Consider the following 72,089-nt stretch of genomic DNA (forward strand, 5'->3'; position numbering starts at 1 on the left):
ATGGGGATTTCACAGACCGGTCTCTGGACGAGATTACCAGGTCTTTCTTTCCATGGCTAGTCTAAATGTCCCCTAAGAAGCCCCTGAGCAACTGACTTGGATCTCAAGTGTAGGAGGGTCTAAGACGTAGACTCTAAGTCATGGTTCATGGGCTCAGGTGGCACAATGGGCAAACGTAGGACTCCTAACCACAGGATCAATGGTTCAAACCCAACAGCCATTCTGCAGAAGCAAGATGAAAGAGACCAGACTTCCTGGTCAGATCGTGGCTGGTGGAGCATCCATAAGACCATGGCCTTTAGCCCCCCTTCAGGTCTGGAAAGGAACTCACCCCCAGGTTAGTTCCCCCAATGAGCCATTTAGAATCAAAGGGGTAGCATTTACCCGGGAACAAAGTTCGGAAGGTTAGGGAAGGAGGGATGGAAACAGGAAACAGGGAGGAATGATGGCACATTGAAGGGATTGCAACGGATGAGTTGAAAGAAAATGTGTGTAAATTGTTGAATGTAAAACTGATGATCTGCTCTATAACTTTGACCCAATTCACAATAAAAAAAAACTTTAGAAAAAAACAAAACAGCAAGAAGAAAGATGGGGCTGTCTTCTCTTGTAAAGGTTTAAATCCTCGGGATCTCGAAGGAGCAGTTCTTCTCTCCGGCCTACGAGGTCGCTGTGAGTCAGAATGGAGCACAGGGCGGTGGGTGGGAGTCACGGCTGCCGATGGGTTTGCAGCCAAGGGCTCCAAGCAGTCCTTCTTGTGCCTTCGAAAGATGTCCGGGTGGAAGGTGCAGCTGCCCACCTGCAATGAGCTTTCCCCTCCCCATGGCCTCAAACTAGCCAATGAAACTCTGACTGCGCAGCCACTCCGGAGGCCTATCCCCTGGGTTATGATGAGTTTGAGAAGGTGAGTGTTCTGCTCTGAGGGAGGGGCGGAGAAGAAAGTAAGAGACAGCCCAGCAGGGCGGTGAGCACATACATCTCTGACTCTTTCTAGAACTCCAGGCATGAACTGGGATTCCCTGGGGATACCAACAAGTTGTCAGTCCGAGCCTCCTGCTCTTTCACAGCACCAATCTCAGGAGTCCCAGCTCCTAAAGGGCTGTCAAGCACCCGTTCATTAGTCATCACCGGCAACCAAACCAAGAGCAAAGATGACATGGTGTTGGGCCTGTCTACCCAGTTGGAGCTGGGGGATGCGGGTCCCCTTTCTCCTTGCATGCTCACTAGCTGTCTGGGGGGTGAGAGGGAGGGCTGGATTTTCCAGGAGCTTCTCCTTGAGGAGGGTTAGCCTCTCTCAGAAGGGCTAGGGTGTGGCACTCAAGCTCTGGAGCCTGTAGGGGTAATGGCTTCCTGAAGCTGCTGTTTCCTTGATATCTTTCTAGTCTTTTGAGAACTCTAGGATTCTGTATTGTCCTGAGGCTGAAGGGGCTTCTGACTTACTGCTATCCCTGGCCTCTGGGGTGACACGCAGTAGAAATGAGCGGTCCTCTCAGACCTCCTAGCTGCCATGCGAGCCCCACGGCAGTCATTCTTCTGATCTGGTTGGGGGTAGTGGTGGTAGGTGTACAGAGAAGAGAACTGCCATGGATTGAATTGTAACATGTCCCCCCACCACCCCCTACATCCACCCCGAAAGAGTCCACATGGCTGGGCCCTGCATGATTTGGCAGTTATATGCTGATGTGAACTGGCAGTTACACAATGATGCAATCATCCGTCACGATACGATCAGCCAATCAGCTGTAAGAGGATTGGGATGGGCTGCACTTCTCCCACACAGGTTGGAGCCCTGATGTAATATGCCGGGACTTTCCCTGCCCTCTGACCTGAGTCATTCTTGATCTTCCAAGAGATAAAAGGAGACTGAGGGAGAAGCGGAGGGAGCTGACTACCACCAGGGAAGAGGGCCATGAGCAGAATGTGCCCTCTGGAGCAGGGTCCCTGCACTGAGAACCTCCTAGACCCAGGAAAGCTCGCTATCTGCACTCACGCCAGAGCTGCCAGAGAGAGAAAGCCTCTCCCTAGAGGGGGGGACCAAGTTTGGCCACCTAGCCTCCTGAGCTGAGCGAGAATCATTGTCTGTTTTGTTAAGGCCGTGCGTTTTAGATATTTCAGCTGATGGTGCTAGATAACTAAGACAAGTACTGATCTTTAGGGTCCTGGGTTCAAATCTACCAGTGGCTCCATGAGAGGCAAATGTGACTATCGATTTCTTTTCTTTTTCTGAGGTTCGCCTTTCCCTGTCTTAGGACAGTCATACAGATCAGCGATCTAGTGGGGGTTGGGGGAGTGGTTTGGGGAGAGTGGGGAGATGCTGTTGGGAATGACAACACCCTAAGGCTACAGACCTCTTCTTCATCGCTCATTCCTTGTCTTCATGTGACAGCAACCCAGGACACAGAACCTCCTCCCCAAAGAGGTCTTAGTAACTTGAATGTGGGATGACATCACTTCCGGTCTGTAGGTCTTTCGGGGATCAATGGGGGAGGTCCAGAGGAGAAGCACCTGGCCTGGTCTTCTGAAAAAGTATCTTATGCTCCCCGCATTGCTGGCTTCTGCCCAGGTCTGTGGGGAAAAGAACACTAGCTCCGTGAGGTGCTTTTTCAATCCTGTTCTAGGGAATGGGAGAAATATAGGGCTTTCTACTCCTCTAAAAGAGTGACAGTCTTGGAAACGCACAGGGGCTGTTCTCCCCTGTCTTACAGGGTCACTCTGGGTTGGCATCGGCTCCACAGCAATGACTTTGGCTTTGGTCCTGGTTCTAGGGAACTTACCACCTATAGGAAAGAGGAGTGAAGTTGTGAGGTTGGCAGTGGTCTCGCCTTCTGCAAACAGGTCTGACAATGGTGGATAAGCTCGGCAGCTGGCTGAGAGACCTCCTCTGGAATTTGGTGGCTTATGAGGGTGGAACAAGCCCATCACAATGTGGGCGAGTGGAAAGCATTGATTTCCAAGAGATCAAGGCACAGCCTGGGGCGCTAGCCGGAGAGGCCGTGCCTTCCAGCCCCCAGCTGTGATCTGAAGTCTTCCGGCGGGGACCATGGAATAATGAAACCTGTCTTGGTTTCTTTGCAGAACGCAGCACTGGGATTTCCAAATGAAACACAAATGGCTTCCAGGGTTAGGAAGTCCATGTCAACTTGGTTTACTGTGACACACTATATATTTTTTTACTTTACATCAGCAACAATGACAACAATTGCCCCTATGTGTTCGAAGTCAGGACTGTGGCTCCCTGAGGAGGGAAGGGTTGTGAGCATTGAAGTAGGGGTGCGGGGGGGGGGGTGCTTCTCAGGCACTGGAAATGCCCTGTCTGTTGGCCAGAGTCTGGTTATGAAGGAAGGCTCACTTTGTGCAGTTTTGTACAAGGGGGTGGCTTCAAAAGGTTTGTGGAGAAGTGGAGTAAAGAGATAATGTTTTCCCAAGACTTTTTGGAGGCCACTGCCCTTATGTGGTGATAGCAAATGCCCCCAAACCAAAGGTCTTTATTTTACAACAAGAACACCCAGCACAGTGAGGGCACAATAAACTCATACAGTGGGGCTGGCGGCACTCCCCAAACCCACCTCTAACTCGCGGCCTTTGAGTCCATGCCGACTCATGGTAACCCCTGTGGGTTTCCAAGTCTCTCTCTCTCTCTTTTTTGGTGTGAATTAATCCCATCTTTATTTGACACTGAGGAGAAGAGGCAATCTGCCCTATCAAGATTTATGGGAACTCATTATGGGGCCATTATGAAACCGAATCATCTTCATGGCATTGAGTTTTGCTTTGGTTTGACAATATCAACAAAAACTACGTGCAGACTTCTCTATTTACCATATGACAAATATATGTGTGTGTGTATATATATATACATATTTTAAATAATTTTATTAGAGACTCATATACCTCCCATCACAATCCATACATACATCAATTGTGTAAAGCACATTTGAACATTCATTGCCCTCATCATTCTCAAAACATTGCTCTCCACCCAAGCCCCTGGCATCAGCTCCTCATTTTTCTTCCTCCCTCCTCCTCCCCACTCTCTTTTTAAAAATCATTTTATTGGGGTCTCACACAACTCATCACAATCCATTTGTATAAAGCACATTTGTATATTCATTACCTTCATCATTCTCAAAACATTTGCTTTCCACTTAAGCCCCTGGCATTAGCTCCTCATTTCCCCCCTCCCTCATGAACCCTTCATAATTTATAAATTATTATTTTGTCATATCTTAAACCATCCAATGTCTCCCTTCACCCACTTTTCTGTTGTCCTACCCACAAAGAGGAGGTTATGTGTAGATCCCTGTAATCGGTTCCCCCTTTTTACCCCACCTTCCCTCGACCCCCCCAGGTATTGTCACTCTCACCACTGGGCCTGAAGGGATCATCCGTCCTGGATTCCCTATGTTTCCAGTTGCTATCTGTACCAGTGTACATCCTCTGGTCTAGCCAGATTTGTAAGGTAGAATTGGGATCATGATAGTGGGGGGAGGAAGCATTTAAGAACTAGAGGAAAGTTGTAGGTTTCATCATTGATACACTGCACTCTGACTGGTTCGTCTCCTCCCCGTGGCCCTTCTATGAGGGGATGTCCACTTGCCTACAGATGGGCCTTGGGTCCCCACTCCATACTCCCCCTCATTCACAGTGATATGATTTTTTTTTGTTCTGATGATGCTTTATACTTCATCCCTTCAACAGCTCAGGATCACACAGGCTGGTGTGCTTCCATGTGGGCTTTGATGCTTCTGAGCTAGATGTCTGCTTGTTTACCTTCAAGCCTTTTAAGACCCCAGGTGCTATATCTTTTGAGAGCCGGGCACCATTAGCTTTCTTTACCACATTTGCCTATTCACCCATTTGTCTTCAGCGATTGTATTGGGGAGGTGAGCACACAATGATATGATTTTTTGTTCTTAGATGCCTGATAACTGATCCCTTTGGCACCCCGTGATCACACAGGATGGTGTACTTCTTCCATGTGGGCTTTGTTGCTTTTAAGCTAGATGGCCGCTTTGTTGCTTTTAAGCTAGATGGCTGCTTGTTTACCTTCAAGTCTTGAAGACCCTAGATGCCATATCTGAAAAAAAATCCTTTTATTGGGGGCTCATACTATTCTTATCACAATACATACATACATACATATATTGTGTCAAGCACATTTGTACATTTGTTGCCATCACCATTCTCAAAACATTTACTTTCTACTTGAGCACTTATATCAGCTCCTCATTTTCCCCTTCCCTCCCCACCACTCCCTCCCTCTGAACCCTTCCTAATTCATAAATTATTATTTTGTCATATCTTACACTGTCTGATGTATCCCTTCACCCACTTTTCTGTTGTCCATCCCCCAGGGAGAAAGTTATATGTAGATCCTTGTCATTGGTTCCCCATTTCTACCCCACATTCCCTCCACTCTCCAGGTATTGCCACTCTCACCACTGGGCCTGAAGGGGTCATCTGTCCTGGATTCCCTGTATTTCCAGTTCCTATCTGTACCAATGTACATCCTCTGGTCTAGCCAGATTTGTAAGGTAGAATTAGGATTGTGATAGTGGGGGGAGGAAGCATTTAAGAACTAGAGGAAAGTTGTATGTTTCATCATTGCACCCTGACTGGCTCATCTCCTCCCCACAATCCTTCAGTAAGGGAGTGTCCAGTTGCCTACAGATGGGCTTTGGTTGTCCACTCTACACTCACCCTCATTTACAATATGATATGATTTTTTGTACTTTCATGCCTGATACACCTGATCACATTGACACCTAGTGATTACACAGGCTGGTGTGCTTCTTCCATGTGGGCTGTGTTGCCTTTGAGCTAGATGGCTGCTTGTTAATCTTCAAGCCTTTAAGACCCCAGACGCTATATCTTTTGATAGCCGGGTTCCATCAGCTTTCTTCACCACATTTGCTTATACACCCAACTCTGTCTTCAGTGATGGTGTCAGGAAGGTGAGCATCATGGAATGCCAGTTTAATAGAACAAAGTGTTCTTGAGTGGCACACCAGCCTGTGCGATCATGAGGTGTCGAAGGGATCAGGTATAAGGCATCATCACAACAAAAAAACTTACCATAGTGAATGAGGTGGGGAGTGCAGAGTGGAGACCCAAGGCCCATTTGTCAGCCACTGGAGATCCCCTTGCAGAGGAGTCTAGGGGAGGAGATGAGCCAGTTAAGGTGCGATGTAGCAATGGTGAAAAATACAACTTTTCCCTAGTTCCTAAATGCTTCCTCAATGCCCCCCCCCCCACTAGCATGATCCAAATTCTACCTTGCAAGTCTGGCTAGACAAGAGGATGCACACTGGTATAGATAGGAACTGGAAACACAGGGAATCCAGGACAGATGATATCTTCAGAACCAGGGGTGTGAGTGGCGATACTTGGAGGGTGGGTTGGAAAGTGGGAACCGATTACCAGGATATACATGTGACCTCCTACCTCTGGATGGATAACAGAAAGGGAGATGTTGGACAGGGCAAGATATGACAAAACGATAATTTGTAAATCATCAAGGGCTCATGAGGGAGGGGGGAGCAGGGAGGAAGGGGAAAAAATGAGGACCTGACGCCAAGGGCTTAAGTGGAGAGCAAATGTTTTGAGAATGATGAGGTCAATGAATATATAGATGTGCTTTACACAATAGATGTATGTATGGATTGTGATAAGAGTTGTATGAGCCCCTAATTAAAAAAAAAGAAAAAAGGAGTACTTGAGTGGAGGCTCAATGTCCATCTGCTACCTTAATACTAAACCTATAAATATGTGCACATAGCTCTATTTCCCCATCCTCATATATAAATACATTTACATATGTACGTACCTTAATTTAGACCTCTATAAATGCCCTTTGCTTCCTGATCTTTCCCGTATTTCCTTTTACTTTCCTCTTGTCCCACTATCATGCTCAGTCTTCATTTGGGTTTCAGTAATTCCTCTTGGTTACATTACCCTGGATCATGCCCTACCAGGCCTCCTACACCCTCCTCACCACCGATTTGGATCACTTGTTCCTTTGTCCCTGGGTTTGTTAATGCCATTTCCTTTCACCCCACCTCCCCCTCTCCCATGCCCCCCTGGAACTGTTAGTCCCATTGTTTTCTCCTCCAGATTGCTCATCCAGTCTATCTTATTTAGACGGACCTGCAGAGATAATAACATGTACAAAAACAAGACAGAGCAAAACCAAGCAACAAAAGAATAGAAAACAAAACAACAAAAAGCCAATGACAAAACAACACACAAACAACCCACAACACAACAACAACATAAAAGAAATACTTGTCATTAGTTCAAGGACTGTTTGTTGGCCTTTAGGAGTGTTTTCCGATCCAGTCTGATGGGGCGCCAAGCCCTGGCCCCAGTCTATTTTTGGTATTCACTGGGGAGGTCGTTGCTCTGTTCCCCTTGCTGTTCTATTGCACACTCTCAGTGTTTTTCTTTGGTGTGGTGGGATCAGATCCGGGGCAATTCCTACACTGTGTCTCCAGTGTTGTCCCCTGTAGGGTTATGGGTCAGTGAGGGATGTCGTATCTCATAGTGGGGCCAGCCACGTGGTCCTCTCTGTGGATTAGCTGTCCCGAGTGGGAATCTTGTTGTCAAGGCTTGGTGGGCCCACGATGTGCTCCACTCTCTCTTCCTCCCTTCTTTCTTTCTTCCTGTGTGCTCTGATCAGACACATTCCTCTCCCTGAGCTGTAGCCTCAGTGCCGTCCTCTGAAATAAATGCTTCTGTGGGGAGGGGCAGCTGTCCACGTAGTTGGGATTGGGGACAGCCCCTCAGACCTCTCCACTGGTTCCCTCCTCCACGTCGGCATGTTGCATTCACATCCAAGGCTAACTCTTCATGGGAGTAGAAAGCCTTGTTTTTCTCCAGCCCCCAAACTGCCAGCCTTACAGCTCACAGCCCACGGTGGAACTAGCCCATCACCAGGGCCCCTGGTGGGAATGTACGGTGTTATATTTCTTTAAAACCATTTCCCAGTGGAAGTCAAGAGCTTTCGCTGTGTTCCTAATCTTTGTCTTCTGCTTTCAGGCATCTCTTAAGTAAATATCCCAGGATACAGAAAAATATTTATGGACCACCCAATTCATCACAGTCTTGGTGAACAGTTAAAAATGCCCTAGATGGTAAACACTAGGGAAAACATGGCATATTTATGATAGACTATTATGTAGCCATTAACATGTGTGAATGCTTAGTAATTGCAGTTTCCCATCCAATTAAGTAAGGAGACAGAAGGCAAAATCTATTACCTTTGGTTTCAACTATATTACAACACGTGGAAATACCATAGTAAATAAAGAACTGGTGAAAAACAAAAACACTCAAAAAAGCGGCATGAAATGTATCTTTTTTGAGCAAGAAATAAGAATTCTAGAAACTGTCTTCCTAAACCATGTTGTTCAGTGTTAAAAAAAAAAAATCAGCTCCCTAGAGTGCCGGCAGAAAAGGGAATAGAAATGGAAATGGAGCAGTCGCTTTGGGAAAGCATGGCTTCCTCCAGAGGTTACACACCGAATCCCATCTCACTGCCGTGGAGTCTGGCTCACAGTGAGAGACCGGCTAGAGCAGAACAGAACCGCTCCCTGGGGTTCCATGAGTGTGCATCTCTCTCTCTAAACAATTTGACTCTCTTTTATTATAGAATGTTGTTATATAATAACATGCATGCTACAGCATGCATCGTTATCTTTATTTGAAATTTAAGTTAAATATTAGTATGCTGTAGGATTTTACTCTTACTCACTGGATTTTAACTTTTAAAAAAGTTCCAGGGTCCTTTTGGATTTGTGTGTGTGTTTTATTTATTTATTTTATTGGGGGCTCTTACAGCTCTTATAACAACCCATACCTCAATTGGATCAAGCATATTTGTACATATGTTGCCATCATTATTTTCTAGACATTTACTTTCTATTGCGCCCTTGGTATCTGCTCCTCTTTTTTTCCTCCACCCCCCACCCTGGTAACCCCTTGATAAATTATGTATCATGATTGTCCACCGCTATGGAACCAGGCAGCCACATCTCTCTGCCACGGAGCTGCTGGTGGTTTCCAAACCAAGCTCTTTAACCACTACCACCAGGGCTCCCAGTTACCACTAAAAACAAATAAAACCCCCCAAAAGCTCACTGCCACTGAGCCGCTTCTGACTCATATGACCCGGCAATCCTCCCCCCGTGTGCATGTCCAAGAGAAGTAAAAGCAGACGTGGAAGTGATGCCTCCTGGCTGTAGTGGCCGAGGTCTCGTGGCCAGGGAAAAGGGAGAGGGAGGAGCTCTTTGAAGTCCTCTCGTTGGATGCTCACAGCAGCTTCTTCAAGGTCAAGTATGGTCATAATCCAAATACATTGCAATGAAGAGCGATGCGATTCTGAACATGGACAGACCTTGAAATTATGCCCCATGAAAGCAGTAGACACAAAGGACCAGGTGTGGTCCAATTCCATTTAAACACCGCACCTGTCACAGACACGTCCACAGGTTAAAAGCAGCCTAGTGGGTGCTGGAGGAGGTAGGAGAAATGGGGGTGACAGTTAATGAGTGTGAGCTTACTCTTTGGGGGCAGTGAAACATTCTTAAAGTTTTGACTGTGGGGATGGGTGCACAGTTGTTACAAAAAAAAACACCCCCAAAACAAGGGAAAGGGTGACCAGGGATGTGAATATCCTTGTTAACATGCACAGTGCATTGGAAAGTAGACTGTTGCCATTAGGTTAAAATTTGGTACCCTATCATTTGATCTGCCTTACGATCCATTTAAATTTATTCTTTTTAAAAATCATTTTATTGGGGCTCATACAACTCTTATCACAATCCATACATACATCAATTGTGTCAAGCACATTTGTATATTCATTGCCCTCATCATTCTCACAGTATTTGCTTTCCACTTAAGCCCTTGGTATCAGGTCATTTTTTTTCCCTCTCCCTCCTGGCTACCCCCTCCCTTATGAACCCTTGATAATTTATAAACTATTATTTTGTCATTTCTTACCTTGTCGGACCTACCTTTCCCTTCATCCACTTTTCTGTTGTCCATCCCCCAGAGAGGAGGTTATATGTAGATCCTTATAATCGGTTCCACCTTTCTATCCCACCTTCCCTCCAACCTCCAGTATCACCACTCCCACCATTGGTCCTGAAGGGATCATCCATCCTGGAGTCCCTGTGTTTCCAGTTCCTATCTGTACCAGTGTACAGCCTCTGGTCTAGCCAGATTTGTAAGGTAGAATTGGGATCATGGTAGTGGGGGGGAGGAAGCATTTAAGAATTAGAGGAAAGTCTTATGTTTCATCATTGCTACACTGCACCGACTGGCTCGTCTCCTCCCCGTGGCCCTTCTGTAAGGGGATGTCCTGTTACCTACAGATGGGCTTTGGGTCTACAGTCTGCAGTCCACCTCATTCACAATATGATTTTTTGTTGATGCCGGATACCTGATCCCTTTGACACATTGTGGTCACACAGGATGGTGTGCTTCTTCCATGTGGGCTTTGTTGCTTCTGAGCTAGATGGCCGCTTGTTTATCTTCAAGCCTTTAAGACCACAGACACTATATCTTTTGATAGTTGGGCACCATCAGCTTTCTTCACATTTGCTTATGCACCCACTTTGTCTTCAGCGATTGCATTGGGAAGGTGTGCATCATGGAATGCCGTTTCTAATACTTCCTACTTTCTTTCCAATTGAGGTTTATCTATCTGTTTAAGTTAAATTTTTTGTTAGTATTTTTCTGTATATGAAATCCAGGAGAAATCTATAGACAATAATTGGACTAATGATCCCTTGGAGATATGGCAGGGGAGGATGGGGGAAATGGGGAACTAGTAATGGCGAATGCAAGATTGAAAGTTGTTCTACAACTGATTGTGATGATGCCTGTACCACCTTCTGGATGTGACTGAACTATTGAATTGTAGATGAATTATATGCCAGTGAAACGGCTGGGAAAATTTTTTCCTGTCACACCTATTTATCTTCATTCCCCAAGCCCCTTCCCTTTTTCAGAACATCACAAAACTAGAATCATAGCGTGTAGCCTTTTCTGAATGAATGCCGTCTTTCATTTAGCAGTGTTAAGGTTTCTCCAGGTCTTTTGGTCGTTAGATATTACATTTACCTTAATTACTGTGGTGGTTACATAATCTGGTGTGAATCTGAGAGGATTACGAGTGAAGGGATAGAGTCTAGCCTGTCAATCAAGATACAACCAAGGAGGCCTCTGTGTGGGCATGGCCTTCTCCTGAGAATTCTCCTGTATTTTCCTCCTTGGAGGCAGAAGACACCTCTCTGCTCACACCCTGGGAGAATAGCAGCTGACGAGACACATGATGCACACCCTGGGAGCTGGAGAAGCCACATGGACCTATCCTGATACAACCAGACCTCTGGAGCCAGCAAAGCCACGTAGAGACCCTGCCAGCGCTGAGAATCTTACACTGCTGCTGGATCCAGACTTGCCACCCACTGGCCTGTGACCTGCCTGCATTTGGCATCACTGCATGTGTTTCGTGAGTCTGAAGAGGGCTTTATAGATTGGTATCGGACATATGGGCTAGTATTGGGCTTAAGGACTTGGATCTGGACTGGACTCGGATGTTTACTCAGTGTTTAATTGCTCTTGCATATAAAAGTTTTCCTTATACACGAGTGTCTGTGAGTTTGTTTCTCGTGTCCAACCAGACTAACACAATGACAGAATCATACATGTGTATGGATGGGCCACATGTATCTGTTCACTTGTCGCGGGACACCTTAGTTGCTTCCAGTCTTGGACAACAGCTGCTATTAAAAAAGGGAAAAAGGCACAGCCTGGGAAACCCCATGGGGCAGGTCTAGTCTGTTCTGAGTTGGAACTGACTGGATGGCAGCGGGTATGTTCGCTGCCAGCCTCTAGCTCAGTGGTTCTCATTCTTCCTCATGCTGTGAGCCTTCTATGGTTCCTCATGTCATGGTGAACCCCCGACCATAAAATTATGTTCATTGCTACTTCATAACTGTCATTTTGCTGTTATGCGTTGGGACCCACAGGTTGAGAACCGCTGCTGTAGCCTAATGGGTGCAGCTCAGAAATGTACCATTTGATTAAGAGAACCTTTGGTTTCCTTACCATAGCAGCCAGTGGGTATCCTGTTTCTGCACCCCACAGGTTCAACCAGTGAGCTCTCCAAGAGCTGTCGCCCTCTTGTGGACACGAAGAGTGTAACAGCCCAGACCAGGAGATGAATTTGGAGGCAGCTGTGTGATCTGGCTACCTCCTTCCAGACCCTCACCCCAAACTTCACTTTCCGGTGAGAGTCCTGTGTTTGAAGCCAGCCCATCAGAGCCATGCCTTTCCATTTAGGTCACCACCCTGTCTGAAAAGCAGGCACCGGGGCTTTATGGTGCCTCAGGTTCTGGAGAGTGACCAGAATCTGTGGGCCCCATTCAATTCAAGGAGTGACCACTGTATGTTATCATGTGGTGCTGTTAGGTGCCTGAGTCAGAAACATGGCCGTTTCATGTAAAAATGTGTACCTAATATTCCTCACAAAAGGAATTTTCTGTATGAACTGCCTTACTCAACCTTCTTGTGATAGCCTCTAAACAGTATTCTAAGTTGTAATTGGGCAACTGCGTGTTTTCTCTTGGTTCCTCATGTTGGATGAAGCTAACATTAACAGTGTACCAACACGTTTCAACTGATCCAGAAATGCTGTGTTGGCTTTAGACGTCTTGCACTATCTACCCTTGCTAAAAATAAAACATCTTAGTGAGAGATTTACGACCTGATTCTGAAAACATTTTTTCACTGCCATGAAATCTCACAAACTGAAGTGACAGTCAACTGCAAGCAATACATGTCTAATGCGTCACTTAGCTTGACCTTTCTAGATCTTTCCCTCCTCCCAAGCACTCTAAGTCAACCGAAGTGAACATTGGTTTCTTTATAGATTCAATTATAGCAAGAGTCCAAGGCAAAGCACCAGAAACCAGGCCTACAACTCACACAAACAGCTCTCTTGATCCATACAATTTCGTTAACGCATGTTAACAAGCATGAATGCCTAACATGCAAATTAACAAGTTCTTAGGTAAACCTCCAACCATTATAATGAAAGCAAAATGTCTTTATAAAAGTTTGTGAATAAAAGCAAACCAAGTCGTCGTCTCGGAGTGAATTTTAACTCACAGGAGCCCTGTCGACGGGAACTGCCCCTGTCCTCGTCGTGGAGCCGACTGTGCCATCTTTTCCCAGTGGAGCGAGCAGCTGGTGGGCTCGCACTGCTGACGTCTGTGTTTGCAGTGGGTGCTTAACTATACCACCGCCACCGCGACTCCGTGAAAGCCTACTAAGGGGCCGAGTCTGTTCTCTTCCCACAATCAAACTGTAGTCTTCATAATAACCCTAAAGGGAACGTAAACCAACTGACTCAAATTTGAAAAATGGGTTCACAAGACCCTATCGGCTAATAGCAGCGCCAGAATCAGAACTCAGTCTACCTAGTTCTTGCTGTGATTGGGTATTAAAACTGCCTTGGATTGGAGACGGGAGGGAAACAGGGGCCTCCTGACCCTACTGTGCATTTAACAGGCTTGCTAGTTTGACTTACTGGACAACTACTGCAGATCTGAAAGACACAGTAACTTGCTTTAAACCACTTCTCTAAGAGAGGTTTCAATTCTTATCGGTTCTCCTTTTCTTTCGCGGCAGGATGATTCTAGAGGCCTCTGAAAACATGGCCCAAAGCAAGCCCTGGAGCAGCTGCAGTCAGGAACTCTGAACCTGGGATCAAACTCCAGCTGGGTGTGAGCGACCGCTAGAACTGGGAGGGGACCAGGGACCTGGCCCCTCAGCAGTGGGGTTTGCAATCCTGGTGAGGATGCTCAAAACTGTCAGGATGCATTCCTAGGTCCTATATATGCTTGCTGTTAAGTGTTTTTCTGATTAGAAGATACAACAATCGCTTTGGGTAACTTTCATTTAATTTAACATTTATTTTCATTTTGTATCCAGATGTCACATTTTCTACATTAAAATATAATCATGCTGACTCCCCCCACCCCCTCAGAGCAAAAAGTGAAGAACTTACACAACTTGGAAGATGGAATGCACAGAGAACACAGACCCCCGACAGTAGACAAGGCGGAGCTGCATAGAAGACCGCTTCAGGCTGACGGGAGGGAGGAGCAGGGATTACACGTCTACAGCTTTTAAATGCTATCACGTGGGCCACAAGATTACCCTGAAACGGCCAGAAAGCAGGACTAGCGAGGGGGAACGTCCAAAGGCTCTTCTCTAACAGAGTTCAAACTATCCATTAAGTGCAGTCACCTTTCTCCGTTCCACTTGGCTCTCTGCATCGGATGAACATTTCAGACACTGACCACTGTTAGCGAGTCAGAACATGGAATGGGACTATGTTTCGCTTTCTTTTTATTCCACCCCAACTCTCCCAAGACACCATTTCCGTACATGGTCTTAATTCTGATTCTTCTGTGTGGAATGTCATCAGGCTCACCACACGAGCCATCTCCCACCTGGCACGCCAGCCGTGCAAAGGCTGCGTGATTCTGTGTTCCTGAGAGGGCCATGCGTCAGCCCCAAGAGCCCAGCTCAACACACGTGAAAATCAAAAGAACAAAGCTGGCTCCGCTCACTCTTCATTGAGGAGAGCGCTTGTGGACCGGAGCCATCTGCTTGGAGCAGCAGCAGCACAGACCCAGAGCGGCCACCACAATCCGGAGGCAAGCACTCAGGGAAGAGCCTGGACGCTCTTCCTGAAGAGGATCCTTTCGGCCTGACCCTGCCCTCATCTGGAGGCCAGGCCGAGGAAACCCCTATTCTGAGATTATTAGGCAAATAACTACATCTCTATGTATAAATAAGCACATTGATAAGAAACTTGATCTCCGTCCTTGCAGTTATTTTAAACAGAGCACTGAAACCCAGGCTTTCTGAATAGGGGATGTTTTAACGTCTTTTACCAGTTTAACACATTGGAACACTGGCACAATATGGTACCTATTCTTGGTTTTTAATTACAGGGCGACACGGTGAACTCCAACACAAAGGTGGGGTGAGGGAGTGCAAAAGGAACGAAGAACACAGAAGCAGCCGTATTTCACAAGCACACAGAGCTGGCGGTGGAGCGGCGACTAGTGCTTTGCCGAGTCTCGCGGGTAGAACTCGCTCAGGGTGCTCTGAGGGATTCGCTTCAGCATTTCTTTGGGGAAGATTCGGAGCAGTTGCCAGCCAATGTCCAAAGTTTCATAGACAGTGCGGTTTTCATAAGGACCTTCAAAAAGATGGAGACGGAATGAGTAGAAGCACACATTTCCTCTTTATTAGTGTGACTGGGCGCTGAAAGGGAGACCGAGGCATTGGAATGACGGTGCCGGTGCAGATACGGAAAGAACCGCGCGCGCGCGCGCGGCCTAGAGAACACACAGGCCCGCCTTGGAAGTCCAGCCAGAATGCCCCTCAGACTCAAGATGGCAAGGCTGCACCTCACGTACTTTGGACGTGTTGTCAGGAGACACCAGCTCTGGAAAGGGACCTCATGATTGGTACAGTAGAGGGGCAAATTGACAAAGAGGAAGACCCTCCATGAGGTGGAGTGACCCAGTGCTGCAACAATGGGTTCAAGTTTACAATTGTGAGGATGTGGTGCCGGATGGGGAGCATTTCCTTCTGGTGCACACATGTTGCTATAAGTCGGAACCAACCTGATAACACGTAACAACGGTGTGATCTGGTGTCTGTTCTTTTAGCTACCTAGCACTGTGAGGATGAGAGGGCTTTAAAATTTTGTAGAAAAATTCCACTATTTTTTTTTTTTGAGGAGTCAGCAAGCTAACTTTACTCCTGCAAGTTTTTAAAGGCACTTAATTCCATTATCTTTTAATCTTTCCACAAACTTTCATCTACAAACATATTGAAGGCCCCCCCCCCCGCCCCTGCACACGATGTAAAAATAGAGTTTTCCCAGGAGGGGGCATGACTGACTGTGGCAATAAGGGGTGCGGGCAGTAAGTATCAGAGGAATGTTGAGAAAGGGAGAGGCACAGGGGCAGGGAGGGTGTGGAGTCTGGAGAGAGGGACTTGAGCTGGCTTGGAACTGGGTAGGACTGAAGTACCTGGAGCAATGGGAACTATGTTCCGGGGCTTCAAAGGTTCCTAAGAAAAACTCCACAAACTCTGGAGGCCCATCTCATACATAAGCCAAGTCTGAGGCCCAGCGTCCACGCTTATCCAGACACTAGTGCGAGCAGCAGCTTCCCTGGAACTGAGGGCTCAGAGGAAAGGCTGAATGTGAGGGAGGCCGCTGGACAGGTGCTCGGAAAGGGTGACTGTTGCTGGAACACCTGAATATGTGCCAAGGCAGATGGCTTCAACGATGTCATCATTTTGTAAGCGTAGACCGATTCTCATTCCACTAAACAAATCTCTCATGTGAGCCATCCTCATTGCTAGTTGTAGGATGGAGAATCAAACTTTACCCAAAGCAATTTAATCTTTGCCCCTGTTTACTGAGTGATAACTTGGGGTGCTCTGTTCGGCCAAATCTAACACACTGAGGCCTGACCCTGTGACAGAGTCAAACTGGCCTGGAGGGTCCTCTTGGCCGCCATCGCTATGGAAGTGGGCCATCAACTCTTTCTCCAGGACAGGTGCGGGATGGGCTCCCAGCACCACCCTACTGATCCACAGCTGAGTTCAACCTCGCTGCCACCAGGGCTCCTTGAGATGACGCCATCCCTTGGGATTAACTGTCGTTGCGCTGCCTTTGTGGCTGCAGCAGGTGGTGTGTTGGGCTGCTAACCGAAATGCAGCCTTGCTCTGTGGAGAAAGACGAGTGGCCTACCTCCACATTGACTTACAGCTTCAGAAGCCCCACGGACGAAAAAAACTTGACTGAGACTTTTTTTTGGTGAACACCACCTGTGGATTTATGCAAATGCGCAGAGGTGCTATTCAGGCCACAAGGACCACCAGGCAGCTTGCTATCAGCTGACCCCAGGGAGAGGCGAGCAGGAGGCTGTGCAAGAAGCCTCTATCAGGACGACATGGGGAAGCCCAGAGGGTGAAGGCACGACATGCTATGGGTTTCTGGCTGGTGATAGGCATTCATGCATGAGAGAGGTCACATGCCCGGGACATGGGAGCTCTGCTTCAGAGACCTTTCCAGACTGCATCCTGGGCCCCTTTGTTTGTGTCCCTTTTAGCTATACTAACATTATAATCCTCAGTATAGCACGTCTGAGTTCTGGGACTTGATCCACTGAAGCAGTGGGGCCAGCAGGAGGGAGCTGTGGAGGGGGTGCAGGGAGAATTTGTGAGCTTGCAGCTGGTGTCCTGAGGGGGGAAAGGGGAGTGCTCTGAATCTGAGGATAGATCAGAAGCCAAGAGTGTCACGTGAACCCCCAAACATCTACCTGTCATCTGCCTATTTGGCAGTCTGAGGAACATGTCTGGTCTCATTCTGGGAGACCGGAATTCATGACAGCTGAGATAAGAACTGAACAGAGTTCTGTCCTCAGAGTTGAGGGCAGAGTGGGATTTTGAAATCCCACATGCTGCACTAGGTGATGTTCTTGTTGGGTCTCTTCCTTCTGTCTTAGATGTTCCTGGGAAAACCTTTACTTGCTTATCGTGGTGTTTATCTACCATCTTATTTTGTTTATTGTTAGAAGTCTTGAAAATATGATTGGTATTGTCTTGACTCTCTCTACCTTCTGCTGTGTGACCTTCAGTGACTTCTCGTTGCTAGTTCTCCATCATCCATCATTTCCAGGGGAGGCCAAAGCTGTCCCTGTCTGACAACTCTGAGGGGCACTACACTCTGCATGTAATGGAGGCCTAAGTCCCAGCATCCTTGAACTCTAGGGACACACTCTGCACCAGCCTCGTGGATTCCCTCTATGCCAAAGCCAGAGTATCAGTTCTGTCAACTAGTCCTTCACTGGGAAAAAAATAAAAAGAAAATTCTACAGTTTTCAAAATTACCTATCATATGCAGAACTATTAAACTAGCTTGGTCTCTAACCAGAAAGAATATGATCCAGGAGGCTGCTGGAAGAACTTCTTTAACCAGAAGGTAAACTGAGTAGAGATCACTGCAAATGACCTCAGATTGGAGAAGAAATCTTCAAAATTACGTCTGTGGCTGTTTATGTTCATAAAGGAGCCGTGGTGGCATAGTGGGTTATGTGTTGGGATTTTAACCACCAAGTCTGCAGAAAAAAGACGAGGCTTTCTGCTCCCATGAGATTTCCTGCCTAGGAAACTCATAAGCGTAATTGTACAGGGCCACTGTGAGTCGTAATTGACTCAACAGCAGTAAGTTTTCACGTTCATGAGAAGACAAGTCATCTTACCCTGAGCAATAAAGTTCCTCTCAAACTTTTGCAGAAATTCCAAGTAAAGCAGATCGTCTGAGGTAAGGGCTTCTTCCCCAACGACGGCTTTCATGGCTTGCACGTCCTTACCGATGGCATAGCAGGCGTACTGAGGAGAGAGAGGGCTCACATGAGCGCAGAGGCAGGACGTCACCAATGCTGGCAGCAGTCTGGGGTATAGAAGGGTGTTGCTGCAGCTATCATCACTAAGATGATGATAAGAACTTTCACGGTGTCATTGGTAAATATAATTTACATGAGTATGTTCACATATAGTACAAGTACAGAAAGAGCCTCACTAAGAATGGACCTTGAGGAAAGGACAGAATGTCACCAATACTCTACATAAAAGCATATTTTGTCAATGTGCCACCATCCGAAACGAAGTTACATTCCTGGGAGCATTTTCACTTTACAGAGCAGTTTGACATTAGAACTCATACTTAACCACAAGAAACGCCACCGGGAATCTCTGGTCTATTTGTGGTTGAGCTACAAGCTAACACGACCACATAAGCCGAGGATTGCAGAGTATATTGGATACTTTACTGTTCTGGTGATTGCTTAATGTGATGAGCAAGAAATATGTAGGGTATCTTTATATGATAATTATTTTTAAAATTAGTAGTAAAACGTTTTTTGTTTTTTGAAAATGTCTTTGAATTTATAGAGAGTTACCTGTGGGTTTCAAGCATATGCTTTTAAATCTTACTTAGTATTACCCTTAGGCAAAAAAGACTAATTGAGTTCTCATGAATTATATCCTACATCAAGCTTAAACGAATTCCACCAATGCCGAACACACATACTCACACTCTTTGGGGGAGGGGCGCGGTGGGGGTGGGGCATGCTTTGGGAGTACGACGATGCTACCAAGTGGTAAACAGAAAGACCAGACTTCTTGTGAAGACCACACTTAGGAGGATACGTACCAGCTGGTTGGACACGTCAGCATGGTCCTTCCTGGTCATACCCTCTCCAATAGCAGACTTCATTAACCGCGACAATGAGGGGAGCACATTAATAGGTGGGTAGATCTTGGATAAAATGGGAGAAAAGGTTCTTCTGAATGTTAAGTTCTACAGTAGTACTACGACTACACTGAAAAGTCTACCAATTTTCAACAAGCCTTGCATTATCATATTCTCATAACTAAGGAGTATTCTGGTTTGATTTATAAAACAACACACAAAATGGTAAGGTTCAAAAGGCTTCAGTCTAAAAACTGATTTTAGAACTCAGCACCTAAGAGCATTCCATCAAAAATCTGTTTGTTGAACTTGTTTTAAAACCAACAACCAGAATAGGACATTAGACCATTATGAAAATAAAATACCCCCAGAAGTTTTTGAGATAACGGATTCCTTTGTTAGGACACAAAAATGAGAAGGGAAAAAATGAAAATGTACTTCTTCATTTGGACACTCTTATACACATCATAATTTTAGCATACAGAAACAACACTTCTATAACCAAATGATAACCATTCAAGTTGATCTTTTCTCAACAAATGATTCCTAAGAGCAAAAGTGAAAGACACACAAAAATAAAACTCGAGGAGACTTAAACGTTTCACAGCATTGTTCAAAAGTCAAATACCTGTCTGTTATGCAGCTGTCTGTCCACGTAAATTTGTCCCTCTGTAATATATCCAGTCAAGTCAGGGATGGGGTGAGTGATATCTATCAGAGGAAGACAGCGGACATGAGACACGGCCTTGCTGTTGAAGAGCGTTAGTTGAAGAGGCCCTTTGCTCTAACTCAACCCCACGAAGGTTCATCTACACTGTTCGCAGCATTACCGGAGCAGTGCTGCAGAGGAGACTTTGCTGCGATGAGCCCATCAGGATCTATGTTGGTCAAATGTGGTAGCCAGAAGCCACATGGCTGTTGAGTGCTGGAACTATGTCCTGTACAACTGGAAGCCAGGGCTTCAAATTGTCAAACACCATTCAAATAGCCCCAAGTGGCCCGAGCTACCCCGGGAGACACTAAGTTAGGTGGCAGCACACTGTGAGACGTGTGTTGGCGCTGAGAGGTCTGTTAGCTACATTCAGAAACAGTACGATTTCTGCTAGCCAACAACGTTAGGTTCAATTCTATACACCAAGTTCCCTTGCTGGCATTTTCCAACTCGAGGCAGATACCGAGAACATTACTGAGCCAACAGTGAGCTGGATCAGACAGAAACGCACCATTTAACATGCAAAATGCAGCAGGGGAGAGGGCAAACAAAGCAACACATCTCTGAATCTGTTGAACGACAGAGGAGGCTCGCTCCCAGGAACATACCCTTTTCATGCCAGGAGCAATTTGTGTGATAGCTAATGTGATGTGAAGGTTGAATTCAGCCTATTACTTAAAAAAAATCATTTTATTGGGGCTCATACAACTCATCACAATCCACACACACACATCAAGTGTGTAAAGCACATTTATACATCCATTGCCCCCATCATTCTCAAAACTCTCGCTTTCTGCTTGGGCTCCTGGAATCAGCTCATTTTCCTTCCTGCCTTCCCCCCTCCCCGATGAACCCTTGATAATTTACAAATTATTATTTTCAGCCTATTACTTCTTAACCTAGGCAAATTATTTTATCTCCCTGTGCGTGGAGTACAGCACCTACTCCAACGTTTCTATAAGGATCAAATGAGTTTATATTTATAAAGCACTTAAAACCGTTATAGCTCATCCCATCTTTAACAAAATCACGAAAGTGAGATGAGACCAAAGAGCGGCAACACAGGCCTGCTGTCTGTCTTATCTCTGACGGCACGTTCATTATGGCTCTTCCTTTCTCTGCTCTTCATCTGCAGGCGGCATAAGCTGCTTACATTACTGACAGACATACATAAAACACACCCCCAGGCACATCGAGTCACTTACATCACATAGAAGCAACAATTAAAAATATATATTTCATTATTCCTATTACCAATGTCCTGCAAACAAAACAGCAGCCACTCGCTTATAGCTAATAACTGAAAATGAAGAATTTAAATTACAAAGAAAAATGCATTTCATCCATCCACAAAATGGTATGATGTTTAAACGAAAGTATTATTCAGGCATAAAAAACTAAAGTAAAGCCTGGAGGAAAAGTTGAAAAGAATTTCAACTCAAAAAGCTACATGGTTAAAGAAATAAAAAAAGTTAAGATTACTCCCCTGTTGCCATTTGAGTGAATTCTGACTCTCAGCGACCCTAGCAGGACAGAGCAGGACTGCCTCTGCACGGGTTTCTGAGGCGGTAGCCTTTGTCTTTGTCCCATGCAGTGACTGGCGTTTCAGCCCGCCAGCTCTTTGTCCACAGGGCAGTGCTGACTTACTGCCCCTCTGGGCTTCCTGCTACAATGATGCTATCTGCCCCCGAAGACCAGTCCTTACCGTCATTTGGCATGGTGAGAATAGGGATTTGAGTGATGGAGCCATTTCTGCCTTCTACTCGGCCAGCCCGCTCATAGATTGTGGCCAAGTCTGTGTACATGTAACCTGGGAAACCTCGCCGCCCAGGCACTTCTTCTCGGGCTGCCGAAACCTGAGGGCAAGTCAAGGAAACAAGGATCACATGCCAGGAGGTGAAGGGCAAAGCTTGGTTAGAATGCATTTGTTGGATTGTGCCTTAGAAACATCATCTAGAAACACAAGTTCTAGCTGGAGTCCAGAGTTAGGTACCAATTTTCCATGACCACAGAGCTTGCAGTCTGTTCTACTGTATAAAATAAGGCATCAAGAGATATGCTTGGTAGACGCTGGGTATAAATATTAATTAACCAACAGCCACCACGAACCCTATAGCATCATTAAGTGCAACATGTAAGGATGCACGTGCTCTGCAGCTCAACTGCTCTCAGTGTGGACTTGATGGTGCGGACCCTGAGGTAAGCAGCTAGCAACGTCGATGGCAATTTGAAAAAATAATTTCATAGCTATCAAATCTAATAATGGGTCTGCAGGTAATAAAGCTATATGGTTATTTTTCTTTGGCTTTTATAAGGTTTCATTTCAATTGTGTTTTATAACGCATTGGTCTGCATTGGATGCGAGTAAAAGAAAAAGTTCTTCCCCATATGTAGTGTGAAAGAATGAGATATTAAAAAAAGGGTGTGTGTGTGGTGCACCGAGACTAGACTGGAAAACACTCCTAAAGGGCAACAAATAATGCTTGAACTAACTACAAGCTTTTCTTTCTTGTGTTTTTTTTTTTTGTCATTGGTTTGTTGTTGTCGTTTTGTTGTATATTGTTGCTTGGTTCTGCTCTATCTTCTTTTTGTGCATGTTATTATCTCGGCAGGTTTGTCAAAATACGATACACTGGGTGAAAAATCTGGAGAACACAAGGGGACCGACACGGGAGAGGGGGAGTTGGAGGGAAAGGTAGTGGTGTTAACAAATCCAGGGACAAAGAAACAACAAGTGATCCAAATCGGTGGTGAGAAGGGTGTGGGAGGCCTGGTAGGACATGATCAAGGGTAATGTAACCAAGAGGAATTGCTGAAACGCTGGTGGGGACTGAGCATGATAGTGGGACAGGAGGAGAGTCAAGGGAAATAGAGGAAAGAGCGGGGAGGTAAAGGGCATTTATAGAAATCTAGATAAAGGCATGTACATATGCAAATATATTATATATGAGAATGGGGAAATAGATCTATGTGCATAATATTTATAGGTTTAGTATTAAGGTAGCAGAAGGACATTGGGCCTCCACTCAAGTACTCCCTCAATGCAAGAATATTTTCTTCTATTAAATTGGCATTCTATGATGCTTACCTTCCCGACAAAACCGCTGAAGACATAGCGGGTGAATAAGCAAATGTGGTGAAGAAAGCTGATGGTGGCTGGCTATCAAAAGATACAGTGTCTCAGGTCTTAAAGGCTTGAAGGTAAACAAGTGGCCATCTAGCTCAGAAGCAACCAAGCCCACATGGAAGAAGCACACCAGCCTGTGTGTTCACAAGGTGCTGAAGGGATCAGATACCAGGCATCAAAGAACAAAAAAATCATATCATTGTGCGCTTACCTGCATGATATGATTGCTGAAGACAAATGAGTGCATAAGCAAATGTGGCGAAGAAAGCTGATGGTGCGCAGCTATCAAAAGAAATAGCATCTGTGGTCTTAAAGACTTGAATGTAAACAAGTGACCATCTAAATCAGAAGCAACAGAGCCCACATGGAAGAAGCACACCAGCCTGTGCGATCACGAGGTGTTGAAGGGATCAGGTATCAGGCATCATCAGAACAAAAAATCTTATCATTGTAAATGAGGGGGTGGGGGGAATGCAGAGTGGAGACCCAAAGCCCATTTGTAGGCCACTGGAGATCTGCTTGCAGGGTCTCGGGGAGGAGACGAGCTAGTTAGGGTGCAGTGTACCAACAATGAAAAATACAACTTTCATCTAGTTCCTAAATGCTTCATCTCCCCCCTTTCCAACCCCCTCCACTATTATGATCCCAATTCTACCTTGCAAGTCTGGCTAGACCAGAAGATGTACACTGGTACAGATAGGAACTGGAAACAAAGGGAATCCCACGCAAATGATCCCTTCAGGACCAGTGGTGCGAGTGGCGATAGTGGGAGGGTAGAGGGAGGGTGGGTTGGAAAGGGGGAACAGATTACAAGGATCTACATGTGACCTCCTCCCTGGGGGACGGGGACAACAGAAAAGTGGGTGAAGGGAGGCGCCAGACAGGGCAAGATATGACAAAATAATAATTTATAAATTATCAAGGGTTCATAAGGGAGGAGGGAGTGGGGAGGGAGGGGAAAAATGAGGAGCTGATGCCAGGGGCTTAAGTGGAGAACAAATGTCTTGAGAACAATGAGGGCAATGAATGTACACATGTGCTTTACACAATTGATGTATGTATGGATTGTGATAGGAGGTGTATGAGCCCCTAATAAAAACAATTAAAAAAAAGAATGAGATATTAAGAATTTTAGGAAATTTTAAGATGCCATATATTTATATAGCATATGCCTCCAGATGTGTTTTTCCTTTTTACATGCTTAGGAGAGGAACTTATTCAAAATTCCATACAAGTTTTAGTCAGAAACCTTTGGTATATAATTGATAAGACTTGAATGTTCCTCAACAAACACTGGTTTCTTTGTAGAAAAGGGGTGCTGCCAGAGAATGATCTTCATACGGACATGTACATACACCATCACACCTGGAATTCTGAGCAGAGTTACAAAATGAGAGCCTGCAGAGAGATGAAGTTCTTAGGAAAGGCATGAATCAATAGTTGTTATCACTGATTCCCTTTTACAATCAGTTTTTAATCCACAGAGACAACCACAATTCTGATACAGTAATAATGCAAACCCTACCTTCTAATCATTTCACCCAGTTGACAGTTAAAAAAGCCTTAGTTTCATTTTTGATAAATTAAGCTCTATGTTGAAAGAACGGTTCATGAAGTTTAAAAACATGATTAAAGAAAAACGAACACTTGCAAAGGACAAGATAATCTTAAAAATGGGCCCATTTTGTTTATGTGAGAGAAAACCCCAAACAAAACCAACTGGGCCCTGTTTCTCCGTGCCCAGCCCCGGGTCCCTCAGTCAGGCCAGGCACAGGAAACGGAGGAGGCAGAGGAGGCACGTTACCTCTCGGAGCGCTTCAGCGTAGGAACTCATGTCTGTGAGGATAACCAGCACATGCTTCTCACACTGGTAGGCAAGGAACTCGGCTGTGGTTAGAGCCAGGCGAGGAGTAATGATTCGCTCAATGCTGAAATGGAAAACGACATGCCGGCAAGACCAATGATTCTGGAAACAAGAGTAGTCTCCTTCTTTACAGCGTAACCACCCTGTGGTTTACATGCTAGTAAAGTTCCTTAGTGCTACAAAGTCATGTGGACTATTCCACACATATTTTAATGTTCCAGAATATAGCTTCTCAAAACCAAGAAGGTGAGAGACAAAGCGAGAGAGATAAAGTGGGAAAAGATAAAGTAGGCCAGTGTTCTCACGTAAGGGAAAGGGTCACTTATTGAGTACTGTATGTGTACATGAACTTATAACGAAGACATGCTCTAACCTTAGTATGTAAAATAATACCGTGATCCAAGTACCACGAGGCTCTGTGGCTGCTAACTGAAAGAGGTCAGTAGTGTGAGCCCACAGTGACTCCAGGGGAGAAGGATGCCTGTCAACTGCCATACAGACATTGGGCTGGAGACCCTACGAGGCAGTTCTACTGACTCCTGTAGCAGCTGCAGGCATTGAAATGGATTCAGTTTTAAAACGGTTGATTCCAGTTTGGTTTTAGTAAGAACAGCCCGTGGTGCAAAAATTAAATGCCACTGAAAAGTTAGCAGTTCCAACCCATCAGCCTCTCTGGAGGAAGAAGGGTATTGGGGGTCGGTTCCTACAAAGAATTGAACCTTGGAAATCCTGTAGGTAGTTTGCTATGTCCTACAGGTGCACTGTGAAGCTGGATTGTCTGGATGGTAAATAACAATAATCATAATTGTAGAATGTTTGAACCTGACTTTGGGTAAAAACAAATAGTGCAATTTACTTACGTTGGGTCATTAGCCAAGTTCAAAAAGAGGCAGACATTGTCCATTGAGCCATTTTCTTCAAAGTCAGACTTGAAGAACCGGGCAGTTTCCATGTTTACCTAAATAGCAACGACTTCATCATTGATGGGAAAAGAAAAAGTCTTAACATTCATGTCGGATCAAAGTTAAGGCATTGACTTGAATTGTTCTTGTTCTTAAAATCTTCATGTATACAAAATATTTTTTCATAAAAGTCAACCAGGTGCTGCTTACTTTGGGCATGGAAAGTAAAAGTCTTCAGTTTCATTCAAATGTCACTTTCAATATTTAGGTTGTTCAACTTGTCAGAGTAGCAACTTCTCCACCTAGAGGGATTCAACTATTTCTATCTCTGCATTGTTCTAATAACAAAAGCATTTAATTTTTATGAAAAAAAATTATACTTACACCCATAGCAGCAAATACAATTGCAAAGTTTTCTTCACTGTAGTCCACTACATCTTTGGATTTCTTTACCAAACCAGCCTGCCGACAGATCTGAGCTGCAATCTGATGAGTATTACAAAAGAACTAAGTTAAAAATCTAGGTTTATATTTCTACAAAGAAGTAACTTTTACTCAAAGGTTTGAAATGATAAATAAAACTGCGATGTTTTTGAGGCCTTTCACCAACAAAAATTTTTTATAGTTCACAAAAAGAAACGCAAGAACGTGGGATATCAAGCACAGATAATGATTCAATACAGTTAGATTAGGTATTGATTATGAAAGCTTTACATTGACTTTCTCAATAAAAATAACACATTTAGAAATACTTCCCTGTTGGCTTGGGTGGAGAGCAAATGTTTTGAGAATGATGAGGGCAACGAAAGTACAAATGTGCTTTACACAATTGATGTATGTATTGATTGTGATAGGAAATGTATGAGTCCCTAATAAAATGATTTTTTAAAAACTGAGGAGCTGATACCAAGGGCTCAAGTAGAAAGCAAATGTTTTGAGAATGATGATGGCAACAAATGTAAAAATGTGCTTGATACATGGATTATATAGATTGTGACCAGAGTTGTACGAGCCCCCAATAAAATGATTAAACAAAAAAAGAAACCCTTCCCTGTTACATGTCCCACTAACCCCATCCTAGTTCTCACCTCATTGTGCGGTAAGCCAGCAGCCGAAAAGATGGGAATTTTCTGTCCCCTGGCAATGCTGTTCATGCCATCAATGGCTGAAATCCCAGTCTGAATCATCTCCTCAGGGTAGATCCGACATTGAGGGTTGATTGGCTGCCCTAGTTCCCAAAGAGGAAACGTTATTATTACCTGCACATTATTTAGAAATAGAAGCAGAAAGCAAATGAATAAAAAACAACCAAATAAAGCCCATAAACTAAAAAGTAAGATAAAACCTGAAGTCTGTAAAACATTGCTCTCTATTCTTTTTTTCCCCTCTAAAAAAAAAAAGTCACTGCTGAAATCTGAAACTGTTTAATTATTTTCCTTGAGTCTTCTGCAGCTTCACAAAATAGAGGGTAGCATAACAAATTCTTCAAGTTCAATACCCACTGCTGCCGAGTCCATTTTGACTGGTAGCAGTCCCAGCGTGCAGCGGAGCACTGCCAGTTAGGGTTTCTGGGGCTGTGACCCTTTCGAAAAGCAGACTGCCTCATCTTCCCCCAAGGAACAGCTAGCGGACTGGAACACTGCCTCTCCATTACCAGGGCACCGCTTAGCCCACTGCACCAGCAGAGCTCCTTGATGAGAGGTATCTTTATTTCAAAGCCATGCTTTCACTACTAACATTGCAGAGTCCACAGTAACACTTCACAATGTTTTAAGATATTGTATGCACTGATACAAGAGATCTTTTTGTAAAAATAGCTCCAAATAAAAATTTAATAAATATGGAGACAATCCTAGAAATTATTGTTAAACATTAGTTTATTTATGTAGAATAGTACCCCTCTCTCTCTCACACACACACACACACAGCCACATCCACACACACTCTGGCAAAGGTGGAAGACAACGGGGCTTCAGAAAGTCTGTGGAATAATTTGCTGATCTTTCCACCAGCATTCTGAAGCACCCTCACAGGCTATTCCCCCGAGCTCGGAAGTCCCTTTCCTGCCCCTACCCATGATGTCAAGGAAGTCTTCAGCCAGCACAACTGGGCCTCTGTCAATGGGCTTTCCAGATCCATTGAATACCCGGCCTGCAAAACAGGAAAGGAGAGAGTAGAGTGGGTACTGACTTCCAAATGTGCATTGCTTTTCTAGTCTCTGTGGACACAGGTTTACAAGAAAACAAGATTGCTGCTCCAAAGAATGATTATATCCATTTACCAAGCATATCCTCAGACACTGGTGTTCGGAGAATATCTCCAGTAAATTCACAGGATGTTTTCTTGGCATCTATACCTGAGGTACCTTCAAACACCTGTATGAAGACAGAGATGCAATCAGAAATGTACATAGGTCCTTAAGCACTTTATTAAACAGGTCTTACAAAACAAAATCCATAAATGGACACTACGAGGGGCTTCAAAAAGTTCATGGAAAAATTCTAGTATCTTTCAATTTCATTTTTCCATGAGCTTCTGGAAGCCCATTTGTATGTTTTACAATGAGCAAATGAATGTTCATTTGATGAACCCAGTTGAGCATCTTTAGAACAAGGGCTGGCAAACTATGCCCGTAGGCCAAATCTCACAGAAAAACTAATGATTTTACATTGTAAATAGATGTTTCAAAAAAAAAAAAAAAAAACACCCCCCAAAAAACCAGATACAACATGGACTTCCAAGGATTTACTACCTGGCTCCACAAAGACCTAAAGTATTTACTATTTGGTGTTTTATAGAAAGTTTCCAATCCTTTTCTAAATTACTTCTAGTAAGCCAAGCATTTGAGGAAAACTGAAACTTCTCAATATCAGGTAGTGTTGGAACTACAACTTGTAAGGAACAATTTGCTGGTTTGTTCCTCACTCAGATATTGTTCTGGTGTATCCATCATCTACCTTTGATAGAGAGGGTGAAAGGGTCAGCTTGCTGTTAACCAACCACTGGCAAGGTAACATAGTTTGGGACCTGGTCTGCTGAGATTTAGTTGATATAAGGGACTCAGGATATAACAGCACCCTCCCTCAACAGTAAAAATTCCGTTAAAGCCTGTTAATTATTCAGGGTTGCAGGAAAGTAGAGGCAGAGCCATTTAGATAAGAAAAGCCACATGGGACTTTAGGGGATACCAGTTAGACAGGCCATGGAGTGAAGAATGGCCTTCAGTTCATGGTCTGATAATCCCTTCGGGAATTGGAAACTTTCCTGAGACCCCTTATCCCCTTGGTCTTCTAATTGTAAATACCCATTCATTATTATTTCAAAGACTATTTCTTGTAACATAGTTAAAAATATATAACTTGCTGGATTGGAATTGAATAATGAACCAGCTCAGAGGCAGAAACCTCACTGTTTCCTTCTGCCTCGCTTGCAAAAATAAACTTAGAATTCATCCAATCAACCCAGTCTGCTTTTTGGCAACAGTGACAGGCTCTCCCTGACCTCTTGTGCAGGGACAGTATCCTGAGATGTGACTTTAGGGGAGGAGGTTTTTGACTGGTGGAACTATTGGCTAAAAATTAATATAGAAGCTGCCTTTTGAAAGGAAACAGCCAGTATTCCATGTCTAAAGATTTCATTTCATTCAATGAATACTAGCATAAACAAGTAAGGTTCCCTAAATCTCTGAAACGAGGAAAAACTTCAAGTGACTAAGTTCTGAATGTGATGCTTACCTGAACCACTGCTTTAGAACCACTGACTTCTAGCACCTGCCCACTTCTCTTTGTGCCATCTGGCAATGTCAAATGGACAATCTCAGCATATCTGGGAAACTAAATAGGAAGAAATAAATGATCACAAACCAGTATTTTAAAAGCCCTCACCCCCACCTGGAAAAGAAAAAAAAAAGTTTGGCCAAAGTAATCTATGCAGCGTGCACACACACACACACACACACACACACACACACACACACACACCACACACACCCCTCCCCCCCCATCCCCACACAGGTAAATTCTGAGAATTTGCAAAGACCTCAGGCACTGAAGTCCTTCAAAAAACACAATCGGCCAAAGTAATCTATGCAGCGTGCGCACACACCCCACCCCCCCACCCCCCGGTAAATTCTGAGAATTTGCAAAGACCTCAGGCACTGAAGTCCTTCAAAAAACACAATCGACACACACACATAGTTGGGCATAGCATTATATACAAAGGAAGGAGTCTAAAATCCATGAAAATATGACAAGTATCTTTCTTTCCCCTTGTGTTTCTATGTTGTGTATTTCTGTGATTATGCTACTGGGTGCCAATGAGTTGGCTCTGACTTATAAGGCCCTTGTGCACAACAGAAGCAACAGTGCCGGTCCTGTGGCATCCTCGTGCATCATTGTTAACGTTGGAGCCCAAGGCTGCAGCCACTGTGTCAGTCCATCTAGTGGAGGGTTTTCCTTTTTCGCGGACTCTTTAACAAACATGATGTCTTTTTCCAGGAACCAGTCTTCCGATTGATGATGTTTTCAAAGTCCGTGAGATGGCACCTCACCATCCTTGCTTGTAAGCAGCATTCTGGCTGTACTTCCATCATGACAGATTTGTTTGTTCTTCCGGCAATCCACAGTAGTTTCAATATTCTCCACACACACCCACAATTCAAAGGCATTAGTTATTTTTTGGTTTTCCTAACTCACTGTCTAGCTTTCTCATGACCTCTTTGCTATGTAGCACTCTAAAGCACTGGCTCTCAACCTTCCTAATGTCGTGACCCTTTCATACAGTTCTTCATGTTGTGGTGAACCCCCCCCCCCCCAACCATAAAATTATTTTCATTGCTACTTCATCACTGTGACTTTGCTAGTGTTATGAATCGGGCGACCCCATGTGAACGGGTCATTCGACAAACCCCCAAGGAGTCGCGACCCACAGGCTGAGAACCATTGCTCTAAAGACTATAGAGGGGTATTTTCAATTGCCTCCTCTGCGTGTGAGCTGGACAATGAAGAGGGCTGTAGAAGAACTGATGCAGCTGACCCATGGTGCTCGAGAGTACTGACGGCACCAGGGACTGCCCAAAGATTACAGGGCTGTCTTGGGAGAAGTCTGGTCAGAGGGCTCTGTTAGAGGAAGGATGGCGACATTTCGTCTCACACACTTTGTTCCTTTTTATCAGGAGAGACCAGTCCCTGGAAAAGGACATGAGGCTGGTAAAGCAAAAGGTCAGCTAAAGAGAGAAAGACCCACAAGGAGATGGACTGGCTCAGCTCGACGATGGGCTCGAATACAGCATCTGTGGCGACGGCAGAGCACCAGGCGTGTTTGTTCTGTTGTACATGGGGAGCTGACCGATGCAACAATAATGGCAGGTAAAAAATACCTATCACTCAAAACCGATTGCTTGCCTCTGGGTGTGTGACCACATGTTAGCTTTCTGGGGGCAGCAAAAGGCCAAATGTTTTAAATTATAAATTAGTAACATAATAATGTAATGCTAGAGTCACCACCAGAATTGACTTTAAAGGTCGCAAATTTGAATTGGTTTGAGTCACTATGAATCACTCTACCTCTAATTCTCCTAACCAGATAGATATTCCTTTTTTTTTTATGGTATATGCCCGCCCCAAAATATATTGTAGTGTGTTTTACTTATATAAATGGCAACACACCACATAACTCATTTGTTAACTTTTTTTTGAACTTATGCTTTGGACCTGACATATAATTATTTACCAAATTTTATCAATATAATGTGTCAAAAGATGTATCACTAGCTTGTATGACACAAAGAAAACAGTAATTTATACTATGCTAGTTATAAGATTATATCAAAACGAATATCCCTGTATGTGGCCCTCTGTGCAAGTCAGGGTGTTCCTAAAGGTGGGTGTGGTGGTTAGATGATTGTCTATCAACTAGATACTGCTGGCCAGGGGTGGAGCCAAACCTGTCAAATCAGGTCACAGCCTGATGCTGTGGCCTTCCCCACCCCAACCACCCTCTGTATACCCCTTTGCCTACTCTACCACTGACCCTGAAAGATGCTGGAGTCATGCCATGCTTCCACCGACCTTGGATCCACATGATTCTACCCACTGGCCTGTGCCCTTCCTGCCTTCTGCATCACTTGCGGCTAAGTCTGAAGAGGGACTTAAGGATTAGTATTGGACTAAGGACTTGAGCTGGACTGTGCTGGGGCGCTTTCTTGATATATAATTACTAAAGCTTTTTCTTTTTTATAAATCATTTTATTGGAGGCTCTTACAGCTCTTATAACAATCCATACATCAATTGTATCAGCATATTTGTACATATGTTGCCATCATTCTTTTCAAAATATTTTCTTCCTACCTGAGCCTTGTTATCAAACTTTTTCCCCTGCCTCCCCCACCCCCCCTCCTCAAGAACGCTTGATAAATTATTGCTTTTTTCACATCCTACACCATCCGCTGTCTCCCTTCACCCACGTTTCTGTTGTTTGTCCCCCTCAGGGGTGGTGGTTATATATATGCTGATCTTTGAAATCAGTTCCTCATTTCTCCCACACCTTCTCCCTAATCTCGTGGTATCATTACTCCCATTACTGTTCCGGGGGGTGGAGGGGGGAATCTGTCCTGGATTCTGTGTGTCGAGTGTCAAGAGCTCTTCACTGTACATTCTCCGGTCTAGCTGAATTTGTAAGGTAGACCTGGGGTTCATGATGGGGGTGGGTGGGGAGCATTAAAGAACTAGAGAAATGTTGTGTGTTTAGGTGTTGCTATACTGTACCCTACCTGACTTGTTCCTTGTGGCCCTTCTGTGAGGGAATGTCCAATTATCTACAGATGGAGTTTGGGTCTCCACTCCAATCTCCCTCATTTACATCAATATGATTGTTTTAGATCTTCTGATGCCTGATACCTGAACCTCTCGACACCTTGTGATCACACACGCTGGTGTGCTTCCTCCATGTGGGCTTTGTTGCTTCCCTGACAGATGGCTGCTTGTTTAACTTCAAGCCTTTAAGACCCCAGACACTATATCTTTTAATAGCCTGGCACCATCAGCTTTCTTCACCACCTTATGCAGCCATTTTGTCTACAGCAACCATTTCAGGAACGTGAAATATTCTTTCTTGGACATATGAATGTCACTGGATTGTTTCTCTAGTCAACCAGCTTAACGTAATGGGTTACCGGGCACGTATTTCTTCTGCCAAATCACCCTGGAAAGCAGATGGATTATTTTACACTCACCCTAGTGATACCCAAAGTATCCCATCCCAATACCTCTGCCTATCTTAGGCTGTTAAAACTTCTACTAATATCGAGCATATTTTCATGTTGATTGACAATTCAGACTTAATCACCTATAAATGTATTATTATTTAAAATATTATTAATTGGAATTAACATATATATCATTCCACAGTTCAATGACATCAAGCAGACTTGGACAGCTGCTACCACAGTCGGTTTCCAAACATTTTTTTTTCTTCTTGGACTCTTGGACAATGTCTCCCTTTTACCACTGGCCTACGACCCCCATACCCCCGATACCCTTATTCTACTTTCTGTCTCTACAGGTTCATCAATCCTGGGTTTCATATACTGAAACACAGAGAAGCACATAAGACAACTTCAAGAGGGTCTGAATGTATTATTTCTGGCAGTGTAAGATTTTATGTCAACTCACACCTGTATGAAAGTGTAGGGGTGGTGTCCTTCCTATCAATCCAATCATCGCTTGATGATACTTCCATGGGGGTCTGGCCTTTTTATAAGAGGGGCATTGGGAACCGCTCTGGTTCTGTGCCTTCCTCCTCCAAGGTCAGTCCCACGTGCGGTACCAAGCTGGAGAGCTGTCTGTGCCCTGTCATGTTTCCACTGAACTTGAGTTCACAAGACTGTCCCCACCAGCCTGGGATCTCCCTTCTTCCCACTTCACCCTTCGGTGTCTGCAGTCTATCATGTGAGTCTGAAGAGACTCTGGCTAGCGTCAGTCCCGTGGACCTGAGGTGGATTGGGCTGGCTTGTCTTTTGGCTATATAAGGCTCTTTCTAATGTATAGTTGAATATCACTGGTTTTGTTTCTCTAGACAACCCAGTCTAATACATTTTTCTTTTCTCACTTTGTAACAAATCTTCCTTTTTCTTACTGACAGAAGTCTGGATATAAATTCCTTTTCAAATATCTTCTCTGTTTTCTAACAGTTTCTGTTCATTTTATCATACAGCAGTCTTAACGTTTTTCATATAATATGTGCTAAGGAAAAGTTCCTAACTTCATTTTTCATGTTTGAGTCCTTAACCCAGGTGAATTACTTTCTCTCAGCTGATTTCCCCCCTCATTTTCTTTCCTATGGGAAACAAACTACTTCAACAATATTTACTGAAAATCCAATCCCCCCATTGACCTGACGTGCCTTTGTCATTTATCAAGTTCCCAGACATTTTCTATGCTGGTTTCAGGACTTTTAATTTTATTCTACCAATATTTACTTATTCCTATGTCAAATCCTTATTCTCAATTGTTCTCTATTTGTTATCTGTTGAGGAAGTCTCTTTTCTCATCCCCTTTCGGGGTTGTTCCTATAAGCACTGAACTCTCTTTCTCTTTTGTATGAATTTTAAAATCCGTGTGTCAGTGTCACCAGCACATACATATTTATAACTTTTGAGACTATGATGGGAAATAATTTAAAGATTAATTTGGGAAGAATCAATACCTTTAGTCTTCCATTCATGGATATATATGGGCTTTCATTTAAGTTGTTGTTTATATCTTTGAAAACCCTGATTGGTACAATGAACATACTCTTCTGGCTAACTGACATGTTGGAAGTTTGGGCCCTGTGTTAGTCTGGGTGGACTAGAGAAACAAATTCAGACACTCATATGGGTGTACAAGAAAGAGCCTTATATAAAGAGTAATTGAATACTGAGGAAACATCCCATCTCAGTGCAGATGAAGTCCTTAAGTTCAATCTTAACCAATATGTCCAATACCAATCAATAAATTCCTCTTCAGACTCATGGAACACATGCAATGACACCAAACACAAGAAGAATCACAGGCTAGTGGGTCGAAAATCGTGTGGATCCAGTGATAGTGGAAGCATCTCAGCTCTGGCATGGGTCTCCACCTGATTTCTCCAGCTCCAGGGCTGTAGCGTAGCTCCACGTGTCTTGTAAACAGGAACGCCTCAGGAAGTGTCTGTGTCTGGCCTCCAGTGAGCTATTTTTCTCTACGGCACCTCAAAAATAAGGTCTTCAAGCTGCAATCTGCTTGACAGGCTAAACTCCACCCCACTTACTCTTAAGTCTCAAGTTGACAACAGATTATATAACTACCACAGGTCCCTCAGAGGTGCCTGGGAAGAAAGAACTGGTGATTTCCAGACCAAAGTTCAGCACTGAAAACAGTTCTACACCGACACACATAGGATTGTCATGAGTCAGAGGCAACAAAGCTCTAAAGTTTTCTGTCAGCAATTAGTTACTGATTGTTCCAATCAATCACTGCTGGCATGCAGATGTCTACTGATTTCTGCAGCCTAATCCTATGTCCAGCAACTGTCCTACACCATTGTTTCCAACACGTCCTATAGAACGGCTTGAATTTTCTGTTTAGTTTATCATGTCAAGAAATGATAACAACAAAGCTCCCTTTTCAAAAGTTCACCTCTCACACATGGCAGCGCCATAAGGACCGGCTGCCTGTGTCCAACGGTCCCCAAGATTTGTTGCAGATCAGACAGACCGCTGTGACCTATTCTGTTGTTTTCAAAGCAGATTGCCAAGTCTTTCTTCCAGTCCACCTTGGTCTGGAAGCTCAGCTGAAATCCTTACAGCAGCATGGAGTCATGTCAGCCTCATGATCGGCAGGTAGTGGCTGTGTATGGGGTGTGCTGGGTAGGAATCAAAGGAGATCTTCCAAATGGAAGGTGGGACTTCTACCGACAGTTCACCAGTGAAATGCCCACAAGCAACGATGGAAACGCTGTACCACTTTCTTTCTAACCCTTTCTTTTCTCACAGCACTGGTTAGGCTCCCAGCGGTGCCCACCAGACACCCTCCTGAGTCAGCGGAGAATGCTTTTAGAGCCTTCCATCTCTCGAACGAATGCGGTGTGATTTCAGAATATGGTAGATACGTATCCTAAGAAGTTAAATAACAGGCAGCATGTTCTCACTCTGCATTTTCTAAGAGAGCTGTATTTTTTTTTCAAGAAATGGGTATAATTTTATCAAATGCTTTTTCTTTATTTACTGAGAAGAGCATAACTGTTTTCCTAGATGAATCTAATGAAAGTGCTAAATTATATAGATAGATCTTCTAATGTCACATCATCTTTGTGTTGCCGGGGTAAGCCTCCTGTCATAACTTTTATTTACATGTTAATTTTTATTGATACAATACATGAGTAATTTTATCATGGATTTTGGTAACTGTGTTTTAAATGAGAATGGCTACCTCACTCTTCTGGTACTTTACATTGTCTAGTTTGGAACCCATGTTAATAGCATTATCTTCTAATTAACTTCTGCTAGCTGTGTAGCAGATCTCTACTTTCTTTCTCTTATCCACTTTATGTACAATTATCTATTACTTGGTTCTGTGTGTATGCTTTAAGTTAAAATCCAAAAGCAAAAATAGAACCTGTCAGGCATCTGAGAAAACAAATGATAAAATTCAAAGCTAAACCTCAGGGTAAAATTGAGGCTGTAAGATATTAGCGGAGTTGGTCAAATGAAGCAAAACAACAATGTAAGCTGGGTGTTAAGTATGTTTAATGGTCTTTCCTCACCCAGAGGTAATCTACAGAGGAGGAAAAAAAAGAAGAAATTAATTTAGCTCTCTTAAAACTACTTCCTCTGCGATGTTCTCTAACTTCTTCCTGATGCTGTCTCTTAATAGTGTCCTGAGCTTCCCCTACTTCACATTACTCAACAAAATTTTTAATTATCTAGTCAACTACTTATGGCTCCACTGTGACAGCAGCCCTTTATAAATGTTGACCAATGTACTTTCTATGCTGAGCTTAGTAGTTAAAATACTTGAAATTAAAATATGAACTATAATTTTTATTTAATACACAACAGTGAAAAAAAGAAACACAGCTTCCTAATATGTTCCGCAATCACATGTAGGTACTACTCTTTCCCCAAATAGTAAGGGGAGCCTGCCCACGTCTTGTACAATGGCTTTGGATCAATGTGCAGACTAGAGGGTAACTCTGGCAAAGAAGCCATTAATTTGCACCTGTACCTAGGCACCCACAAAATCATCTCTCAGTAATAAAGCTGGAGAGACAACACACTTTCTAAGAATATTTCTCAAAAATGCTTATACTTTCAGAGGGGGCCAAATATTAGCATATTCTTACTAGATTCTTTCAATTAACTAGTAACCATGTGCTCCATCCCTTAGCCCATAGCAGTAACAAGCTATAGAGAACCACTACGCTAGAAAACATAAACCATCTTTTCTGAAGGTATTCTGATCAAATGCAGGCAGCAAGTATCTATTAGAGGCTATACCCCCCTACCCCCTCCTTTTTAAAGATAACCATAACCGTTCACAATTCTTAAATGTATGCATGGCTGAAAGAAATACAAAACCAAAATTGAATTAAAGTTTCTTCTCTGCCTTGGAAAGCGTTGAAAAAAAAAAAAAAAAAAAGATTCTTCCAACGAACCGAACAGGCACACACTATTTGGTGCTTTAGGGTTTTGCCATGCTCACAAGGATAAGCTAACACTCTGTATGTAGATACAGGGCGTAATATTTCATAGAGAAGGCAAGTGTACAAGTAAGTGTTAAAAACAGCAGTCTTTTATGAAGCACAGTCACAAATCTATTTTTCTCACGAGGTAGGAAAGATAAAAGTTATTTGCCTTCTTTTTTTCAGTAAAGTACTCAAGGCTGTAACAAAATCCACAGTGGAACTTGGTTTATTGACTTGGGGCCTAAAATTCTCCTCTCCGTTTTAGTACCGATAATCAGACCAAGGAATGGCTTAAAAACACAACACACATTTAAATTGTTTTTTAACTTTATAAATGGTCAAACTATAATAGAGAGTAGAATTACCTTAACTTGATCTAAGATCACCAGTGGACCATTGACTCCTGATACTGTCTTGTACGCTGCAAATAAACAGGGAAGAGTCAGTCGGCAGTAGTCAAATAACACAACATCCTCAATAACCTCTCTGGTACAGGTACCCTTCAGAGTCGTTGCAAGTTAGCTGCAGAAACACAGAAGCACAAACTCTTCTCTCTCCCCAGGGCACATCAAAGTTATGCTCACATCATACTGTAGTTTATGTTAACACATTGGGGACGGATTCCGAGATAACTCGTGATTTCTACACGCTGTCTTCAGATGCCATCTGCTTGGATATATTTTAATTACTTCATCTATTTAGGTGTTTACATCAGTAGTGAATGTATCAAATTCAATTGAAATAATTGTAGCTGTTTAGGATAAGATCTCCACAACTATCAAACCAAAGGGCTAAGAGATAATTTTTGTAGTGTTTCAGGGATAATATTTGCACACCATGTTGTTTCTTCAATGTAGTTGTAGAGTATAGTTGTAGAGTATAGCAACAATAGCACATTGTATAACAAAGAAACATATCAACAAATAAACACTAGGGAACAAAGAATGTAGTTTTTGTTTGATATACTGTATTTATTTTTTACTGTTTTTCAAAGTAATATTGATTATGTTGATTATTTTACAAGTTTATAATTTCATAAAGATTGTAGTTCATAAAAGTAATAATGTTCCGTATACATTGCAAAATATTATTTCATAATGTGAGACATTTTATATTCAAAACTAAAAGTTATAAATAACTATGATAAAAAAGGTGATGAGATGTAAACCCATTTATGGTTTAATGCAAAAATAAACTAACAGCCGAAAAAATACACGGCCACTTGGTTAAGTTAGTAAAAAATATATCTGGTCTTTAATGTGTTGAGTTTGTAACAGCATTATAAAAAAGCCTGACACAGAGTTAAGAATTACCAAGATGTGGCACGGAGACATGAAGTGAGTGAGCACATGCGGTTGGGAAAACAGAACACACAGACCTGCTGAATGCGGAGGGGAGAAAAGGGCAGTATCTGCAATGTGCAATAAAGTAAAACAAGGTCTGCCTGTAACGACCAAAACTCAATCCTACTTTAGCACGATGACAACACTCAAAAGTTCCAACGTATTTATAAAATATGCCTGTGCCGTACACCTTTCATAATCTACCCAAACGACCAGAGCCCTACTCTGACACTGTGAGTAAGGGGCTGGGAGGCTAGCCGCCATGCCATCCACCAGCAGCTTCTCTGGAGAGACAGGATTAGCCTTGTTAACTGTGGGGCAGTTCCCCAGCTTCCTCTCTGAGCTACAGACCCCACAGCAGGAAGGGCGGTGACGGGAGCGACGCCATGCTGAGATGAGCTGCGAGCAGGGAAAGAGCAGTTGCACTCACTTCATCAGGGAGAAGCTGTACAGGAAGTGGCTATTAGGGTTGAATCTTGTGATGGGAATTAGCAAAGTTGATGAGGAAGAGGAAGACGGAAACCTTATATGCAGAAGTGACAAAACTCACAAAGGAAATTTGACTAAATATAAAACTCTCTGCCATCGGGTCGACTCGGGATCATGGTGACCCTACAGGACAGAGTGGAACTGCTCCTGTGGGTTTCCGAAACTGCCACTCCATGGGAGTGGAAAACCTCGTCCTTCTCGTGAGGACTGGCTGGGGTCTCAGCCAGTTAGCAGCCCAACTCACAGCCGCTATACCACCTTGAAAAATTCATGGAAAAATTGTAAAATAACCTGGTTTCATTTTTCCACAACCTTTTTAAAACCCCCTTGTAGAGTCCATAGGTAAATGCGCAAAGCACACTTCCTTGGCATTCTGTTTCCTTAGAGATTACAGTTTGGGGCAGTTTTACTGTCCAACATGTCGATACGAGTAGGAAATCAAGTCAACAGCATATAACAACAACAAAACTTAAAATACGCACTGCCAACCCATGGACCCTGACTTAAAGCAACTCCTACACCACGGGGTAGCACTGCCCCTGTGCATTCTGAAGCGGTCACTCTTCCTGGGAGTAGAAGGCCTCCTCTTTTTTCGATGGCATGGCTCGTCCTTTCAAACTGCTGACCTTGTGGTTAGCAGCCCAACATGTAATTCAAACTATAATCTGTATGTTAAAAAGCCACGATAAAAGTGCCATAAAGTTGAGAAAAGAACTTTATAAAGGAGAGAATGAGTAATGCCACGAAAGCCCATGGGTCAAATTAATGAGATACACACTCCTTTTCTAAAATGTCAAGTACTATAGTCAGCTCAGATCCTATTTCCCATTGTACATTACACCCTGGAAGCAAAGTTGGCTCTTCAACTCTGTAACTAAACCCACTGCTGTTGGGTTAGTTTTGACTCTTAACTATGTAGGACATAAAAGAACTTCACTGAGTTCCCAAGATGCCACTCTTCTCCCTCAGAGTGGCTGGTGGGTTTGAACTGCTGACCTTTCCATGAACTGCTGAGCACTTAACCATGGTGCCTACCATCAGGGCTTCTTGTACTCTACAAGGTTTTACCCAAATCCCTCATTACCTAAAAAATGTAGTCAACCTTACCACATTGAAGTGAAATTTCTTAATATGGCTCCTCTCTCCATTTTTCTATCTCCCACCAAATACTTGGGTGGGACCATGCAAATAAGGTGGAGAGCGCTGTATCCCAGGGATTGGTCAGTTTGGACATTCTACCGAGGCTATAGGGATGAAGCATCTGAGAAGTAGGAAGCGAGTCCCTGAGACGATCAAGGAAGAACTACTAGTAGAGCAGCCTCTAGGTCCCTCCTTGTCTGCAGTGGCTGCAGCAGCTGAGGCTGTGCCACACCGAGGTCAGAGGTAGAGGAAAGGAAACCAAGAAGCAGAGCTGAGACTGTGAGACCCTTAGGCAGAGTAGGGGCTGCTTCCTGGCCCGCGAAGGCAGAGGCCACCGGACCACATGACTGAGAGACTCAAGATGAGAGAAATGTTGGGCCACTGGTTGAGGAGAGGTGCTGCTGTGGACCAAAGACTATCCTTAATGCTTTATGATGCTGATTTATAATAACCTGTTAACTTTCCTGGTGGCACAGAGGTTACCTGTTTTGTTTACTAACTGCTAGGTCAGCAGTTCAAAACCACCAGCTTGTCTGTGGGAGAAAGATGGGGCTTTCTACGCTCATAAAGTTACAGTCTGGGAAATGGGGTGCTTCTGCCCTATCCTATAGGGTTGCTATGAGTTGGCATTTGACTCAACAGCCGGAAGTTAACTTCCCTAATAAACACTCATACTTTTGGTGTTGTCTGTTGAGTTCTGAATGGCCACTGCAATGCATTTCAGAACCCAGCAGAAGGGTAGAGTGTTGAGGGTGGAAGGCTGGTGTCGGAGTAGGGAGAAATAAGAGTGGAAGCATGTCTGACCTCTGCCTTGTGGCAATCAGCCTCGGGCTGGTGTGGAGATGGACTCTCCTTCTTCCTTGTGCAAGCCAAGAGGTCAGACCTCGCCTACATTCTGTTTTTTCACACATTTAGTTCGAGTCTGATGGTTATTAAGCAAAACAACAAACACTGCGGGAGAATAACTCTTTTAACAGACAACTGCAGAATTAAGTAAATTTAAATTAGAATGGCTTTAAATATGTGAAAACATTAATAAGGTCTGGTCTCTACACACATGCTTATCCTAAATAATTCATCTAAGTGGAATCATTTCTTTGGAGCTAATTTATTTCACTAAACTCGCTTGATTTCTCTTGAGGTCTTGTAATGGGCTTGGACTGAAATTCTTGGCACAAACAGATTCCCAAGAATGAGGAAATGATTTAATATAATAGGCAATCAGTCTACTCAGGGGCTTCACACTTAAAACAGGACAGGCCAAGGATGAAGACAGGCCAAGGATGGAGTGCCTAAACAAATGCTGGGACAGAGTATGTACCTGAGTAAGCAGTAAGGAGCCTCCGGCTCTTTCTAACTGTACATCAAGCACTTGTTGAATGTGTGTGTTTCACAGATGCCTCCAAATTGACGTTGACAAAATACCTTAGATAAAATACCTTAGTCCCAGCTTAAAGTTAAAACTACTTCAATGGATAATTATCAAAGGATTAGCATTCCTCTAAGATTCCTAGAAAATCCCCCACTTATACATTTTTTGCTTTTTTTCCCCCTTTAAATCCTTGCCATTGTTTAAAATAATTGAGGACTCTTGAAAAAATAATCCCAACCAGGTAAAAACTTTGTTGTTCCCATTTAAAAGAAAACAATGTTTTCTAGTTACTTCCTAGAAATGTTATCTGGAATGAACAGTGCGTTGCATTACAAACATTTCCCCCCCAGAGACCAGTTAAAAATAAACAAAACCACAGACAGGCCTTTTGAAGACCTTTCCTCAGACAACTGGGAGTGGGGGTGGCAGCGAGGGAGATGTAGCTGAGATCTATAGACGATTACTTTGAATAAAATACATCAATAAAACCCCTCAAGTTCTTAAAACTCTCTTTATCAACAAGATTTACATGTCTTCTGAGCTTCCACCTTGTATCACGGAGATGGCTCATAATCTTATGTTTAAAATTTAACCTCCTCAAAAGTACTCAGTTTTGCCAGTCACGAGCTGAAAGCATGACTGAGAAAAAGAAACACTAGTTATAGCTTTCCTGGAAACAGTGAATCAAGCTGCCTTCTACCCAGACAAGTCTTCTTCATTTAAAGATGAGTCTTAAGTTTTAGGTGACAAAAATAATCCTGAGAAATTAAGTAGCTCATTGAAGTCACTTAAACAAACTTTATAGATCTTACCCCAGCCCAAAGTCTAACCCTAAAGTGGTCATTTTCTTAGGGTCTATACCACCATACTTACTTGCAAAACTTTGTATAGCACCCGAAATAATTTCATAAATCTGCCATTTTGGCTATGGCAGAAAGGTCACTTTTGTAATTCAATGCAAAACTTCCACAGTTTCACATTTTATCTATACTGCAAAACTATCCTCCAGTGGAAATGCTGCACTGGAAAATCTTAAGGGGAGGACAGAGTATCTGATGGTGATACCTTAGTTTCCCTACCAGAAAGCATGAAAAATAGGACATCACCTGAGATACAAAGCAAAGCTTAAGAAACTTGTTTTGTTTAAATTAAATCAACATATATAAAAACTAAATCCATAAATAAGGAGTCTGGGTAGCACACGGGGTTAAGTGCTTGGGCTTGGCTGAAAGATCAGGGATTCGAACCCACAGGCCCCTCTGCAAGAGATAGATTTAGAAATCATACGGGGATCTACAAGTGGCCATCTCGTTCAGAAGCAACAAAGTCCACTTGGAAGAAGCACACCAGCCTGTGTGATCACGAGGTGTCAAAGGTATGAAATCATACGGGGAGCTACAAGTGGCCATCTCGTTCAGAAGCAACAAAGCCCACTTGGAAGAAGCACACCAGCCTGTGTGATCACGAGGTGTCAAAGGTCTCAGGCATCAAAGAACAAAAAAAATCCTATCATTGTAAATGAGGAGGGTTGCGGAGTGGGGACCCAAAGCCATTCTGTAGGCAACTGCACATCCACTTACAGAAGGGTCACAGGGAGGAGATGAGCCAGTCAGGGTGCAATGTAGCAACGATGAAACATACAACTTTCCTCTAGTTCCTAAATGCTTGCCCCCCCGCCCCACTATCATGATCCCAATTCTACCTTACAAATCTGGCTAGGCCAAAGGATGTACACTGGTACAGATAGGAACCGGAAACACAGGGAATCCTGGACAGATGAGCCCTTCAGGACTGAGTGCCGATACCAGGAGGGTGGAGGGAAGATGGGGTAGACAGGGGAAGCATCTACATATAACCCCCACCCTGGGGTACGGACAACAGAAAAGTGGGACACGATGGAGAGTGTAATATATGACAAAATAGTAATAATTTATAAATTATCAAGGGTTCATGGGGAGGGTGGGAAGGGGGAGGGAGGAGAAAAATGAGGAGCTGATACCAAAGGCTTAAGTAGAAAGCAAATGTTTTGAGAATGATGAGGGCAATAAATGTACAAATGTGCTGGACACAATGGATGCATGTATGGATTGTGATCAGAGTTGTATGAGCCCCCAATAAAACACTTAAAAACAAACAAACCGCTGCGGGGAAGTTCTACCCGGTCCTAAAGGGCTAGTATTAAGTCAGAGTCAACTCAACAATAATGATATATACAAACAAATGATCTATTACAAATTTCAAAACCAAGACTACATAAAGAAACACTAGCAAACATTATATTTAGATGGCATTTCACATGTTGAGACCATATTCACTTTGTTATTACTAGCTGCTTAAGAGTCACAATGGAGAGAAACCCTACAACATCCAATGCCATCCCATGATCAGATGTGTGCCAGGCTGCTGTGTGATCCATGTAGATTTTACTGGCTGAGTTTGGAAGATGATCTCCAGGGAAACGGATTAGCTTCACAGCAGATTGAAAGTCTCCGCTGTAATAAAAGATGGCGCAGATGCTTTCCCACTCACTGCCATCAAGTCAGTGCAGACTCACAGCGAGCCCCTGTGGGCTTCCAAGACTAAAAAAGGCCAGTGTTTTTCCTGAGGAGCTGTTGGTGGGTTTGAACTGCAGATCGAAGCTCAACTTGTAACCACCATACCCGCAGGGCTCCTATATCAGATGCATTAGCTAGGCATTAAACTCAAGAGGCCCAAGTAGAAGGTTAGAAATCTCTACCCAATCAACACCGTTCCCCTGGAATCACACAGACTATCTCAATTCAGCTTCAAAGAATACTATCAAGTAAGCAAGGCTCACCATACGTTCATTTTAAATTTAGAGCAACGAGACTCACTGCCATCAAGTTAATTCTGACACACGGCGACCCTATAGGGCAGGGTAGAATTAACTGTTCTTGTGGGTTTCCTAGGCTGTAACTCTACAGACGTGGAAAATACCCCCTTTCTTCTAGCTGGTGGTTTTGAACTGCTAACCTGGCAGTTAGCAGCACAACATGTAACCCACTATGGCACCAACGCTCCTTCTAAGGGGCAACTAAGGCTCTGAAACATAAGTGATCTGCTTTTTTGCTAAGTGGCAGAGCGAAGATTAGAACTTTGTGAATATGCATGTATATAGACATAAAGACAATAGCTCTTTCCTTGTAATAAAGTGATTTTCAAAGAGAACATTATCAAACACTACATTTTATCCCTCAACTATATTTAGTCAACCATTACCAAAAACAGCCCAAGGCAGAGATAGCAGTTTAGAGTAAGGCTGCCAGAAGCAGAAACTCAGCTCCTAAAAGGGCCAAAACTCATTTTAAAAATTACAGAAATATTTTTATTTACCAAAACAATGGCCCCTCTTCTCTTGAAAATATCCAAATGAACAAGAGCGTAGGTCCACGGGTGGGTTGGTGAAGGATGATCAGAATGACTGATGACAACATAGTAGATACATGGTCACATCTTGATGTTGAATGATCAAGCAGGAAAAGCAAATTTACTCAGGAACATAATTTACTTAACACATACCATGGTTTTAAGAAGCACATTTTGTCAGATGACATCTTCCTCCTCCTGGCGGGCATGGGATTGTCTAATACCACTAACACCACTTCAAGATTGTGAAATGTTCAAAGGGAAAATTCAACTGTCATTACACAACAGGAGACCTGGGCCTTGTCTCCTCCTTAACAGCAAACAAAAGGCAGGACAAGCGGCTCCTCTTATGAAAGAACAGAGACCACATCCTGATTGGTGGGCACCCTTGGAAGAAGTGGATCTCGCAAAAGGCAACAATTACTTGCTTTGACTTTTTACAGGGGCCAGTTCTGGTCAGTATGTTAGAAAGGCAAGGCATGGATGTGAGAAACCTCAAGCACAGTGCAGACCATCTAATGGGAAACCTTTATGTCCAAAAGCTCAATCTACATTAGTGGTCAAGGTGTGAAAGAAAATCAAGTATTCTTTCTTGGTGAAATCCTGGCATCTAACTAAAGTGCCAATTTCAAATCTGTGTATGTATTTTGCCACTTCTTGTAACCAGCATTTTAACCCTAAATTTGTTTTTAAAGAGGGCCCAATTTGTACAGTGGAGTTACCATATTACCCTATTCCTTTATGCAAAAAGCACAAGTTAAATAATGTAATTATCACCTAAGATGTAGTACCATCATCTTTAGAAATATTAATAGGTTACCGTATATAATTGTGTATAATTGAGTTTTCCAGCACATTTTTAATGCAGTTTTGGTGGTAAAATTAGGTGCCTCGGCTGATAATCGAATCGGCTTATCCTCAAGTATATAAACGGTAATATATATTCAGAAGCAATTACAACTATTGACAAGAATCAAGAAGGCAGCATAGTAAAAAGATGATATTCAAACATTACTACTTATTAGCTTAAGTATATATATGATTAACATTTTCCAAAATAATCAAAATACAGAAGGGGAACTTACTCCAACCCAACCAAGTAACCCAGTTCCTTGATTTTATCTGTGCTAGGAAAGTAAATCACGCAATTTCAGTCACCTTCTAAGGGGTAGGCGCTGTGCTAAAAAAAAAAAGGTTTCCTACCTGTAAGTGTTATTCAATTGTAAGCACTATACTGCAACAGTTTTGCTGGGGAAAAAATATCATTTGAGCAAGTGTTTCAATCACTAGCTTAGCACACACACAGAATGTTACTCATATATATTCCTTAAATGTTTATAACCTTAATCACAGAAAACTGTTACAATATCATGATTTCAGTGGGGATTCTCTGAACTGATCCTGAATGAATAACTACAAGAAAACGGACTACTGTACCCTATATCCTTTTTCTACGAGTGCTACTAATGGGGAGCTTCAGAAAGTGTGAGGATAAATGGAATGAAAAGATAGTGGAATGTTCCCACAAACGTTTGAATCTCTCAGTGCATGTATCTGTCCTACCCCAAGAGAAGTATACAGATGCAATTTATGGAAGACAATTTGTAATGGTGAGTATAAACGTACTGGCAAAGTCTATGAAGTAAAGCAACATCCGTCGATTTCCTGAAGCATACAGGTCAGGGTCAGAGGGATCCCCCACAGGCAGTCTCTAACACAAGCAGTTCTCCGCGTAAAAGAGCACATCTCAGCAATCCATAGAGAGCTCTCCTCCCTCCTCACCCACCAGGGCTATCACATGACCCAGTGACAGAGCAGGATCAGATTAGTCAGGGTGGTGAGCACTGTGACTAAAACCCGTCATCTGAAACTGTTTAACCAATATGCCACCCAGACAGGCACTGTGACCATTAACCACTGCAGGTGCAGCTTCAACACCCCCAGTAAGAAACAAGATTTTTTTTGGTTTGTTTTTAAAAAGAAGTCTGATTCCAGGGCTCTTCCTTAGGTTTCCAAGGAAGTTATGAAGAGGTGTGATACTGTATCCTTCAAGTAATCAGGAAGCATTTCTAAGCTGCTGGCTGGTTTGTCTATTTAAGCCTGGTGGATTGAGGGGACCCAAGCCCCAACCCCCAATCGCAACACCACTGAACAGGTGGAGTTACACAATGTGAACGAAGCTGCTTGGTCTCTCCAAGCCTATCTCTCATTCAACCTGGTTCCCTGATGAGTCAACGAAGAAAGGGGCCCAACAAGAATTTGTAAACCTGAATGTTTAGTTCCGGCTTTGCTACCAGTTCAGGTGTCTGAAACCTTGCAAGTCCTCTCTCTCTCTGGGAGCCCGAGGCTTCTCACCTGTAAACCGAGAGGGTTGGGCTGGCTGACCAGTAGGGTGCTTTTTCAGACCTGGGGTTCTCCGATAGCTAGGTATCCTCCCAAGGGGCAGGCCCCTCCACCCAACACGCAGTCACATCTGCTCCCGCCGCGGGTCTGACCCGGTCAGCGACCGCACTGTTCTCGCCCTCCGGAGCGGAGCCTCCCGGCAGGCCGGGCCGACCTCCTCGCCAGAGGCAGGGGATGGGAAGGGGCGTTCCCTCGACCCCTACAAAAGCCAAACGAGGGCACGAGAAGATCCAGACTGAGTGACCCCAAGTGGGCCTCCGCGACAGGACGCAAGTGCGTGTGTTAGCAGAGCACGCTCCAGTTTAGGGAAGTCGGAGCCGGGGGAGCAAGAGCCAGGAGCCCACCGCCCACAGGAAAATGACCTCGCGGCCCCCCTGTCACGGAAATGGGTGCATGCGCATCTTTTTCTGGAGACACCTACGGGGGGGGTCAGGGTCTGCGAAAGGCCGCCGAGCCAAATAAACACCCGCCACCCCCCTCGGCGGCCCCGAGCAGGTGAGTGGGAGCAAGGGACGGGGCCAAGTGGCAAAGCAGCATTCGTCTTGCTCGCTCGTACTCACTGAGGCGAGGCTGGGAGAGGTAGTTCCGGCTAGCCGCCAGCGCCTGCTCCCGAGCGCCCACCACGGGCCCACTGGCGGACACGGGAAGCTCGGGTGCGGCCCCGTTGACGATCCCCCGCATCGCGCGCAGCGCCATCTTGTCTCCTCCGTCCCGACTGGCCCCGCAGCAGCGTCGCGCAGGCGCAGATATAGCGGGGGCGGCCCGCGCACCCGGCTCCGCCCATGCGCGCTGCGGAGGCCTCGCTCGGTCCCGCCTACTTCTGGGCGCACAGGCTCCGGGCTCGTGACTCGGGCCTCAGTGGGCGGGGCCGAACCTGCGCGCGCGCGCGCCCGGGAGCTGACCAGCGTGCTGGGAGCGAGGCCGCGGGGCCCCGGAGCGGGAGGGAGAAGCAAAAGAGGGAGCCAGAGAAAAGGCGAGAGTTAAGAGAGAAAGAAGAAATGTTGAAATAGAAAGGTAAATAAAGGAAGGGAAGGGGAGGAAGGAAAGTGCAAGAGAAGGGCAAGGGATGTCCATTTCCAGTGACATTTCCTGGTTCTCTTCTTCCTGTTTTGCCCTCCAGCCCCTTTCAATCTTCTGACATTTAGTTACATGAAGAGTAAAATTTTTCTTACATAAGGGGGCATTGTAGGCTTGGACCATATTAGGAACGTTGCTCAGTTATTCACTGTGTGTGTTAGCTGCAGCCTATTTCCATGCCTTTAGCTTAAATGCTCACAGGCTTTTTCCACTGTCTCCCTGAAGCAAGCGTTCTTCATGGCCTTGTTACATGGCGTTCAAGAGGGAAAACCAATGTTATAAAAACCATTTTGCTAAACAGAAGAGCTATAAAACCCATTTTAATGACTATTATCACGGGACACTCTGCCATTGCGTCTGGGCCTTAGTTTCACTTTATCTACTGTTTTCCCACCCAGTTCAGAGATTCGTGTAATGATTCGGCAGGCATAGGCTAGCCTTCCCTCAGGTGTGGTAGAGTTCCTTCATTGCGCAGATGGCTAGTTGTGGGGATGGGCCACCCCCCCGCCCCCACCACCACCACTAATCACTGGTTCGATAGGCGCAATTGTATGGTTGAGATATAGAAATATTTTATTAAGGTCATCGAGAGCATGAGAGATTGAAGAGCGATTGAAATAATGGGGTCAGCCACATTTCATGGTAGCATGGTCACCTCAGGCCCACTCGGTGGTCCACGTGGAGTTAGGGGGAGGGGAAGGAGGACAAGGGGAAAGGGAACCAGGGAGCGAGGACAGAAGAAAAGAGGGAGAACCAAAGAGAGGCCAAGAGGGGAGACCTAGAGAGCTCTTTATTGCTAATCCAGCCCTATATACCTTCTGGGGCACGCAAGCGCCCTAATCACAGGCAAAGACATATGTCACAGGAAGGGGTTTCACTATAGTTATACAGCAATGAGAGGGGGACAATCTAGGGATATACACACAATAGGAAGAGGAGGGATTGGGAATATACATGTGACAAGAAGGGCGGATCCTAGATTCAGGATGGGAGCCCAACTTTGGATGTCACTGAGCCTGTTTGACCTGTTCTCTGGATCTCCATAGAAAACATTATCAGTAGGGTGTAAACCCCACCTACAGGAACCAAGATAATGGTCACAAGCTTTTAGGGAGAAGTAGCCCATTGTCCTTAACAGCAGGGAGAAGGGTCTACCTGTGGGACCAGACGGTTGTCTAGCAACTGACTGCCTTCAGGGAGCATGTCTCCAAGCATCTGACCTCCCACCATATGCTGGCAAACAGCCTGTAATATTTGGCTTGTCTTTGCGGGAGACAAAGCTGGGGGAAAATCTCTTTATAGTCCCACAGTTAATGCTCAACTGCTAACGGGAAGGCTGTTAATGGGAAGCTTGTTGGTTTGAGGCTACTCAGAGGTGTCTCAGAAGAGCCTGCCAATCTAATTCCAAAAAAAATCTGCTATTGAAAATCCTGTACTTGAGCACTTTTCTACTTGGACACACATGAGATCACCATGAGTAGAAAACAAGACAATGGCAACTGTGTGTGTGTGTCTTCCTAGTACATAGAGCACAGCTGCGCATGGAACGCTAGTGATTCTGTCCACTCAGAAGCACCTCTACTGCTAAGAAACCGTACTGCAGTCGTGGTCAGGTGGCTTCGAGTCAGTTCTGACTCAGACTCTGTATACAACAAGAGAAGACACTGCCTGGTCCTGTGCCATCTTCACAATTGTTATGCTTGAGCCCATTGTTGCAGCCGCTGTATCAATCCATCTTCATGAAGATCTACTTCTTTGTTTTTTAATGACCCTCCACTTGACTACTTGGTGAAGATGGTGTCATATATATATATATATATATATATATATATATATATATATATATATATATATGTTGGACAATGAATAGGAAGGCCAGATAAGAACTGATTTCTTTTAATTATGGTTTTGGTGAATAATATTGAATATACCAAGACTTCTGGAAGAACAAACAAACCTGTCCTCGAAGAAGCACAGCCAGAATGCTCCTAAGAGAGGAGGATAGGGAGATTGTTTGTCCCATGGATATCGCGGTTATTAACGTGGAAGTTCAGAGAAAAAAAATCTATTCTGACACATGAGATTGCCAAGAGTCAGAATCAACTGGATGAGAACTGGTATGTGTTCCTCCCTAAAAAAATAAATTAAATAAACCCTAGTTAAGTGCTTGACTGATAGCTGAAAAGTCAGCAGTTAGAGTTCACTGCTGCTTCTTGGGAGGAGGACGTGGCCATCAGCTTCGGTATAGAGTATAGCTTTGAAGACCCTAAGGGAAGTTTTACTCTGTCCTGTAAGGAGCCTTGGTGGTGTAGTGGCTATGCAATGGGCTGCTAACCACAAGGTCAGCATTTTGTAACCACCAACCACTCTGGAGAAAGAAGAGGTGTTCTCTTACCTAAAGAGCTACAGCCTTGGAACCCCACAAGGACAGTTCTACCCTGACTAATAAGATCCCTAGGTGTCAGAATTGACTCAATTGTAGTGAGTTTTAAAAATAGGGACATTGTGAGTTTACAACAAAGGGTTTTATGCAATGCTTATTGTTCATCTCATTGAATGGCAGCAGATAAAATCTGGAAACAAAAGGCTGGATGGGGTCAGGTGGGAGAGGAGTGGAACTAAGAACACAGTGTGTCCTCTGATGAGAAAAATCTCCACTTTCATCATTTTCTCTTTATTCCCAGAATCCCTTATCCTGACTAAGGCAATCCCTCTTCTATCCATTTTCTCTGGGGCATAAATTAGTTGCTCTGTTCTTTTAAGAATATGAAATTAATTTTTTTCCAATTCTAAGAGTTCACTGGATAACTTTGTAAAGCACAGAGGAATATAAAGAGAAAGCAAAAATCATGTGTGCTCTTACTGTCCAGAGGCATTCTCTGCTACTATATCACAACATTTTCTTCCAGGTTGTTCTCTGACATTTAAAAAATGTCATTTGTATCACACTGTATATATAATTCTATGCAGCATTTTATGTAAAATAAAACATTAAGGCACTGCATTTTATTGAAACTATTTGAAATAATGCTTCCAATGTGCTATCTCTGCTTCCTCACTCTTCATTCACTTCATATTTTCTCTATTATCCCGCCACACACAGGGAACACATGGACATGACCATTTTTGTGCTCTTCTGGATAAAATTCCAACCAAACCCATTGCCATCAAGTCAGCTCCAACTCATAGCGACAGAGCAGGGTGCTCCCTAAGGTTCCCAAGGGCTGTGAACCTTTCTGGGAACAGACAGCCTGATCGTTCTTTTGGAGCTGCTGGTGGAATTGAACCACCAGCCTTTTGGAGAGCAGCCTAACTGTTAAGCCTCTTCTCATGCAGGGCTCCAACCATCTTCTACACCAGGCATTTGTCTTCCCATATCACAGTGGTCTCCTGATGTCAAATACCCTGGAAATGTTTAGTCTGCCTATTATTTGCCTTTTCTTTTGGCCTTGTACATTAGTCTTTCCTTAAAACTTCTCTTTTTTTGACTCCTAGGGCAAGGGCTCTGGTTCCCTTCAATTCTAATTATACCATTCCTCCTCAGTTTTCAATGTAGTATCATTTTCCTCTGCTCACCCCTAATCTTAGTGATCCCTTAAATGTGGCCTTTCAGACTCTTCTCCCCAGAGGCACACTCTCAGTTTGCTTCTTTTATTTCCATGTTGTCAATATTATGATAAATCCCATTTTTAAATCCCAGTTTCAGTTCTCTATTTAATCAAATAGAAATCTCAATTTGAACATTCCAAGGAAACTTAAGCAGATCTCTTTTCCTTCCCAACCCCAACAAAATCCCTCTTTTCTATTGTGTTCCCTGGTCTGTAAACAAAACCATAATCACATCTATCTCTTAGTCAGGGCATTAGTTTGATCACTTAAAGAGTTCTCAAATCTTTCCCCCTTTGTATTTCATACCTTTACACCATGACCAAAGGGAGAATTTTACTTCTCACTTACTAATACATCTATGTCATTTTAGTCTTCTACTGTATGCATTGTACTGTATTTTCTCAAATAAAGTATGTGACATTTTCATTTTTCTAATAAAAATGACACTTTGTCTTTAGAAGCCAATTTTTCACAGAGGTAGGAAATTTTCATATATGAATATCTATCTGCTAACCATTGTTATAAGAGGTTGTTTGGGCTGTGTTCTCTCCAGAAGTAAAACCAGTGAAGCTTACATATGTGTATGTAGAGAGAGCATTATGTAAAGGAAATGGCCTACACAATTGTAGAAGCAGGCAGGTGCCAAGTTCATGGGCCGAATGTGAGCTTGAGGCTTCTCTTCACTTGAGTAACTATGAGGGCTGGTGAACCCAAGATCATCCAGGAGAGAGTCTAGTAGCTGCAAATGTGGATGAATCCAAGGTTGGCAGCTCAGATGACAGGCCACAGATGCTTCCTGGAACCAGCTGACAATATGGTGGGCCATTGGCTCAAGTCCAAAGATTTAGTGATGTGTTAGTCTGGGTTGACTAGAAAAACAAATCCAGAGACACCTATTTATGTGTAAGAGAGAACATTATATCAAGAATTAATTATCCATCAAGAAAGCATTATAACCCAGTCCAGATCAAGGCCTAAGTTCGATATTAGCCCATAAGGCTGATATTAGCCCATGAATTCCTTTTAGACTCACACAGCACATGCAATGATGCCGACTGCAGGAAGACCACAGGCCAGTAGGTGGAAAGTCCTGTTTATTCAATGGCAATGGACGCATCTCCGGGGCTCTGGCTGCCATCAGTGTGGCTCCATGTGGCTTGTCAACAGGAATGTGAAGCACACAGAGAGAGAGAGTGAGTGGCCAGCCTCTTCTGATGGCAGTCAAGGGAGAGCAAGTTCCCAGGATCCTCATGAGAAGGCTGCATCCACAGGAGGGATAATCAGGCTGTGACATGATTGACAGAGTAGACGCCACCCCTTCATTCTTTTATCAAGTTGACACGAAATTGATAAAAGACAGTGGTCAAGGAGGCATATGTAGGAACCAGACCCTATAAAAAGCAAACCAGCTTTTCCACATGGTCCATTTATATTGGAAGCAGGCCACATAACAGGGAAAATTTCCTTTCACTTGACCACTAATAGCAGAGTACATCATGGAAGTGATTACATTTGTTAAATTTCAGCATGGGGGATTTTCTCTTTTTCTTAATGGCTTTGAATAGATTCTGACTCATAATGACCCTGTAAAACAGGGTAAACCTGCCGGTGGGTTCTGAGATTAACTCCTTATGGGAGTAGAAAGCCTCATGTTTCTCCCTTGGAGCAGCCAGTGGTTTCAAACTGATAACTCTGTGGTTAGCAACCCAATGCATAATCCATTATGCTATCAGAACACCTAATAGGGATTCCTAGGTCTTAAATACCAAACCACTAAGAATCCTGGCTCAGCCAGATTGACACAAAACCTTAACTGTCACAGTGCCTAGTGGCATAACAGTTAACATTTGAATGCTGATTGATAGATCGAATCAACCAAGCAGCTTTGTGGGATAGAGACTGACAATCTACTTCCCATAAAGATTACAGCCAAGAAAACCCTGTGAAACAGTTCTAGTCTGAAACTTAGGGTCACTGTGTGTTGGAATCCACTGGAGGGCAAGCAACAACTACCATCACCATTGTGGTTCTTTTGCTTCTGCAAACATTTGCTAACTGTTTGCTACATGATCAGGAATCGCATTAGCACTGGTTTACAATGCATAAGCAGCGTAAGCTTACTGTGCGCCCTGGAGATTGTTCTAAGGCCTGAGGACACAGCAGTAAATATAAAGTCCTGGCTCTACGACAGTCAGAAAACACAATCCATAAATAAAGCTCGGAAAGAACAGTGTGATAACAAATAATAACACAGGGAATGAGGTAAATGGGTGATTGGAGTGGGCAAAGACTTGAGTGGTGTAGTCAGGGAAATACCTTGTAAGTTGTGTAAAACATGAATGGAATGAGAGACCAAGGCATGGAAAGATCCTTGGAGACTGGTGATCCAGTCAGGGATAGCAAGTGCAAATGTCCCGAGGCACATGAAGGGCAATAAGGCTAGGATGAACTGTTGTACTTATGTATTTTGTGAACTACTGTACTTTTTATAAATTATGTGCTCAGAGAATGGTCACATGCATGTAATCAATGTAGGGTGCATAGAAATTAAAACTGGAAGGGAACTGCATGGTTCACCAAAAAAAAGTATACCATGTATTATTTGCATCAAAATATGTTAAGTTAAATAGAGAGCAGTAGGGGAGTAGGTTGGGTCAGTTCATGTGGAACCTTGGATAGTCATTCAAATTCTATTCTTAGTGAGAGTTTCAAGAAACAGGACCTGTTATGATTGGGCTTTCAAAATATATTTCAGTGGACTGGGCAAAAAAAATGGATGGGTAGAAGGCAACAGAGAACTATGAGATTACAAGAATGACGAAAATGCTCTAAAACTGATTGTTGTGATTGTAAAACTCTCCTCGATATGATTGAACTATTGGATTGTGTGATAGGTGAATTATATACCAATAAAACTGTTAAAAAAAAAAAAAAGAAATTGGGGAGACTGACCAGGAAGCGTTCATGGTTGTCTGGATGAGGCATGATGACTCACACTCAGGTGGTGGCTCCTCTCCGTAGTCCTCTGGGCTTCCCCTGTCACCAAACTCATCCACGCCATCACATTGTTGAGACTTGCCCATTTCTGTCTATCTTCTTCGTTGTTTTTCTCTCAAGACTTTTTGACCTACCCTCATCTAATAATGCTCAGTGAAAACAGCTTCACCTAACCAAGTAGCACTGTTGTGGAAGAATACACGTTTGGACCCTCAGAGAAAGTCAAAAGAGGTGACACAGCAGTATGAACACTTGATGTTGTAGGATTTGGAGGAGAATTTCTTTCTCCCTAAAATGTACTTACAATACCCCAAAGTCGCACATGATCACACAGAACACTAAGGAATCACCTTAGGAGAGAGGACACGTAGAATTGTGCTTGTGAGCCATTCATTTTAGAGCCAGGTAGAGTTTAAGTCCCGGTTTATGAACTCAATGACTCTGAGAAAAAGATTTAATGTCTCCCTAAGTCTCACTTTTTCCCTTTATAAAATGGGGATACTAGTGTGCTTTCCTCGTGGAATGGTTGTGAACATCATAAAAAGAACAGCGAATGCAAACCATGTGGCAAATAGCAAGGACGGAGCATGTTTTGGATGTCACGGTTACATCCTGTGATGGATTGACTGAGAAAATATTTACATGTCCATTACCCTTCTCTAAGCACTTTAACAAGTGGCATATCTTTTTGACTATTTTGTATTAAGCACATATTCTCCTTGTGTTTTCTCTATACAGTATCTAGCAAGGTAATAAATCCATAAAACCCACTGCCATCACAGAGGCCCTCTATAGGGTCCCCAAGACTAAATCTTTACAAGAACAGACAACCTCATCTTTCTCCCTTGGATTGGCTGGTGGGTGTGAACTACTGACTTTGTGGTTAGCAGCCCGATGCTCAAAGCATGATGCTACCAGGGATCCTTAAGGTAATACATGTTGTTAGGTGCTGTAGAGTCAGCTTTGTTTCAATGATTGATTGCACAACAGAAGGAAACACTGCCTGGTCCCGGGCCATCCTCACAATTGTTATGCTTGACCCACTGTTGCAGCCACTGTGTCAGTCCATCTCCTTGGGGGGAAGATGTCTTTTAAGCTGAATCCCCCTACTTTGCCAAGCATAATGTTCTTGTCCAGGGACTGGTTGCTCCTGATAAGGAACCCTGGTGGCGTAGTGTTTACACATTGGGCTGCCATCCACCTGGTCAGCAGTTTGAAACTACCAGCAGCTCCATGGGCGGAAGACTGGACTTCCTACTCCCATAAACAGGTATACTCTCAGAAACACAGAGGCTCCCCATGAGTCAGTATTGACCCAGTGGCAGTGAGTTTTTGAGAGTTTGGTTGTCCCTGATAACATGTATCAAGTATGTGAAATGAAGTCTTACCATTGTCAGCTTTAAGTGATCATTCTGGCTAAACTTCCTCCAAGACAGATTTTGCTTATTTTCCTGGCAGTCCATGGTACATTCTCTATTCTTTGTCAACACCCTAATTCAAATGCATCAATTCTCCAATCCCCTTGTTCACTTGTCCAGCTTCACATGCATATGAGATGATTGGTGATACCATGGTTTGGCTCAGGCAATATATCACAACTCAAACTCACTGCCTCACATTGATTCAGACTCTGAGCAACCCTATAGGATCAGGTAAAATTGCCCCTGTGAGCTTCTGAGTCTGTAACTGTTTACGGAAGTAGAAAGTCTAGTATTTCTCCCACAGAGTTGCTGGTGATTTTGAACTGCTGACCTCGCTGTTAACAGCCCACTGAGTAACCTCTGTGTCACCAGGGCTTAGTACTTACTAATAAATGTTTATTAGTTGAATGAAAATATGTAGCCCCATTCCTTAAGAATGAACTAGTTCTCAGAGATCCCAGTGCTGTTGGAGCAACAGCAATCTAGCTGAGAGGAATTACTAGGAGGCAGTAGAAGGGTGAGCGTGATGGGTGGGCAGGGGGAACATAAAAGGAAACAGAGGAAAGATCTAGGAAGCAAAGCTATGGACAGAGGAATGAACATAGGTGTGCACTTCGCTAAATATAGTCATTCATAAAAATAGAGTTATTGGCCTATGTACATATATTTAATGGCAATACATTGAGGAAGTGGATGGACTATGGGACCCTGCTCAAACTCTTCCTCAATGCACGAACACTTTGTTCTAACAACCTGGCATTCTCTGATATTCACCCTCCTGACATGATCACTGAAGACAAAATAGGTGCATAAGCAAATATGGTGAAGAAAGCTGACGGTGTCTGGCTATCAAAAGATAGTATCTTGCATCTCAAAGGCTTGACATTAAACAAGTGGCCATTTAGTGGGGAAGCAACAAGCCCACATGGAAGAAGCACATCAGCCTGTGTGATCATGAGTTGTTGATGGGATCAGGTAACAGGCATCAGAAGACTCAAAACAAAGCAAAACAAAAACATTGTTGATAATGAAGAGGATTTGAGCAGAGACCCCAAGCCCATCTGTAGACAATGGGACATGCCCTCACAGAAGGGTTCCAAGGAAGGGACGAGTCAACGAGGGTGAAGTATAACACTGATGAAGCAACACACACTATACCTTTGGTTCTTTGAAGCTTCCTCACCCCCCACTATCATGACCCCAGTCCTGGTTTTCAGTTCTGGCTAGACCAGAGCATGTATACTGGTACAGATAAAAGCTCATGACACACGAAATCCAGGTCAGATAAATTCCTCAGGAACAGAAATGGGAGTACCAGGAAGGTAGGGGTGAAGTGGAGGGAAGAGGGAAGGAAAGGGGAACAGATAGTAATGACTGATGCATAATCCTATCACCCCACCCCCAGGGATATGAACGACAGAAATATGGGTGAAGGGAGACAGCAGCTGGTGTAAGATATTAAAACAATACTAATTTATAATTTATCAAGGGTTCACAAGGGTTAGAGGAAGGGGGAGGGAGTGAAAAATAGGAGCTGATATCAAAGGCTCAAATATAAAATTAAAGTTTAGAAAATGATGGCAACATATGTACAAATATGCTTGATACAATTGATTTATAGGATATTAGAAGAGCTGTAAGAGCCCCCAATGAAATGATTTTTAAAAAAAAAAGAAATTTTCCTGATGAACTCCCTTCCTATTCAGATTATATGCAGATTGTGTTCCCCTCTTATTTGTTGAAGCCCTATCCTGACTTTACTCCAGGAAATGCAAGAATGACTGGTCCTAGCAGAAGGGAATGTGGTGGGAACAGGAGACTTAGACTCAGCTGACCAGCTTTGAACTTGTGTCTCTGAGGTAGTTAGTTTATTGTGCCAACCTGGCTGATAAACACATGTGAGGTTAATGGAAGGGCGGAGGATAAATGGCTTGGTGAGCCTCACCTTTCGAGTTCACGAGTCTCTTGTTTTCTGATGGTTGGACCAGGGTGCAGCTGCCTTAGCCAGTTCCCTACTTTAGCTGGCAAGGCTCACTTCCTGTAAGACATCCCTGAGGAGAAGTCACATGGACCTACCCGGATGCAGTCCTGGGTGCTGGAGCAGCCGTGTGGAGACCCCTGCCAGCGCTGAGTTGCTTACACATTCACTGACTTGGCTTTCCTCCTGCAGTCGGCATCATTGCATCTGTTTTGTGAGATGGGGGAGGACTTTATGGATTGGTGTTGGACATATGGGCTAATGGGTTAATTAATGTTGGATTTGTAGGCTTGGGAAGCACTGGGTTGGGATGTTTTCTTGATGCACACTTAACCTTTATATAAAACTCTCTCTTATTCCTCGGTTTATGTGGATTTGTTTCTCTAAAGACTAACACAGTCTCCTTATTTATAGTGTGGCCTTTGGCCAGTAACTCAATTCTGTCCCAAAGTGACTATCTATCAATTGGGAAGATTCCATATCATCATTTAAAGTTCCAGAAATCAACGCCTCAGATTGGCATGCAAACTCCTATTCTCTTATTATAAATAATAACTGGGGAAGAAGATTAGCTAAGGGATGGGGTGGTAGGGAATAAAGCTCATGCCAAGGGACCTAAATTTTCCCCATATAATATGTATCCCTTTCATTTCCTGGAAAATCCTGATCCAGGAAAACATTATGAAGACAAACCACAGTAGATAAAATAAATCTATTTTATTAAGCATCTATTTATGGCTGTGTGAGATCAGTGTAAGACCACTAGTATAAAATTTTCCATGAGATGAGAGAAGATGATTAGCCTATGAAGACATACTGTCTTCCTTTGTTACTGTGTTTGTTACTTTCTATTTATGACTGTTAGATAGCGTGTGGGGTTTCTAGGCTGGGAACGGTGTGCTGCTTGTTTGATATTTTGAGAACTCCGGTTCTGTTCTGCATTACTTTCATTGCCACTCGAGTCGCTGCAAGGAACCCTGGTGGTGCAGTGCTTAAGCACTTCGTTGCTAACTCAGAGGTGGGTAGTATGAACCCATCAATTGCTCCGTGGGAGAAATATGTGGCAGCCTGCTTTGGTTTGGTTTAGAATCACGAACATGTTGTGACAAAGAGAAGGGACAGCAGAGGGCTCCCTAGGATCAGGTCAATAGCTATTATGAACAAGCAGCGTAACTGTGCAAACACAGCCCCCAAAGAAGCCAGATGGCTGGAAGCGCCCTCACTCTGTGCTGCAAGCAGGTATCATCTGCCTTGCGTGTGAGCTGGGAAAAGAGATTTTTGAAACTCCAAGTAACGCTTGTCAAAGTCACGTCATAGCAGTTCTTTAACATATCAAATATTCCAGCATAAGGAGGTCAGTTGCCTAACCTGCTGACATGTTTATTTGGATGGAATAGTCTTGACACATAAGAAAGCTCCTTCGTCGTGAGAGTGGTGAGACTTCATCTCACACATGATCTGGAGAGACCAATCCGTGGAAAACGACACCAGGCTTGGTAAAGTAAGAGGGCAGTGAGAAAGAAGGCCGTCAATAAGATGACCTGACAGTGGCTGTGACAACAGGCTCAAATACAAGAAGAATGATGGGGATGGTGAAGGACCGGTCAGTGTCAAGCTCCGTTGTACCTAAGGTGGATATGAGTCAGGTCTGAGTCACGGCAGCACAAGCTGGACAGGGATCTGTGGGACACAACGGCTCAGCACTGCAGACATGCTCAGCAGCTCTGTGCAAGATGACCTGGCAATCTGCTCCGTAAAGATGACAGCCGAGAAGCCCGAGGAGGCAGTTCTATCTGTCACACTGTAAGGTTGCTATGAGGAGAAGTTCACTGTTGGTACATAAAATCAAGACTAGGTTAGGAATTGGTTGTTCTGTGGGGCAATTCTTGCCTCCCACATGGGAAACATGGGGTCCATTCCCTGCCAATGAGCCTTGTTCAACACCACTACCCACTGGTCAGTGGAGGTTTGCATGTTGCTAGGAGGTTGGACAGGTCTGGGGTTATTTCCGGACTACAACAGACCAGGAAGAAAGGCCTGGTAACCTACTTGTGAACCTCAGCCCATGAAAACCCTATGGATCACAGCGATCTGATTTGCAATAGTTGTAAGGATAGCTCAGGATGGAGTGTGGGGTGGCCAGGCGATGGGGTACCTGGACAGCAGCTAACAACAGCGAGATGGCTAGGAAACGATTTCATTGCATGAGAAATTCTTCACAAGAACAGTTAAGTGAAAAGTCAACACAGGCAGCCCCTGGGTTATCAATGAGATTCAATCCAATGTGTGTCTTTAGGTTGAATTTGAAGGTCAGCTGCAACAGGCGCAGAGGGTTCTGATTTAGCTTTACTTTGTTGCAAGACAAGGCTCAGAGTCTGCCCACGATTTAAAAGCTGCATAGGCAGCAAGGAAGGTGATTGTGGAGATGAGCTTGTGGTGAGTAGGCTTGGTGCAATCATTTCACAGCGAGGGCAGATTTACAGAGCATTAACGGGCAAGTACAGGTTGTCCGTATTCAGATGTTGGCTAACCCAGAGATTTACTGCATACAAAAATGGCACTCGCAATATAATCTCTAGAACATGTGCACACACACTCAGGGGGATATGTGAAGGGAATATGTGTCTGTGTCCTACAGGCTGTCTGCTCCCATAAAGATTGGCAGTCTTGGAAGAGGCTCTGCTCTGTTCCACAGGGATGCTCTGAGCCGGAGTCCATGGGAACAGCAGTGGGTTAAGGCTGTTACAACGAATCATCACAAATGAGCCAGAATTAGCCAGTCCCATTGCTGGCCAGTTTGTTATGACTTTTTGGTTAGTGGCTGAAGACCAACGCTTACTTTACCACTAACTGGGGTGCTTACAATAATGGAACTTTGTTCTCAGATATCTCTAGGCAGTCTGAACTCAAGGTGTCTGCAGGATTGTTTCTTACTGGTGATATGAAAGGAGAATCTACGTTATGCCTTTTGCAACTTCTAGTTGGTGCCAGCAACCCTTGGTTGTCCTTGGCTTGTGAATGTACCACTCCATTTTCTGTTTACATGGCCACATTCGTCCTGCGTGTGTCTGTCTGTTTTCCCATCTTACAAGGATACCCATCATTGAGTTTGAGCCCACTGTAAACTAATATGACCTCATCTGGAATTATTACTTCTACAGAGAGCCCGTTTCCAAATACTTTTACTTTCTGGGTAGACATAGATTGTTCACGGACATCATACCCACCCAGTCCATAATATATGTAGATTTTACCTGAGATTTGCTGGACATTTTTTCTTTTTTTATATTTGTTAAAAATAACTACTCAGTACATTTAAAAACAAAAATTAGAAACTTAAGGTTTTTGCATTTAAAATGATGCAATTTAAATTTCAACAGAAAGTAGGTTCTGTGATTAGCTTGCAAGCTTACAATTGGTCCAACAAAAAGTTGTTTTCTAGAGACCAGGACCTGGAGGGACTCAAATCAGTGACAGGTAACTCAGACAACAGTGGATGTGGTTTCATTGGTCAAGACTAGTGTATATAATTGTTAGACCCGGAAAGGACTTTAGGAATCAACTGTACTTAACATCTTTATTTCCAGATGAGAAAACGAAACTTCAGGGAGGTCATGCAACTCTCCCCACCTTTTAGAATCTCGATAATAGCGGGGCTAGAAAAGCAAACCCAGCTTCCTAGGCTTTAGACCATGGCTTTGCCATAGGGAGCTTGGGTGGGATAGTGGATTATGTGCAGTGAGACTGCTAACCACAAGGTCTCTGGTCCAAACCCACCAGCTGTTCTGAGGGAGAAAAAGGTCCCCATTTCTGGAAAGCTGTATGGGGTTGCTATGAGTCACACTGACTTGACAATGAGTATGGAGTTTGCTTTTCCACGCCATAGCTTCTATAATTCCACAGTCCCCCAGGTCTGGCTTCATCATCAAGTACAAACTTGGATAAGTCTGGGTAATTCCCTAGTGGCAAGGTCAGTATAGATGATCTATTTGACCCCCATATTGGGGAATATTGGAAGGCCAAATTAGTGTTTTGGCAGATGGGGCTTTCTGATGAAATGAAGATTAGATGCTCCTCTGATGTCCAGATGACTTGAGGGACAAGCTGGAATTGGACCATTTGTAATTCTCAGGACTTATTCTAGTTTGGATCATCTCTACCATTTTACTTGTTCGTATGGCAACCTGCCTCCACGGCCTTCCTGTGTGACTCTGACAATCTCCAGAAAAGGCGTCTGTCCTGGTTTATGTACGATGTACTCCCTCACTAGGGAAGCTCAGGCAAAGCACATGCATGGCATTTTATAGCCACACGTACACACTGAGTGAGCACGGGAGCACCTTCAAGGAAGTACCCGTTCCTGCTCTCAAGTGGCCACTTTGTTGGACTAAGAGCAGAAGTCCCTGCTTTGTCCATACCTAACTCTGTGGCCTCATGTGGACATTCTTTTCCCTGTGCCTTTGCCATCATCCTTAAAGCCAGGGCGAGGCTACTTTCAAATATGCTGTTTTCAAGCAGTGGAAGGCCAGATCGCATGCACAGGATTGACACACGGGTCATTCGAGAGAGACTGCGAAGCAGTATAGAATAAAATGCTGTACCATTTAACTAGAGAGATAAAGGTCAGTTGGGCTTGGCTTAGGTCTACTGAATATCCATGGAAAACTTGACCTTTTCAATGCAACAGGATCTGGAGGACAGAGGAAGCGTACTGAGGAGCCCACTGAGTCTTGCATAAGAGGTGTAAACTCTCCTGGTGAGCAAAAAGAAATAGCGCTGAAGGAGTGCATTTAAAAAAAGGGGGGTGGGGGTGGGGGAGGCAGTTGCATTTAGAAGAGGAATTTCTTTTAGGGAACTTAGTGTTCAGAAATTCCCCCAGCAAATGGAGGAAGTCAGTCAAAGCAGAGTCAGTGGTTTTCTGATGAATCATGGTAAGTGTAAGGAAGGAGCCCTGGAGGGGTAGGGGCGACACTTGGAGCTGCCACCATCAAGTCAGCAGCTGCAACCAGCCGGTGGCTGGACACTGAGGCTGCCTGCTCCTGTGAAGATGCAAAGTCTTGACAGCCCCAGGGCATTCACCCTGTCCCGTAGGGTTCCTGTGAGTTAGGGTCCATTTAATGGCAGCACGTTTGTAAGTAGTGTATAGAATATAATATTATGTACCCACTAGGTGACAGGCACGCTTTTTTGTACTTAATGGTCTTTTCTGAGTGGCATTTAATTAACTGGATTTTCTCTAAAACTGTGGATATTAGCAAATGGAAACACAGAGACATCGAGTTATTGTTCTGAAATCCCATAGCTAGTGAATGGCAGAGGATAAATCTGAACCCTGAAAAATCAGAGGCAGCTTCTCTTTTTCCATGGGTGGGATATTCATGGAAGATAGGACTTTTGTCCCTCTGAGACATTACCGTTGGAACTTCCTTGACCCCAGAAGCCATGGGTATTGCCCACGCTCTCTAGCACAGTGGTTTGTGGACTAACTAGTAAAAGTTCCTTCTCTGGTTTATGAGTTAAAAAATCACCGAGATACTGTTGAGTTAAGTAAACGGTGGGTTTCAACCTCTCCCTTACCCCCTCCCCCCACCCCCTACGCCCCATCCCCGCACCCCTACCAGCTCTGTTCATGGAATTCTGCCCCATAGCCAAAGACAGGTAAACTTGGAAACTGGATTCCAAATAGAACGGGACTCTTTAAACTTTTCTAACTCCAAATGAAAAGTGGAATTTTCTTATTCCCATTCTTAAGCAATGAACTCCAGTAACGTGTAAGTCTCCTTCAAGCACTGCAACGCCTCAGCCAGTCTTCGATAGCATCAGCTAGGCCTCACTGATGTCAGCATGAACAAGAAACAGTTAATGTGCACCTCTAGTGGACAGGGGGGCAGATGCGACGTGGAACACAAAGATGGACAAGAACAATCCCTGCCTTTAGCTTACTGTCTAGAAGCAGGTAACAAGTATCACAAACCCCCTAAAGTATCACATATCTAATTCTGATTTCTGGCCAATCTTCTTTTATTTTTGAAAACCTTTTTAGTGGGCAGTAATACAGACATCATCTCATTCCATAGTTCAATCACATCAAGCAGTATTATACAACTGCCACCACAATCAGTTTCAAGACTTTCTCTTTCTTGACCTCCTTGATATCATTTTCCTTCTTCTTTTAAAATTTTATTATTTTTAAAATCAGTTTCTGGGCACATATTCCACATATCATACAATTCAATAATTCAGTCATATCAACAAGAGTTGAATAATCATGACCACAATTAATTTTAGAACATTTTCTTTTTCTTGTGCTCATTGTGATTAGTTCCCTATTTCTCTCCAACCTTCCTCCAACCATCCCCACAAGAGACTATTTTTCTTTTTAAATCATTTTATTGGGGGCTTGTACCACTCATCACAATCCATCCATCCATCCATCCATTGTGTCAAGCACATTTGTAGCAAGAAGCTATTAATCCAGTTACTGTCTCCATAGATTTACCTATCTTGGATTTCATAGACAGAAAACCATGCAAAAATGTCCTGTCCCACAGGACATCAAGAACGTGGACACCTGAAAGAGGGACTGGGAATGAAGATGGGCAAGGGCGCGAGAAATGGAGGCAAGACAGGAATCTGATCAAGCCTTGTCTTATTGAGTTGAGAGCAGAGGTTTAAATAGCCAGCGAGGGGTTGGCACCATTACGTCACATGTAAAATAGGGTACAGCTGAAGTAGCCAATAGTCGTGCATCTTCAAACAAGGAAGGAATGGTGGGCAACTGATCAAACAGGTAAGTATGCTAATGAAACATTCCTGGTGAGCCTGGGGGGAGATGCCATCAGACATGTATTGACCAATGAGCATAGCAGTTGCTAGTGAAAGATCACCAATCCTAGCAAGGGTCAGGGCAGCCACCCTTCTGGCGGGAAAGGAACAAAGGGCAGAAGAACCTCTGGGCAGTTTGTATGGCGAGAGTAGATTCAATGGCTAAAATCCAGGGTGGGGAGACACGCAGTTCCCAACACAAAACAACAAACAAAAAAACCACCCAACCCTAAAGCTAACAATAATAACAAAGTAAAGCAGAGAAGACCTCAATTGAAAAGAAAGCAGAAAATATTAGAAACTAGATCAAATTTTAAATGGATCAACAGGGAGATCAAGTGATACAAAATCATATTTTAACCTAATTACTTACCATAATTGATATTTCAATGCTCTGTCTGATATCAAGGCTGTTCACATGCCTGGCCTATGGTCAGAGGGATTGACACACAGACCCTGCACACAGATCTTGGGCTTCCACTGCATGCATGAAGCAATGTGAGCATTTAAAGAATCCCTTTGACAGGGGACCCCTCACCTCAGCTGGGGTCAGGTTTCCAAGATCGGGGTAGAGAGAGACTACCATTCAACCGCAGTCCTTTCACATCCACAGACACTCCTACCTGAAAAAGTACATGCATTTCTGTTGGTAGGAAAACAGGGAGGAGCAACCTCTCCTTGGGGGGGCGGGGAGGGGGAAACATTTAACAATATTCATATAGAACCCCAGGGGAGAATGTGCCTGTTATTATGTTCCTAAATGGACACTTGTGGCCTCGTTTCGACCCAGCCCTTGGTGACCCAGGTTGTGTGGTATAGACTACTGGGATTTTAGACTCTGTTCTTTCAAACTGCACAACATCCTTCAGAGGCCACACCAGAAGGACTAGATGTGGAAACCCTACTAAGTGAGCTGAGCTTTACCACAAACTCACCTGTAGCCCTTGAACTTAAGACTGAAACTTCCTGCTGTGAGAAGAAGCAGAGGAATGGTATCCCAAGGACATAGAGCTGGTGGTCATTGGACTTTGGTTCCGATATCTTTCTTTGAGGGGCCCAATGAATGATGGTCTGGGAGTACCATATATTTACCATTTTAATGGCCTCCTTGTTTTATTATAACATGTATTATTCTGGTAGGTGTAATTCTGCCACTCAATGATTATTATTGAAAGTTTTGTCCTACTATCAACCCTCACTGTTGGTGTAAATGGTGTCCTGTCACTTAGGAGTTTAATCTGTGAAAGTCAACAACTTACGTACTGCAGTTCATAGGTGGCCTATAGATGCATCGTTTTCTTTTCTCAAGCATGTTTTAAATTATGGCTCAATTAATGACACTAAATAGAATTGCCCATACCTCAGAGAGATGACTGATAATGTTCTCTAACATAAAATGACAATGATATCTCTAGGTGAACCAGAGACATATATAAACCATAGATACACAAGTGGATTGGGACTCACAGTTAATTCCAGCCTTAATCTAAGAACAATTCGTTTTTATGCCATGGCCTTGCTGATGCTTGGCCTCATGAAGAGATCACTGAAGCTCTAGAGCAGTGGTTCTGAACCTTCCAATGCGAACCTTTAACACAGTTCCTCATGTTGTGTTGATCCCCAAACATAACATTATTTTCGTTGCTACTTCATAACTGTACTTGTGCCTAATGTTATGAATTGGGAGACCCCTGTGAAAGGGTCGTTCGACCCCCAAAGGAGTTGCGACCCCCAGGTTGAGAACTGCTGCTTTATAGGAAAGTGTGGTGAAGACACAGGATGGTGCCTGAGTATCAGAAAAATCGTGTCTGGGATTTTAAAGGCTGTCTTCAAACAAGCAGCCTTCTAAGTGAAGTTTTAACTAAGTCCACGCGGAAGAAGTATACCAGCCTGTGTGATCCAAGGACAGTAAATAATACAACCCAAATTTGAAGGAGGGAATGGCATCGGAGCTTAAAATGTGAACACCTGGTTTATAGAAGTCTATGGACTTCTTTTTCTTGATGATCATGTTCACAACGAAAGATATACCAGAAAAGACAAACAAGAAAAACTAACAACAAAGCAAAACAGAGAAAAACCTTAACTGCAAATATTTAAAACCAGAACACATTTCAAATGGGTCCAAAAGGAGATCATATGATAAGGTGTAAAATGTTAACACCCTCCCGCCCATTTTTTTTAAACCTAACTCGGTGAACTAATCCACTTCCCAATGCACTCTGCCTTATGGAAAGACTATTCCCATCTCTAATCTAAGGTCAGAGGGACTCCCCAGAGGCTTGAAACACATGTATTTCTCCTTCGCTTTTTTTAACTGAGACAACTTTAAAAAGCAGATCAAATGATAAGCTAGGACATTTTAATGTAACTACATCTGCCATGATTGGCTTTACAGTGCTCTGATGGGAAGGCTGTTCACATATCGCACCTGTGGTCAGAGTGCATTTGCCAGAGGCCTGAGCCATGTGTGGGACCTTGCAAATGGATTTTGGGCTTCCACTGTCATCCAGTGCCTTCTGCAAACCAGGTGTTCACAATTTAAGCTCTGATACCATTCCTTCCTTTAGATTTGGATTTTACTATTTACAATCCTTGGATCACACAGGTTAGAGTGTTTCTTCTAGGTAGACTTAGGTGACACCTCCCTTAGCTTGCTGTTTGTTGGAAGACACTCTTTTAAGACTCTAGATGCTACTCTTTATAATAGCCAGAAACCATCTAATTTCTTCATCACATTTTGCTGTGGCACCCATAACAGTAATCTCTTCATGAGGGTGAACATCGAGCAGGGGAATGTCATAAGAGCTAATTGTTCTTAGATTGGATCTAGAATGAACTACGAGCCCCAAGCCCAGATAACTCAAAATTATGTTCCGCATTTACTTCCTCTTTGATCAAAATTATTTTATAGGTTCTTTGATTAAAATATTTAATAATGGCATCTAGATGGCACTTGGTTTTTCTGGTTTCATGTAAAAGTGGGCAAATCATAAAGGGTCTAAACCCAAATTCTATTTCATCCTTTGATCCTTAACTCTCCTTCTTTTGTTGTGCCCAGATTTAAGACCACAGACATTATACTGAGGAATAGGAAGCAGGACAGAAGCATTGCCACACAATATTATGGCCAGTCTTCTTAACCAACTCAAGGTTAGCACTACAGGGTAGGAGGTAAGAATTCTCACTGCCCCCGTCTAATTGGAGCTCTGAGCAAGGATGATGGAGCTTCGCGATCAGGTGGAAAGTGGCGAGGCTGACATTTGATAGTCAGGGAGGGCTTATGAAATGACACTAAGAGAGATAAGAGGGATGCAGCGCTAGACTGAGGCTTGGTCGGCTAGAAAGAAATTGTAAAGAGATGGGGAGAGACCTTCCCCTGCAGAATTGAGGGCAGAGTGAAAGTATAAGACAGTCAGAAGTGTGGACACAGATTAGGTGTGTTCTAAAGGTACTGAGGAAATGGCTGAGATAGTAAATGAGAAGCTCCCTTCATCCCCGGGCAAGTCCTACCACGAAACTGATTGCAGCTCCATGATGTCAAGGGCTCCCTGAAGGCTTCCCTTGGCAGCCCTAGCCACAGAAAACCCGGGCTGGGTGGAAAGGCACCCAGGGTTGAAGGAGTAAGTCCTTAGATGGCACCAATGGTTAAGCTCTCAACAACTACCTGAAAGGCTGCTGGTTTGAATTCGCCCAGAGGTGCCTCCACAGAGCCAAGGACAATTGGTTATTTGATTGTTTGTATCTGTGGATAAGGAAGCTGGTTTAAAAGGACAAATTCTTTTCCCATATTTGACTTCAGACCTTTCAGACCTAACTCTCTCCATAGGCGAGGTATCCCCCCTCACGGGGATTGAAGATGAAAGGTGATGTTGGGTGGGGCCTGGATTTCCCTGATCCTGTCTGCTTGTTCATTGCTGGACTTGTCAGCTGAGCCCCTGCAGTAAGACTCTTCACTGAGGTAGCTTCCTGTGGATGTTTCTCATGGAGATTGTTAAAGAACCCCATTTCCCCGGACCTGAAGCAAGCACTTCTCTCACGCCGCCGGGCAGTCCCACTCATCCAGGATCGTCAGTGTGTGCAGGGGATGGTCAGAGAGAACCAGCCCCTGGTCTGTGTTTCTGAAGCCTGTGATGGGAATCAAACCTCTTCGGTCTGAGGCTGGAATGCTCACTGATGCTCGATACAGAAAAAAGTCTGAGCTGATCGTTAAATATTTGAACAGCAAGGAAACCAGGAAGCAATGAAAAATAAGCGTTTTCCAGATCTGAGTCACCGGACCATCTGTTCTGGTCCATGTCCACCACAACCCAAGGTGAGTGTAATTGGGTTACACATGTTATTTGCTCTGTGTGTGTGTGTGTGTGTGTGTGCGCGCACGTGTGGTGGAGGGATGGGGGAAGGGTAGCTGTCTGTGTGCCAGCCACTTTAGGCAGCAAGACAACAGAAAGACCATCAGAACACCTCAAATTTCAGTTTCAGCCCAGAAGAACTTTCACCAGGCTACTCTGGCCAGGTCAGGGCTCATACAGTACAACAGGTCTTCATGAAGTGGGAGCTGTTAATTTTTAATGCTGAATATATATATATATATATATATATCTCCCAACCTAAAATGTAACTTTTTTCAAAGTTATGTACGTTTTAAAAACAAAATACCCTTATCACCTTCAAAGTACACTCCATTAAACCTATTACGTTTGTCAAATCTGCAATTCCATTCTTGGAAACATTTTTCAAACTCATCTGTTTGGATGGCTGACAGCACCTCCCTGTTGTTTTTCTTCACTTCCTCTTCTTTAAAAAAATAATTTTATTAGGGGCTTGTACAACTCTTATCACAATCCATCCATCCATCCATGTGTCACACACAATTGTACATTTGTTGCCATCATCATTCTCAAAACATTTTCTTTCTACTTGAGCCCTTGGTATCAGCGCCTCATTTTTTACCCTCCCGCCCCGTCCCTCGCCTTCCTGTCCCCTCCCTCATGAACCATTGACAATTTATAAATTATTATTATTTTGTCATGTCTTAGACTGTCTGACATCTCTCTTCACCCCCTTTTTGTTGTCTGCCCCCCATGGAGGGAGTTATATGTAATCAATTCCCCTTTTCTACCCACTTTCCCTCTACCCTCCCAGTATCACCACTCTCATCACTGGTCCTGAGAGTTTCATCTGTCCTGGATTACCCATGTTTCCAGTTCATGTCTGTACCAGGCCATAGCCTCTGGTCTAACCAGATTTCTAAAGTAGAATTGGGATTATAATAGTGGCGGGGAGGAAGCATTTAAGAACCAGAGGGAAGTTGTATGTTTCGTTGTTGCTACCCTTCACCCTGACTGGTTTGTCTCCTCCCTGCGACCCTTCTGTAAGGGGATGTCCAGTTGCCTACAGGTAGGCTCTGGGTCCCCACTCTGCATTTCCCCTCCTTTACAATATTATTTTTTTTTCCTTTGATGCCTAATCACTTCAACATCTCATGATCACACAGGCTGGTGTGCTTCTTCTACGTGGGATTTGTTGCTTCTCACCTAGATGGCAGTTTGTTTACCTTCAAGCCTTTAAGACCCCAGATGCTATATCTTTTGATAGCCAGCCACCATCAGCTCTCTTCACCACAGTTGCTTATTCACCCTCTTTGTCTTCAGCGATCATGTCGGGAAGGTGAGAATCATGGAATGCCAGTTTAATATAACAAAGTGTTCTTGCATTGAGGGAGTACTTGAGTGGAGGCCCAATGTCCATCTGCTACCTTAATATTAAACCTATAAATGTACGTGCATAATTCTATTTCCCCATCATCCTATATAAATATATTTACATATGTGCATGCCTGTATTTAGACCTCTATAAATGCCCTTTACCTCCTAGTTCTTTCTTCTATTTCCTTTTACTTTCCCCTTACCCCACTATCTTGCTTCATTTGGGTTTCAGTAATTCCTCTCAGTTCCATTGCCCTTGATCAAACCCTACCAAGCCTCCTACATTCTCCTTGCCACTGATTTTGGATCACTTGTTGCTCCCTTGTCCCTGGGTTGGTTAACACCACTTCCTTTCCCCCTCTCTCCCATATTACCCTGGGACCAATGGACCCATTGTTTTCTCCTCTAGATTGTCTATCCAACCTATCTTATCTAGGTAGACCTGCAGAGATAATAATATGCACAAAAACAAGACAGAGCAAAACAAAGCAACAATAGAAAACAAAACACCACCAGCACCAAACCAATGGCAAAAGAAAAAGAAAAAGAAATGCTTGTAACTAGTTTAACGTCTGTTTCTTGACCTTTAGGAGTGTTTTCCAGTCAAGTCTGATGGGATGCCATGCCCTGGCCCCAAAGTCTTTTTTTGGTATTCCTGAGGGACTTCA

The 72,089-nt window shown here is 43.7% G+C and overlaps 1 protein-coding gene across 1 annotated transcript; it reads right to left on the minus strand.

Annotated features, from left to right (window-relative positions):
- Positions 1 to 13,961: 13,961 nt before the first annotated feature.
- On the minus strand, positions 13,962 to 48,521 carry ATP6V1B2 (ATPase H+ transporting V1 subunit B2). Its single transcript, XM_075556560.1, has 14 exons — positions 48,367 to 48,521; positions 38,038 to 38,093; positions 29,700 to 29,798; positions 28,247 to 28,340; positions 28,039 to 28,116; positions 27,054 to 27,193; positions 26,350 to 26,451; positions 25,924 to 26,021; positions 25,004 to 25,127; positions 21,778 to 21,928; positions 19,989 to 20,071; positions 19,322 to 19,426; positions 18,369 to 18,498; positions 13,962 to 15,286 (listed from the first exon to the last, which is right to left on the minus strand). The coding sequence occupies exons 1-14, from the start codon at positions 48,500 to 48,502 to the stop codon at positions 15,147 to 15,149; spliced, it is 1,536 nt and encodes a 511-aa protein (XP_075412675.1). The 5' UTR covers positions 48,503 to 48,521; the 3' UTR covers positions 13,962 to 15,146.
- Between the last annotated feature and the right edge of the window lie 23,568 nt (positions 48,522 to 72,089).

The sequence above is a fragment of the Tenrec ecaudatus genome, chromosome 8, assembly GCF_050624435.1.
Source record: "Tenrec ecaudatus isolate mTenEca1 chromosome 8, mTenEca1.hap1, whole genome shotgun sequence".
Taxonomy (NCBI): domain Eukaryota; kingdom Metazoa; phylum Chordata; class Mammalia; order Afrosoricida; family Tenrecidae; genus Tenrec; species Tenrec ecaudatus.

Bases quoted from the DNA above. Each gene is read 5' to 3' on its own strand.
- ATP6V1B2 (XM_075556560.1), bottom strand. From the start codon at position 48,502: ATGGCGCTGCGCGCGATGCGGGGGATCGTCAACGGGGCCGCACCCGAG. The intron at 19,427-19,988 runs GTATTTGACTTT...ATTTTATCCAAG, and splicing joins GACAGCTGCATAACAGACAG to ATCTACCCACCTATTAATGT. The intron at 15,287-18,368 runs GTAAGATGACTT...ATCTTTTTGAAG, and splicing joins GAGGAACTTTATTGCTCAGG to GTCCTTATGAAAACCGCACT.